The sequence below is a fragment of the Rhinopithecus roxellana genome, chromosome 6 (genome assembly GCF_007565055.1).
Source record: "Rhinopithecus roxellana isolate Shanxi Qingling chromosome 6, ASM756505v1, whole genome shotgun sequence".
Lineage (NCBI taxonomy): Eukaryota > Metazoa > Chordata > Mammalia > Primates > Cercopithecidae > Rhinopithecus > Rhinopithecus roxellana.
Window position 1 is genome coordinate 40,011,417 of NC_044554.1, and position 72,089 is coordinate 40,083,505.

The 72,089-nt window shown below is 43.2% G+C and overlaps 1 non-coding gene across 1 annotated transcript; it reads left to right on the forward strand.

Moving 5' to 3' along the window:
• Positions 1-24,670: 24,670 nt before the first annotated feature.
• On the forward strand, positions 24,671-24,777 carry LOC115898554. The gene has a single exon (XR_004058264.1). It is a non-coding gene; the product is annotated as a U6 spliceosomal RNA (small nuclear RNA).
• The last annotated feature ends 47,312 nt before the right edge of the window (positions 24,778-72,089 follow it).

A 72,089-nucleotide genomic window follows, 5' to 3' on the forward strand; every position in this document is an offset into this window, starting at 1 on the left:
TGGAAAAAACCTTAGAGAAGTCATCTAGTCCAACTCTCCATTGAAAGCAGTGTCTACTATGGCCATGACTCTCAAATTTCATGAGAAACTTGTTCAAAATACATATGCCTGAATCTTTCCCAAAAATATTCTGATTCAGTAGATCTAAGGCGGGGCCCAAGAATCTTCATTATTAACAAGCTCCCAGATGATCCCGATGCTGGAAATCTGCAGAATGCACTTGGAGAAATGCTATATCCTAAGTTTCCATGTGACACCAATGCTTCAAAACCTCTAGGGCTGTGGTTTTCAAGTCCAAGCAGGCAGCCAGCACGCAGGCAGATTATATTATTAAAAAGGAGACCAAGGGGCTGAGCATGGTGGCTCATGCCTGTAGTCCCTGCACCTTGGGAGGCTGAGGCAGGCAGATCGTTTGAGCCAAGGAGTTCAAGACCAGCCTGGGTAACATGGTGAAACCCTATCCCTACAAAAAATACAAAAATTAGATGGGCAAGGTAGTGCATACCTATAGTCCCAGCTACTCAGGAAGCTTAGGTGGGTGGATTGCTTGAACCCAGGAGGCAGATGTTGCAATGAACTGAGATAGCACCACCGCACCCCAGCCTGGGCAACAGAACAAGACCCTATCTCAAAAAAAAAAAAAAAAAAAAAAAAAGTCGCCAAGGCAGGAGGATTGCTTGAGCCCAGGAGTCTGAGACCAGCCTGGGCAACATAGCCAGACCCTATATCTACAAAACATAAAAAATTAGCAGGTTGTGCCTGTGGTCTCAGCTACTCAGGAGGCTGAGGCAGGAGGATCACTTGAGCCCAGGAGTTTGAGGCTTCAGTGAGTTATGATCCCACCACTGCACTCCAGCCTGGGCAACAGAGTGAGATCCTATCTCAAAATAAATAAATAATTTTAAAGGACTTGCTTGTTCATTAGCTCACTGGTGCCGGCTCTGCATTCCGGAGCTGCCTGCAGCAATTCTTCCTCCTAGAACGACCCTCCAGAGATTAGAAGACCCCCGTTGGCCCTTCCCCCAGAGATTTCCCTTTTCCTTTCAGTTTCTTTCAATGGTTCCCTTTCCTGATTTAGAATCAAGTTCAAATGCATGGAGCTGTGAGATCCACCATGACCTGACTGACTCACACCTGTCTCTGTCCAGCCCCGTGGTTCCTCAGTGCTTGCTTCACACGTGAGATTTTCACAAAACCCAAGAGCAGTTGTCCATACACATTGCTGCCCTAGGTTTCCATGCCTCAGCTCGTGGTTTCTTAGTTTTGTTTTCTTTTCTTCTTCTTTTTTTTTAATGTGAAATATGTTTCCCTGACTCCTCTTTTCTTCTCCATCTTCTTCTTGAGGTGGTAGAACTTCAAGACTCACTCAGGCCGGTTGGCCTCTAAGAAACTTTCATCACACCAGAGATCAAACCCCATGCGATTTCTGTGTGCTTCGTCTCACCCCAGCCTTCCCCTACTGTGGCATCAATCACCATGTTATTCAAATTACCTGTATTCTAGCTGGGCATGATGACACTTACCTGTAGTCCCAGCTACTTGGGAGGCCTAGGCAGGAGGATCACTTGAGTCCAGGAGTTCGAGACCAACGTAGGCAATGTAGCAAGAACCTGTCTCTACCAAAAGATAAACAATTTGAGCGCGTGGTGGCATGCACCTGTCTTCCCAGCTCCTCCAGAAGCCCAGGCAGTAGGATTACTTGAGCCTCAAAGTTGAGGCTGCAGTGAGCTATGATCATGCCACTGTACTCAAGCCTGGGTGACAAAGCAAGTCTCAAAAAAAAAATTATAAAAGATACAAATAAATGAAACAGCCATATATAAAGATATAGGTCAGGGTATGGGAAAAGGGTGCAGAGCTCTGAAACCCTCTCTGGGCACACCACCCTCCCAGCATCTCAGTGTGTCCTCCAACTCAAAAGCTCGCTGAGTCCCATCCTTTACAGTTTTTATGGAAGTTCCATTATGTAGGAATGACTGATTTAGTCACTTGCCATTAGAGATTCAATCTCCAGCCCCTCACCTCTCCCTGGAGGTCAGGGGGTGGGGCTGAAAGTTCCAGCCCTCTAACCCCATGGTTGGTTCCTCTGGCAACCATCTCCCTTCCTCCAGGAGTTACCTCATCAGCATAAACTCAAGTGTGGATGAAAGGAGCTTATTATGAATAACAAAAGATGCTCCTGTGTCAAATGGGAGTTTTGTTTTAAGTTCTTTGAGAAATCACCAAACTGCTTTCCACAACAGCTAAACAAATTTACACTCTCACCAGTAGTATATAAGCATTCCCTTGTCTAGGCAACCTCACCAGCATCTTTTATATTTTGACTTTTTAATAATAGCCGTCTTCACTGGTGTGAGATGGTATCTCATTGTGGTTTTGATTTGCATTTCTCTAATGATTCATGATGTTGAGCATTTTTCCATGTTTGTTGGCCATATGTATGTCTTCTTTCAATAAGTGTCGATTCATGGCCTTTGCCCACTTTTTAATGGGGTCGTTTGTTTTTTCTTGTTAATATGTTTAGGTTTCTTATAGATTCTGGGTAACTGTCCTTGGTCGGATGCATAGTCTGCAAATATTTCCTCCTATTCTGTAGGTTTTCTGTTTACTCTGTTGATAGTTTGTTTTGCTGTGTAAAAGCACTTTGGTTTAATTAGGTTACATTTGTCAATTTTTGTTTTGGCTGCAATTGCTTTTGGTGAAAAACTACGTGTGCTTATTACCTGAGTGACAAAATGATCTGCATGCCAAACTTCCGTGACACGCAATTTACCTATATAATAAGCCTGCACTTCAGTCAGCTGCAGAGAGCCACTCACTCATGGTCACACCACAAAGGTGTAAACCAAAAATAAAATTCCTAGGCCCCAACCAACCGAGTGAACCCCTTTCTTGAACAAGGAGATCTGAAAAAAAAAAAAAAAAAAAAAAAAAAAACTAAAAAACTAGTTCAGGCCATGACAGAAAGAGGGGTACATGTCTCAATATACCCCTTCCCTTTGGAGTTTAGGCACAACTAACCTGCATTAACATTAAAATAGAGATCATAAGACCACAGAACAGACATTTTGTAGCAATAATGTCAGAGGCGTTTGAACCCGAGTGACCAGAGTGATTCCATCTTGAACAGTGGCTGGGTACAATAAGACTGAGACCTACTGGGCTGCATTCCCAGGAGGTGAGGAATTCTTAGTCACAGGATGAGACAGGAGTTTAGCATAAGATACAGGTCACAAAGACCTTGCTGATAAAACAGGATGCAGTAAAGAAGCCAGCCAAGACCCACCAAAACCAAGATGGTGACAAAAGTGACCTCTGGTTGTCCTCACTGCTCATTACACTCTAATTATGATGCATTAGCATGCTAAGAGACTTTCCCACCAGCACCATGACGGTTTACAAATGCCATGGCAACACCCAGGCGTTACCGTATATGGTGTAAAGCGGGCAGAAACCCTCAGTTCCGGGAAAATTGCTCACTCCTTTCCTGGAAAACAAGAATAATCCACTTCTTGTTTAGCATATAATCAAGAAATAACTATAAGTATCCTTCATCCAGCAGCACACACCACTGCTCTGCCTATGGAATAGCCATTTGTTTAGTCCTTTACTTTCCTAATAAACTTGCTTTCACTTTACTCTATGGACTCACCCCAAATTCTTTCTTGTGCAAAATCCAGGAGCCCTCTCTCGGGGTCTGGATCAGAATCCCTTTCCACTAACAATAATATACCAATTTCCAACCTGATTCTGGTATAGCATCACATGACAGACAGCAGGCTCAGAAGGAAATCAAAGTATTTTACCCGAAAATATATGTCTTTGTCGTATTTTGAAATGACCCTGCAAAGCCATCTCTTGTGGGAGAAATTTGCATTCTGTAGAGAATCTCCTTCCTTTTCTAGTCCTTTTCCTGACCCAGGAGAGAATTAACTAAGAGTCTGACACCTTTTAAGATCCTAAAAGAGGCCGGGCGCGGTGGCTCACCCCTGTAATCCCAGCACTTTGGGAGGCCGAGACGGGCAGATCACGAGGTCAGGAGATGGAGACCATCCTGGCTAACACGTTGAAACCCCGTCTCTACTAAAAATACAAAAAAAATTAGCCGGGAGTGGTGGCGGGCGCCTGTAGTCCCAGCTACTTGGGAGGCTGAGGCAGGAGAATGGCGTGAACCCGGGAGGCGGAGCTGCAGTGAGCCGAGATTGCTCCACTGCACTCCAGCCTGGGCGACAGAGCGAGACTCCGTCTCAAAAAAAAGAAAAAAAGATCCTAAAAGAGGCATTTACCATTCATTCTCTCTGAAGCTTGTTACCTAGAGGCTTCATCTAGGTAAAACCCAACCTCCTTATCTTAAGGCAAGCATTTATTTCTGCTGACTTCAACTCTTTAGGCAAAGCTAACTTCTTCAACCAATTGTCAATCAGAAAAATCTTTAAATTTACATAATGATATGTAAGCTCCACCTTCAAGATGGCCTGTGTTTCAGGGCTGAACCAATATATACTTTCTATGAAGATATTACTCAAAAGGCATCCCAATCCAGACCCCAAGAGAAGGTTCTTAGACCTTGCGCAAGAAAGAATTCGGGGCAAGTCCATAGAGTAAAATGAAAGCAAGTTTATTAAGAAACTAAAGGAATAAAGGATTGGCTACTCCATAGGCAGAGCAGCGGCATGGGCTGCCCTACTGAGTATAGAATGCTTACTTCTTGATTATATGCTAAACAAGGGGTAGATTATTCATGAGTTTTCCAGGAAAGGAGTGGGCAATTCCTGGAAATGAGGGTTCTTCCCCTTTTTAGACATTATAGGGTAACTTCCGGGTGTTACCATGGCATTTGTAAACTGTGTTGGTGCTGATGTGTGTCTCTCAGCATGCTAATGCATTCTAATTAACATACAATGAGCAGTGAGGATTACCAGAGGTCACTTTTGTGGCCATTTTGGTTTTGGCCGGTTTCTTTTTTTTTTTTTATTTGAGATGGAGTTTCACTCTTGTTGCCTGGGGTGGAATGCAACGGCATGATCATAGCTCACCACAACCTCTGCCTCCCGGGTTCAAGCAATTCTTCTGCCTCAGCCTCCCGAGCAGCTGGGATTACAGGCATGTACTACCATGCCCAGCTAATTTTGTGTTTTTAATAGAGACGGGGTTTCTCCATGTTGATCAGGCTGGTCTCCAACTTCTGACTTCAGGTGATCTGCCTGTCTTAGCCTCCCAAAGTGTTGGGATTGCAGGCGTGAGCCATGATGCCCATTGGCCGGCTTCTTTACTGTTTTATCAGCAAGGTGTTCGTGAACTGTATCTTGTGCCAACCTCCTATCTCATCCTGTGACTAAGAATTCCTAACTTCCTGGGAATGCAGCCCAGGAGGTCCCAGCCTTATTCTACCCAGCCCCTATTCAAAATGGAGTTGCTCTGGTTTAAACACCTCTGACATATTTTGACAAATTGGTTTACGTCTTTACCTGTAACTTCTGTCTCCCTAAAATGCATAAAACCAAGCTGTAACCCCACCACCTTGGGCACATGTTCTCAAGACCTCCTGAGGCTGTGTCATGGGCCATGGGCACTCTTATTGGCTCAGAATAAACCTCTTCAAATGTTTGGCAGAGTTTGGCTTTTGTTGTCAACAGCAGTAACCCACATCTAAGTCACATCCTGATCCTGAATGTGGTGGGAATTGAAAGACTGGGATGTTTTTGCTCGTCTTGGGACACTCCAGGTGCCAATACTGATCCAAGCTCCTGCTTCATTGACTGAAGATTTGTGGATTCTGCTTCAGTTCCCCATCTTTCTTAGTTCAGTCCTGTTTCCTTCCTGCTTCCTTTCCCCATAAACATCCTACACCCCAACCTTTGTCTCAAATCTGCTCCCAGAAAGCCCAGCCTGTGATACCACAGTCTCTTGACTACAAACCCACTGTTTACTTCCATAAGAATGACAGATACATATTTTTTTAAGCTTGAAAAACAAACCCTCAACACATCTATGCCTGAGGCAAAGCAGGGCAGAAGATCACAGGGTTTCTGTTATGCCAAAATCTCTCCTAGGTAAACGCTGCGTGCAGGCATCTAAGCCCCTGGAGGTGCTTCAATTTATATTTCATGTGCAAACACTCTAAGGAGGGCTGCGTGTGGAAGCCAGATCAAAACATTTATCCTCACTGTGTCTTGGAAAAAAACTTATTAGCTGGCTGTATACAGATATTGAAGAGAAGCAGGAAAATGGAGGGAAAGAAAAAGAACAACCACCATCAAAAAAAAAAAAAAAATTCTGTCGCTACTAGTTAAATAAAGAAGGCTGGTAGCAACAGATTTTTGGAGAGCCAGGGCTGCAGGTTGCTACTGTAATATATTGTTATGCATTGCCACCAGAGCGCTTGTAGAGCACCCGCAGACCATGTCTGACATTGCCTTCGCTGACCTTTTCAATATTGCCCCAGAGCGTTGGAGCTGGTGTTTCTAGAGGAATTCAAATCGAATGTACTCAGGCAGAAAGGATTTGGCTGTGGGCAAACCCTATCAGTCTCTTCACGTTTCGCCTTGTCATTCTCATGTAAGTTGCAATTCTTTATTAGCATGGCCAGTCTTCTACCCAGGTGCAAGATGCGCCCGTCTAAATGTTAGCGAGGCCGCATCTGCCCGCTCAGAGCAGCAGGGCTCCCCTAGCTATGACATCAGTTCAGATCATTTCCCCAGGGCATGCAGAGGCAGGGAGACTGCCAGGGCCCCACTTGAAAGTACAATAGGAATGTGAAGTTCAAAAAGAAAGGGGAGCTGGGCATGGTGGTGCAGGCCTGAAGTCCCAGCTACCTGGAAGTCTGAGGTGGGAGGATCACTGGAGCCCAGGAGGACGAGGCTGCAGTGAGCTATGATTGCGTCACTGCACTCCAGCCTGAGTGACAAAGAGAGACCCCATCTCTAAAAAAAGGAGAAGAAAGAAAGGGGAGAGCAAACCTTGTCATTTACTCAATCCTTTGATTTTTTCCTTTTACTGATTTATTTATCATTTTGGAGACAGGCTCTCCTTCTGTTGCCCAGGCAGCACTGCAGCAATGCAATCACAGGTCACTGCAGCCTCAAACTCCCGGGTTCTTGCAATCCTCCTGCCTCAGCCTTCTGAGCAGCTGGGACTACAGGCACGTGCCACCACGCCCAGTTAATTTTTTAAATTTTTTGTAGAGACAGGGGTCTCACTACATTGCCCAGGTTGGCCTTGAACTCCTGTGCTCAAGTGATTCTTCCACCTTGGCCTTCCAAAGTGCTGGGCACTGTGCCTGCCCTTCTTTTTTTTTTTTCATTTGAGATGGAGTCTTGCTCTGTCGCCCAGGCTGGAGTGCAGTGATGCGATCTTGGCTAGTTGCAAGCTCCGCCTCCCGGGTTCATGCCATTCTCCTGCCTCAGCCTCCCAAGTAGCTGGGACTACAGACGCCTGCCACCACGCCCAGCTAATTTTCTGTATTTTCAGTAGAGGTGGGATTTCACCGTGTTAGCCAGGATGGTCTAAATCTGCTGACCTCGTGATCCGCACGCCTCGGCCTCCCAAAGTGCTGGGATTACAGGCGTGAGCCACCGTGCCTAACCTCTTCATGTCTCACCACCACACAGTCATTGGCAGAGGAGACTCCAGGGAGAGCTGCCTTAGGAGACAGAGGGAGCCTTAGGGAGGTTTAGAGTGCAAGGTGGTAACACTGTGGATTATATAATCTTTCACTGCTTTCTCTGCTGCTAAAAGCGTGACCAGGAGCACTAGGGAGGCCAGGTTGGTAGCAATCGTTTAAGGCCCCATGGCTGCCCATGGCAGTTCTCCAAGGCCCCATAAGGACAGGCTCAGCGATCAGGATCTCCTGCCAAAGTGTTTCTCTTATTCCTATTCGTTGCTTACCTTCCTTGCACACAGCCACAGTTCTCGAAGTGTCATCTGTATAGCAGAAGCATCGGTAGCACCTGGGAACCTGTCAGAAATGCAAATCCCCAGGCGCCATCCTAGATTTCCTGAGTCAGACAGTCTGGGGTGGCGCCTAGCAAACTGAGTTTTGGCAAGTTTTTCAGATGATTCTGATCCACACCAAAGTGTAAGAGCTCCTGCTCTGATAGAAGCCTTTGTCTGCCTCTCTAGCCTAATCTGCATCTAAGTCAGGGACTTTTAATCACTTGAGGGGAGAGTACTGTATTAGTCCATTTTCACACTGCTCTAAAGATACTACCTGCAACTGGGTAATTTCTAACAAAAGGAGGTTTAATTGACTTACAGTTCCGCATGACTGGGAAGGCCTCAGGAAACTTACAATCATGGTGGAAGGTAAAGGGGAAAGCACAACACGTTTTACATGGCTACAGGAGCAAGAGTGGGGCAAGGGAACTGTCACACGCTTTTAAACCGTTAGCTTCATGAGGACTCACACTATCACAAGAACGGCATAGGGGAAATCCATCCGCATGATCCAATCACCTGCCACCGGTTCCCTGCCTCAACACATGGGTATTACAATTTGAGATGACACAGAGCCATACCACCTCAGGGACAGTAGGTTTATCTCACCATGGTCACCTCCTTAGAGGCATATCTAAGGAGGAGAAACTTGTGTGCCTGGGAAAGCAGTCAACAATTTAATGTTCCAGAAACATGGAGCCAATGAATTAGAAGAGAATAGACTGACTTCTCCGGTGGCTGGAGGTCAGTAATGTGGGGAAAACTAGAACCATCCCTTCCCTGGCATTTTTGGGGGCAGGTGAACCTCCTGGAGATGTAGCCATGCAAGGGAATCTAAGAACTGTGATGTTAGGCCAAACTCGGTGGCTCATACCTATAATCCCAGCACTTTGGGAGGCTGTGGCAGGAAGATCCCTTGAGGCCAGGAGTTCGAGGCCAGCCTGAAGAACAAAGGGAGATCCTATCTCTACTAAAAATTAGTGAGTCATAATGATGTACACCTGTAGTCCTAGGTACTTGGGAAACTGAAGCAGAAGGATTGCTTGAGCCCAGGATTTCGAGGCTACAGCGAGCTGTGATCGCACCACTGCACTCCAGCCAGGAGGACAGAGTGAGACTCCCCACTTGAAATAAAAGAGGAAGAAGAACTGTGATGTTGAGAACCCAGGTCTGATTTCACATGGCACCTTCTCAGCTGGGCTATCAGTCCACATACAACAGGAAACTGTTCATTAGCAAGAGATGGAGAGCAGCACCCAGGCACTTGCAGGATTAGATCAGGAGCCATCAGGCTGCACCCTGCACTGGGAGGGAGGACTTAATCCCAGCAAGCGGCAGAAATACCTGGCAGGAGAACCGAGGCAGCAGCCCAGTATGGGGACAGGATACAGAGGAAGATGGTTCTCGACCCAGATAGCAGGTTGATGGCAGCACAGACATCTCCAGCTGGCTAAGGTCTGACTTATGCATCCTGTCCCAGTTAAGGTTGGCTCAGGATCTGGGGAGCCTCATTTTGATAGGAAAAGGATCAAAACAGCCTTGTGAGAAAGGCTAGAAAGACAAGGGCAGATGGATCCAATCCAAACTTACAGGTTTGAGAGTTTAAATAAATTCAAGGACTTTTTTCCCCTCAAGCGAGGGATCTGAGGAGTCCATTGAGGCAAATACAACAGACGCTCTGTGCAAAAAAGAAAGAGCTTATAAAGAAGGCGGAAAAGGCTTCCATCACATCAAAAAGCTCTGAGAAAATAATATTTTGTCAAGTTAAGTGTAAAATAATCAAACACATGTGGATAATGTCTCTAAAAATATACACAGCTCTGAAAATCAAGGTGGAGAAGAAGCTGATAAAATCTGTTTTGGTTTTGGCAGAATTCAACATGTTTAGGAGCGAGGTGCATCTCTTCAGGAAACAGGTTTTTCCTATTATTTTTCTTTCCCTCCACTCATAATCCTTGGGATTCAAGGAGTTTTAGAGGGAAAAGACCTTAAAAATCATCTCCTGGACTCCCTCATTTAACGCACCCTGAGGCTTCAGAAGGTTCAGTTATATATAGAATTTCATAAATAAGCAATGACAAACCTTAGAGCACTGGAAAACCAGTGCTTAGATCAGAGATTATTTTACTAAATATAATTTCCTCTCTTATCCTTGTCTTCAAGTGACATATCCAGAAGCCATTCAAGACCAAGTGATTCACATACTCCATGGATCTTCTTGGGTGTATTCACTCCTTTTCACACTGCTATAAAGAAATACCTGAGACTTGGTAATTTATAAAGGAAAGAGATTTAACTGACTCACAGTTTCCTATGGCTGGGGAGGCCTGAGGAAACTTACGATCATGGTGGAAGGGGAAGCAGGCACGTCTTACATGGCAGCAGGCAAGAGAGAGCATGTGAAGGAGGAACTGTCAAACACTTATAAAACCATCAGAGCTCATGAGAATGAACTCTATCACAAGAACAGCATGCGGGAAACCTCCCTCATCATCCAATCACCTCCCATCACGTCCCTTCTCAACACATGGGGATTATGGGGATTAAAAGTCAAGATAAGATTTGGTGGGGACACGGCCAAACCATATCATTGGATAAAGACAAATTTGATAGATACATCTTGGTCTTGGGCCTTGCCAAACTTGGGAGCTAAGCCAGGAGAGATGTCCCACGTCTGCAGGGTTGTGCCTTCTCACTTATGTTAGTTTGTAATCCGAAGACCAAAGTGTATTAGTCCTTTCTTATATTGCTATAAGAAAATTACCCAAGACTGGGTAATTTATGAAGAAAAGAGGTTTCATTGACTCACAGTTCCACAGGCTGTACAGGATGCATGGCTGCCAAGATTCAGGAAACTTACAATCGTGGTGGAAGGGGAAGGGGAAGCAAGCACATCTTACACGGCAGGAGCAGGAGGAAGAGAGAGAAGGGGGATGTGCTACACACGTTTAAACAACCAGATCTCATAAGAGCTCACTCACTATCACAAGAATAGCAAGATAATTACTGGAAGAGATTGCCTAGAATGTAGTGCAAAGAAATGAGGAAAGGAACTTCCGTCTAATATACACCTAATCAAAGTTCCAATAGAAGAAAGTGTACAGAACACAGAAAACATATTAAGAGAAGTAATCTCTGATAATTTTTTAAAAAATAATGGAAAATGTAAATCTTCAGATTTCGATACCACAAAAAATGTAAAGCAGGAGCCATAAAAAGACCATTGTATTAGTCCATTCTCATGTTGCTATAAAGAACTACCTGAGACTGGGTAATTTATGAAGAAAACAGGTTTAATTGGCTCATGGTTCTGCACACTGTATAGGAAGAATGGCTTGGAGGCCTCAGGAAACTTACAATCGTGGCAGAAGGCAAAGGGAAAGCAAGCACATTTGCACATGTCAGATCTGGAGAGAGAGCAAAGGGGAAAGTGCTACATACTTTTAAACAACTAGATCTTGTGAGAACTCACTATCATGAAAACAGCAAGGGGGAAATTTGTCCCGGTGATCCAATCACTGCCCACCACGCCCCTCCTCCAACACTGGGGATTACAGTTCAACATAAAATTTGGATAGGGACACAGAGCCAAACCATATCACAAAGTCAAGGTGTGGGAGTGAGGATAATTAAAAAGTGACTGAGAAGCCCGGCAATGAGATGCTAAGGTTCATCATTCATTGAGAGACATGTACATAACTACATAATGATAAAAGGATCAATTTTCCAAGAAGACATAACACTCCCAAACACACATATGCCAAACAACAGAGCCTTAAAATATATCAATCAAAACTGATAGAGCTGAACAGAGAAATAGACCAATCCACAACTGGAGACTTCAACACTCTATTCTCAGCCATTGATGGAACTACTAAACAGAAAACCAGTATGAATACAGAAGAATTGAGTAACATGATCAACCAACAAGAGCTAGTTTGAAATATATACAACTCCCTACCCAATATCAGCAGAATCTGCATTTCTTTAATCAAGGGCCCGTGTAACTTTTTTTTTTTTTTTTTTTTTGAGACGGAGTCTCGCTGTGTCGCCCAGGTTGGAGTGCAGTGGCACAATCTCGGCTCACTGCAAGCTCTGCCTCCCGGGTTCACGCCATTCTCCCGCCTCAGCCTCCAAGTAGCTGGGACTACAGGCGCCCGCCACCACGCCCGGCTAGTTTTTTGTATTTTTAGTAGAGACGGGGTTTCACCATGTTAGCCAGGATGGTCTTGATCTCCTGACCTCGTGATCCACCCGCCTCGGCCTCCCAAAGTGCTGGGATTACAGGCTTGAGCCACCGCGCCCAGCTGGGCCCGTGTAACATTTACCAAGATTTGTGTCTAATGTGTGTGGTTACATTTAAGTCTATCACCTCCCATTTGTTTTCTACTTGTCCCTCTATTCTTTGCGTCATTTATCATCTTTTATCTTCTTTATTTGCTTATAAGCTATAAGATACATTCTGGTCTTGGGCCTTGCCAAACTTGGGAGCTAAGCCAGGAGAGATGCCCCTGCATCTCTGCAGGATTGTGCCTTCTCACTTATCTTAGTTTGTGTTCTTTATTTTGGTGGTTTTTTTCCATTTTTTTTCAATTTCTCACAATTTACTTTCAAAAGACATATTTCACATGTAAGAAACTTATAATGATATACTTTCATTTATCTCTTGATTTTGTGCTAATGATGCCATACCTTTTATTTATACCTATGTTATAAACCCCAAAATATCGCATTATTTTGTTTTAAATAGTTGATTATCTTTTAAGAAGATTTAAATAGTAAGAAAACTTCTTACATGATATGATAGTTACCAGTTCTGATGCTCTCCATTTCTTATGAAGATCCATATTTCAAACTGGTGTGATTTTCCTTCTGCCTGATGGACTTCCTTTAATATTTCTTATAGTGTGAATGTGCTGGTGATTAATTGTTTCAGCGTTTGTATCTCTGAAAGAACCTTTATTTCATCTTAGTTTGGAAAGATTTTCATTTGGTAGAAAATTGTAGGTGAATAAGTTTTTCTTTCAGTACTTAAAAAATGTTCCTCCATTATCTTCTCTCTTGCATTGTTTCTGATGAGAAATCTGATGTCATTCTTATTTTTATTTCTTGATACATAACATATCCTTTTGCTCCAGCTGCTTTTAAGGTATTTTATCAACAGTTTGAATAATTTGATTATACTGCATCATGGTGTAGGGCTTTTGAATGTTTCTTGTGCTTAGGGTTCATTAAACTTCTTAGGTCCGTGGAAATATAATTTTCATCAAATTTGAAATTTATTTGGTCATTATTTATTATAATTTTATCCCCTCCCTCTCTCTCCCCTAGAAGCTCCAATCATGCGTACATTAGGCTACTTGAAGTTGTCTCACAGTTCGCTGATGTGCCGTTCATTTTTTTTCTTTAATATTCTTTTTATGATTCATTTTGGTAAAAGGCAAAAGATTTATACAATCTGAAGAGAAACCAGAGTCTGTGTGATTCATTTTGGATCATTTCTATTGTTGCGTCTTCAAGCTTGTGAGTCATTTTTTCTACCATGTCTAATTTTTGTTAATCCCATATGTTTTTTATCTCAGACATTATAGTTTTTACCTCTACGACTCTGATTTAGAATTGTTCAGGTATTCAATGACTATGCTTAACCTTTTGAATACGTGGAAGATATTCATAAAATATATTTTGATGTCCTTGTCTGCTGTCTTCATCATAGACTATATTGTCATATTTCTTTGCATACCTGCTAGTCTTATACTGGATGGTGGACTATGTCAATTTTTCCTTACTGGGTATTAGATTGTTTGAATTCCTGTGATATTTTTGAAATAACTATAGTATTAGGATTTTCATAACATTTTTGAGTCCTTGGTTGCAGTTAAATTATCTGGGAATAGTTTGATCTTTTGGGGTCATGCTTTTATGATTTGTTAGGCAGATCTGAAGCCCTGTCCAATCCAGAGCAAATTATCTCCAAATACTGAGGCAAGACCTTGTTGAGTATTCTAACCAATGTCCCATGAATTATAAGTTTTTCCAGTCTGGCTAGTGGAAACAGGGGTTTTTCCTGATGCTATGTGAGCTCTGGGAACTGTTGTCTAATCTTTTTGTTTCCCTTGCATCCATGCAATCACCAGCATTTTGCTGGCACTTGAGGGGGCATCTCTGCAAATCTTCAGAGTTCTCTCTCCTTGTAGCTCTCTCCTCTCCAGTACTCTGCCTTATGAACTCCAGTCACCATGGTCTCCCTGGACTTTCACCTCCATCTTTTCAAGTAAGAGAGTCTGCTGGGCTCTTTTTGGGTTCTGTCTCCCTGTATCACAGCCTAGAAACTCAAGACAGTAAGCTGAGACTGTAGTAGGACTCACCTCATTTTTTTCTTGGGCAACATGGCACAACCCCATCTTTACAAAAAAAAAAAAAAATACAAAAATTAGCCTGGTGGTGTGCACCTGTAGCGCCAGCTCCTTGATAGGCTGAGATGGGAGGATCGCTTGAGCCCAGGAGGTTGAGGCTGCAGTAAGCGGTGATCGTACCATTGCACTCCAGCCTGGGTGGCAGAGCAAGACCCCATCTCAAAAAAAAGATTGTTTTATACATTTTGTCAGAGTATTTTTATTGTTTCTGGCAGGATGAAAAATCTCCTCTCAGTCATTTCATTTCAGATGAAAGCAAAAGTCCTATAGGAGCTTAATCTGGAGCCAGAGCCCAGCCACAGGATCTCAGCAGAGGCCAAAGCTGGGGATTCATCATACAGCATCCAGCAGGAATGTTGTCTGTCTGGGTCCCACAGTCACCAATCTCATTTGTCAATTTTAATCCCAGTGCTGGTCTCAAATGCACAACAATGCCTTCTCTTTGTACTCATACTGGCTAAACGGGGGAAAGGAAAGAGGAGTTCAAAGTGAGTTTTATTTAACACAGATTTTGTTGAATTTTTTTTAATTGAAAACAGCTCATTGACCCAATTTTTTTAAATTGCAATTTAAGTTTAATTTATTTTGGCTGGGCACAGTGGCTCACGCCTGTAATCCCAGCACTTTGGGAGGCCGAGGCAGGCAGATCACTTGAGGTCAGGAGTTTGAGACCAGCCTGACCAACATGGTGAAACCCCATCTCCACTAAAAACACAAAATTAGTCAGACATGGTGGCGCGTGCCTGTAATCCCAGGTACTCAGGAGGCTGAGGCAGGAGAATTGTTTGAACCCAGGAGGCAGAGGTTGCAGTGAGCCGAGATTGCACCACTGTACTCCCAGTCTGGGCCACAGAGCCAGACTCTGTCTCAAAAATAAATAAATACATACATATATTTAATTTGTTTTAAGTATGATATAATAGAATCGTAACATCATGGCTTTCAAAACAACTTTTAAAATAATGGTATTAAAAATCACTGCAACTATGTAGCTCTTATAATTTACAAAGCAATTTCATATGCACTATCATTTTAAACTGTTTTCAACCTCTTTAGTACAGATACCTATACTAAGGCTTTTAATGGTTATTTGACCCCGTATTTGTCAGCTACAGCTAAGACTCAAATTCAGATTATTATTTAACTCTGATGTACAATGTCGAAGTAATTATAGACTCTTAACTTCAAAAAGTTGATGTCATGGGGGGAAAAAGTTGGAGTCTGTTCTGAGTTAAAGGAGTCCAGAGAGACAAAAATAACAAAAATCAAAGCATCGCTCTTGATTCGATTCTGGCTCAAAAAACAAATCAAAACTACAAAAGACATTTAAGGAGAAAATTTGAATATGGATTGGATTAGATCTTATCAGAGAATTGTCCTAAATGTCACAAGTGTGATCATGATAGTGTCATTTGCAGGGGAATGTTTTTATTCCTAGGACGTAAGTAGGGAAAAAATTGGGGGCTAAATATCATGATCTTTACAACTTACAAGTGGTTTAGGATCAACTATATGTATACTCTTACACGTATGTAAGTGAAGCAAATATGATAAAATGCTATCAATTGTTGAGTCTAAGCAGTGGGCGTACAGAAATTTAATGTGTGATTCATTCAATCTTTCCGTATGTTTGAAAGTTTTAACAGCAAAAAAGATGGGGGATGCCAGGTGCCGTGCATGTCTGTAATCCCAGCACTTTGGGAGGTTGAGGTGGGCAGATCACTTGAGGTCAGGAGTTCAAGACCAGTCTGGCCAACATGGTAAAACCCTGTCTCTACTAAAAATACAAAACTTAGCCAGGAGTGGTGGCGGGCATCTGCGATCCCAGCTACTTGAAAGGCCGAGGCAGAAGGATTGCTTGAACCTGGGAGGTGGAGGTTGCAGTCAACTGAGACCGTACCACTGCACTCCAGCCTGAGTGACAGAGCAAAACTCCATCTCAAAAAAAAAAAAAGAAGAAGAAGAAGGAGGAGGAGGAGGAGGAGGAGAAGAGAAGGAGAGGAAGAGGAAGAGGAAGAAGAAGAAGAAGAGGAAGAGGAAGAGGAGGAGGAGGAGGAGGAGGAGGAAGGGAATAACCACATTAGCCTCTAAAACAAAACAACAAAAAGAATATTCAGATAGACAAGGGATGGCTGTAATGCTGTAACCCTATTCTTGCAGAAAATAAAGAATCCCAGGACTGGGAATTTTCCTTCCCAACAATGGCCATGCATGTAATCTTAGAGGCAGATAGGTAAAATGTGAAATGCATTACTTGAAACCAAAAACCTATTTGGATTAAAGTAGTGTTGAAGTGAGTAAGCTACAATTTATGCAAATATATCAGAATGCTTTAGGCCCTCCTTGTTATAACTCAGACACCTTTTATCATAGAAACCTACTTCCCAATAGCCAGAGAAAGAAATTTTTAAGTAACAATCTTAACATGACATCATGTGTTGAGATGTATAGTCAGCTCTCGTTATTCCCAGTAGTTTATGGTCTGTAAAGTTTCTGCAAATGCTGAATTAGTAAATACTGAATCATGGCTTCTAGGGGAAATATGTACATATGTAGATATATATCACACATCCCAGCACTTTGGGAGGCCGAGGTGGGTGGATCACCTGAGGTCAGGAGTTCAAGACCAGCCTGGCTAATATGGCAAAACCCAGTCTCTACTAAAAAATACAAAAAAAGAAAAAATTAGCTGGGTGTCATGGCGGGCGCCTGTAATCCCAGCTACTCGGGAGGCTGAGGCAAGTAGAATTGCTTGAATCTGGAAGGCAGAAGTTGCAGTGAGCCGAGATCATGCCACTACACTCCAGCCTAGGCGACACAGAGAGACTCTGTCTCAGAAAAATTACATATATAAAATCTTAAATTCTACGAACAATGAATCCTGGTGGATCCTCTTTTCTTTATTTTTACAAAGGAGAAAATGAGGTTTAGAAGTGCTCAATGACATGCCTGAGGCTACCCTCTCCTAAGTGTTAAATTTGGAATTCAAACCTAGTCCATCTGGCCCCAGAATCAGAGCTTCTCTCCCGACACTTTGCTGTTGCACTTGCATCTTCTGGTCATCTCTGTGGGAGGCTAAAACAAGAAGAAAGAGCATTGCCTTGTTGCACCTCAGCTGGGAAAGTGTGCCTCGGGTGCCTCAGATTTTTTTTTTTTTTTTTTTTTTTTTAGACGGAGTCTCACTTCTGTTGCCCAGGCAGGAGTGCAGTGGCGTGATCTCAGCTCACTGCAATCCTCCGCCTCCCAGGTTCAAGTGATTCTTCTGCCTCAGGATCCTCTGTAGCTGGGACTACAGGTGCATGCCACCATGCCCAGCTAATTTTTGTATTTTTAGTAGAGGCGAGGTTTCACCGTATTGGCCAGGCTGGCCTCAAATTCCTGACCTCGTGATCTGCCTGCCTTTGCCTCCTAAAGTGCTGGGATTACAGGCGTGAGCCACCGCACCCGGGTGGTGCCTCAGGTTTTTAACTGCTTCACATGTATCTACAAATGACCATAAAGGTGGAGGAAGTATTGGTTTAGGGAACTACAAATAAATTTTAGCAAGTTGGTAAATTTGCGAATTCAGAATCTGCACATAATGAGGGTTGACTGTAATTTACAATCTTTTTTGTTTGTTTGTTTTTGAGACAGGGTCTTGCTCTGCCACTGAGGCTGGAGTGCAGTGGCACGATCTTGACTCACAGCAGCCTTGACCTCCCAGGCTCAAGCAATCCTCCCTCCTCAGCCTCCCAAGTAGCATGCCACCATGCCTGGCTAATTTTTCTATTTTTTGTAGAGACAAGATTTTGCCACATTGCCCAGGCTACAATCTTGAATCTTTCTATTAAATTGCAGTGGATGATATCCATGTGAATGTTATTTTATTTATTTTTAGTTTTAGTTTTTAATTTTTTTTTTTTTTTTTTTTTTTTTGAGACAAGATCTCACTCTGTCACCCAGGCTGGAGTGCAGTGGTGCAATTATAGCTTATTGGGGACCCCAACCTCTTGGGCTCAAGAGATCCTCTCTCCACAACCCCCCTACCCCCAGTAGCTGGGACTACAGGTATTCCCATAGCTGGGAATACAGTGAGCAGATAGACAAGGGATGGCTGTAATGCTGTAACCCTATTCTTGCAGAAAATAAAGAATCCCAGGACTATGAATTTTCCTTCTAGACATTGGCCATGCCATAATCTTAGAGGCAGATAAGTAAAATGTGAAATGCATTTACTTGAAACCAAAAACCTATTTGGATTAAAGTAGTGTTGAAGTGAGTAAGCTACAATTTATGCAAATATATCAGAATGCTTAGGCCCTCCTTGTTACAACTCAGACATGTTGTCTGAGTTGTTTCGGCTGGTCTTGAACTCTGGGCTTCAAGTGAATCTGCCACCTCAGCCTCCCAAAGCACTAGGATTACAGACATGAGTCGCCATGACCATCCTAAATGTATTTTTCTATGCTCAACAGTGCTCACCCCAAAAAGGTGCTCAGTGCATCTTTGATAAATAATTGAGCAACTGAATGTAAAGTTAATACTCTATACCCAATAATAGGCAGTGCTTTATGGATAAGACAATTTAGAACTAAGATAAAGAAGACCAGGCAAAGATTACCTCTAATTCTTTCTCAGCTTTCACTATCAAAATCAAAGATGAATAAGCCCTTTAGAAAAATGTTGGCTAAGCATAGTGGCTCACGCTTCTAATCCCAGCACTTTGGGAGGTTGAGGTGGATGGATCACCCGAGGTCAGGAGTTCAAGATCAGCCTGGCCAACAAAGCAAAACCCTGTCTCTACTACAAATACAAAAAAAAAACTAGCCGGGGTGGTGGTGCACACCTGTAATCCCAGCTACTCAGGAGACTGAGGCAGGATAATTTCTTGAATCTGGGAAGTGGAGGTTGCAGTGAGCCGAGATCATACCACTGCACTCCAGTCTGGGTGACAGAGTGAGATCCTGTCTTAAAAAAAAAAAGAAAAAAAAAGAAAAAAGAAAAAGAAAAATGTTAAAGCTCATGATATTGCTTCCAGACCTATGAGACAGGCTGAGTAAGAGTGCATATAGAACAGTTGCCAAGACATTTCCAAACGACAAAATAGGTTACATACCTATGAAAGTGGTAAATCATTGTTTAAAGATCAAGACAGATTTTCTCAGGTTATGAATGGTGCTAGTTTCCAGTCTACAAAGGTGGGTATTAACCCAAAATATCTAAGAAGATCTAAGTCAATTTAGAAAGTTTATTTTGTCTAGGTTAAGGATGCATCTGTGACACAGCCTCAGGAGGTCCTGATGACAAGTCCCCAACGGGGTCGGGGGCACAGCTTAGGTTTTGAACATTTTAGGGAGACATGAGACATCAATCAATACATGCATGATGTACATTGGCTCAGTCCAGAGAGGCGGGACAACTCAAAGTTGGGAGGGGGCTTCCAGGTCATGTGTAAGAGACAAACGGCTGCATTCTTTTGAGTTCCTGGTTAGTCTTTCCAAAGAAAACAATCAGATATGCATTTATCTCAGTGAGCAGAGGGGTTACTTTGAATAGAATGGGAGGTAGGTTTGTCCTAAGCAGATCCCAGCTTGACTTTTCCCCTTAGCTTAATGATTTTGGGGTCCCAAGATTTATTTTCCTTTCACACAAGTATTACACAGACTGTAGCTTGTTACCACAGTATATTAACTGTGAGGAAATGTGTTAACTGCAAGCTTTGGTGCTAGATTGTCCATCCACAAATCACATGATCCGTGAACGATTCTGCCACTCCTTTCAAAGCCCATCACTGCACATCTGTTATGCGGTTCACACACAGACAGCAAAGTGTGTAGGCATGTTGCCTGCCTATCTCATCCCAGTGTTCAATCCATGTGACATTTTATAAAAATGGAAAAGTGGAAAAGGGAGTTGGCCAGCAAAGATCAAAGTATAGCAAGGAAACAAAAGGTGATAATACTGGGAATGAAATTTGATGACAAAATAAATGGAGTTATAAAAGTGATAGCTGACCATGGAAATGCTGGTCAGCTATACCTTAGACACTCAATCAGAGAATTAGTGAAGGTGAGTTTATCAACATAAATGAAGAAGGATTTACAGAAAGAATGGAGGTGTCCCAGAGGAAGTGGCACCAGTGGTAAACAACTTCGCATTAAAGGAACTGTCAGAGGTATTTCCCAACATTGAAAGCACAAAGAATAGAACGTTGAAAGCTGATTCAGTCTTACACAGCAGTATGACAGTTCACCAAAATGTTCACTCCGTGTCATAAGTTGTACAAACAGAAGAAGGCAAGCAGTGTCGAAACTACTCTTGATACATATATCGCAAATAAATCAAGATTTTCATTCCCTATATTTCATTTGTTTAAAATGTCAGTTTACCAAATAAATATTCATTTTTTATTTTTAAAAATTTCTATACATTTATAATTGACAGTAAGAACATTTTTAAAATTCTGACTTTTAAAGTTCATGAAACAATCATAATTTTTCCCATTGATTCTTTGTTTTGTTTTGTTTTGTTTTAATATGGAGTCTTGCTCTGTCCCCCAGGCTGGAATACAGTGGCACAGTCTCAGCTCACTGCAACCTCCACTTTCCAGGTTGAAGTGATTCCCCTGGTTCAGCCTTCCAAGTAGCTGGGACTACAGGCACATGCCACCACGCCAGGCTAATTTTTTTGTATTTTTAGTAGAGATGGGGTTTCGCCATGTTTGCCAGGCTGGTCTCAAACTCCTGGCTTCAAGCCCTCCTCCTGCCTCGGCCTCTCAAAGTGCTGGGATTATAGGTATGAGCCACCACACTAACCAATACCCTTTAAAGGAGCATTTGGTTAATCAAAAGAAAATCTAGATGAAAGAGGCAGGAACGGGAAGCATAAATTACTCTTCATTGGTTAAATGCATTTTCCTTAGTTAAGGCATTCTGGCATAATATTTTTTTATTTTTTATTTTTATTTTTTAAGGGACAGGGTCTTGCTCAGTGACCAAGGCTGGAGTGCAGTGGTACAATCACACCTCATGTGGCCTCCAACTCCTGGACTCAAGTGATCCTCCTGCCTCAGCCTCCCAAGTAGCTGGGACTCCAGGCATGTGCCACCACACTGAGCTAATTTTTATTTATTTATATTTTTTGTAGAGCTGGGGGGTCTCACTACATTGCCCAGGCTGGTCTCAAACTCCTGGCTCCAAGTTATCCTCCTGACTTGGCCTCCCAAAGCACTGAGATTATGAACATGAGCCACCACATCTGTCCAAAATTATGTATATTTAGTGCTAAGACATTTGAAGATTTCACTTGGCAGGCTCAAAGAGTGTTTTACACATTGCTGAGGCAGCTGCAGATAGTATTAGTAGGCGTTGGCTCTAAGGAGAATGAAGCTTTCATAAAAGAACATTCAGCTGAAACCAAGGAGAACTATAGCTTTGAAGGGAATTTCTGGGGTGATGGCTGGCCATTAAATTTTAGGAACAGCAATTTCTGTTGTTTATTTTGAAGTCATTTCCTGCCCTGTGCTATCATTTTCCTCTGTCCCCCAACCCAAAGTTTTCTGGTGAAGTCCCTTGTGGGTTGGTGGTGCTATGGAGTTGAAGGTGAGGCACCTCGGTTCACATTTGGTGTGAAATCATAAGATGCAGCATTTGCAGACAGCCAGCGATGTGTTAGGGGCTTGGCAGTCAGAACCATCTAGCACGCCCTGGAAAGGCTGGGGGAACACCAGATTCACTGCGAAGAAGCAGGATAGAGGCTGCATTTATATGATATGGTTAATACAGGAAGGTGTGACCTCAGAAGGCTGGAGAAACGAGACACTCAGGTTGCCAGCTGTGCTCCCTGAAGAACGTCTTCTAACTGAGATTGTTGCTGGCAGCCTGGGCCCCTTTTCAATGGTCTGAATGTCTATGCACCTGCCCTGCTTCTTACAAGATTCACACTAGCTTTGCAGCTTAAAAATTCCACCTGCCACCCGCCAGGGCCAACTGCCTCTTTTCTGCCTGCTCAGGGACATCAGCCCAGATCCCCTGCGGCAGCCACCACATGGGAAGACTGTCCTCAGTTTTTGGCTCAGGTGAGGACACACTAATCTGTGTCTCCATCCCCAATCCACAGAATCCCCAAGGAGTTTAATCCACATCACCCAACTCGTGCATCCCAGGAAGAAGGCGACGTCTCTGAAAATCCCATGCCTTGTTTCTTATTTCCCAGTCTCTTAAAAAGCCCCTGATCCCTGAATTCAGCTAAATCTCTCCTCCATCAGATTTGTTCCCTGTGGCCTGTAATCCCAGCACTTTGGGAGGCCAAGAGGGTTGGATCACCTGAGGTCAGGAGTTCGAGACCAGCCTGGCCAACAAGGCAAAAACCCGTCTCTATTAAAAATACCAAAAAAAAAAAAAATTAGCTGGGTGTGGTGGCACATGCCTGTAATCCCAGCTACTCAGGAGGCTGAGGCAGGAGAATCACTTGAACACAGGAGGCAGAGATTGCAGTGAGCCAAGAGTGCACCACTGCACTCCAGCCTGTGCCACAGAGTGAGGCTCTGTCTCAAAAAAAAAAAAAAAAAAAAAAGGCCCGGGCGCGGTGGCTCAAGCCTGTAATCCCAGCACTTTGGGAGGCCGAGACGGGCAGATCACGAGGTCAGGAGATTGAGACCATCCTGGCAAAACACGGTGAAACCCCATCTCTACTAAAAAAATACAAAAAAAAAAAAACTAGCCGGGCGAGGTCGTGGGCGCCTGTAGTCCCAGCTACTCGGGAGGCTGAAGCAGGAGAATGGCGTAAACCCGGGAGGCGGAGCTTGCAGTGAGCTGAGATCCGGCCACTGTACTCCAGCCTGGGCAGCAGAGTGAGACTCCGTCTCAAAAAAAAAAAAAAGAAAAAAGAAGAAGAAGATGTGTTCCCAACAGAACACAGAACAAGCAAATTATCTTGAAAGAGAAGCCCCAACATAGAGTACAGCAGTTTGAAAAGAGATGTTCATTCATTCATTCACTGAACAAAGGTTGCTGAGCTGCCACTATGCACAAAGTGTGGAAGACACGATATTGATTTTAAAAAAAGATGCACAAAATAGAGTCGCTGCTGCTCTTTGAAAGTGACTTGCAGAGGAGTCCAATTATCTTGTCCAATTATCTTGCAGCCGATGTATGTACAAACTGCTGTCAGTGTAATGAAGGGAAGGAACTCACCTTTTTGAGAAATTTTTTTTTTCTTTTTTTTAGAGACAGGGTCTCTCTATCTGTCACCCAGGTTGGAGTGCAGCAGCAAGGTCATAGCTCATTGCAGCCTCAAACTCCTGGGCTCAAATGATCCTCTTCCGTTGGCCTCCTGAGTAGCTGGTACTACAGGCGCACACCACCACACTGGGCTAATATTTAAATTTTTTTTTATTTTTTATTTTTTAGACAGAGTCTTGCTCTGTCACCAGGTTGTAATGCAGTGGTGCCATCTTAGCTCACTGCAACCTCCACCACCCTTGTTCAAGTGAGTCCCCTGCCTCAGCCTCCCAAGGAGCTGGGATTGCAGGTACGCACCACCATGTCTGGCTAATTTTTTGTACGTTAGTGGAGACGGGGTTTCATCATGTTGGCCAAGATTGTCTTGATCTCCTGACCTCGTGATCCACCCGCCTCGGCCTCCCAAAGTGCTGGAATTACAGGAGTGAGCCACCACACCCTGCCTAATATTTGAATTTTCTTGTAGAGATGGGGTTTAATTATGTTGCCCAGGCTGGTCTCAAACTCCTGGTCTCAAACAATCCTCCTGCCTTGGCCTCCCAAAGTGCTGGGATTTAGGCAAGAGCTATCACACCTGGCCTTTGGAAGTTTTTAAGAGAAGAGTCTGGCCTGGCCTGGGCAGCCATGAACCACTTCTCTGATGGCATATAGTGTGGGAGAGATCTGGGGATCAGTAAGAGGAACCTAGGCCAAGAGGCAGAGATGGGAGAACAACATGCCTCGGGAAGGCAGGCAGGTACGCATGGATTGAGGGAATAGAGAAAATTGTGGGAGCCATAGGACTCCAGGGTGTGGAAAGCACGCAGTATGAGAGGCAAGACCACGTGCAGCCCCTACAGAGGCCACATACACGAGAAGAGACTTAACACAGCCTCGCTCTGTAACCGAACCAGGGTTCAGCTGCTGATCACTTGAACGTCTTACACAAGAGACAAGAATTTGTGGGAAGAAAAGCTGGTTTATTTGGAGACCAAGCAAAGCAAGAAGATGGTGGACTATCATACCAAAGTACCATCTTAGGTCACAACCAGTTTTAGGCTCTTTTTATGCTAAGAGCAGGGGGACGGTGGGCAGGCTAGGATCAAGACGTAACTGACAGTGCTTGCTTTGGCAGCACATTTACTAAAATTGAAACAGTACAGAGAAGAATAGCAAGGCCCCTGGGCAAAGATGACACGCAAGTTCCTGAAGCATTCCATATTTTAAAAAATAATTTAAATTTTAAAAAGAGGTAACTGACCACCGCAGACATCCGGGCACTAGTGAGGGTCCAAGGAGGTTGGAAACTTCTTCATCCTTGGTCAGGTCACAATGCTCGTATAAATCTTACAATGAAACAGCGAGTTGTTTACATACTTCTCCTTTCATCCCAGAGTTCGTTTTTAAAACTACATGATTGCTGTGTGTGCGTTATTATCCCAGTGTTCTAAAATTATCCTAGGCTACGTGCAGGAATGAGTGACGGTCCCTTAAACAAAAATGGAGTTAGTTATGTTTGTTCTTTTGCTGTTTCTCCACTATAGTTCAAAGATGGCTTCCTAATGAGATGACGCTCTCAGGACTCACACCCTCACGCAGTCGCTGTTCCTTAAGTCTCAACAGGCCTATGACTCTGCATGGCTTCTGAAGCTGTCATAAGAAGTCTTGTGACTTCCTCTGGGAGATCTTGGAAAGTTTGCACTGGCCTGTAAGTGTTTGCAGTTGGGTACCCCAGGTTAACTATGAAAAGAGAGTGTTGCCCAGCTGACCCGCATAGCTCTGCTACCCCCACCGAGACACCAGACATATCAGAGAAGAGTTGAACCTTCAGATGACCACAGCTGTAATCAATATCTAAATGCAAAACTGTTTGAGAGATTCACAACAGCAAAGACATGGAGTCAACCCAAATGCCCATCAATAATAGACTGGATAAAGAAAATGTGGAACACATATACCACGGAATACTGTGCAGCCATAAAAATGAATGAGATCATGTCCTTTGTAGGGACATGGATGGAGTTGGAGGCCATTATGCTCAGCAAACTAACGCAGGAGCCGAAAACCGAATGCTGCATGTTCTTTCTCACTTATAAGTGGGAGCTGAATAATGAGAACACATGGACACAAGGGGAGAACAGCACACACTGGGGCCCATCACAAGAGTTGGGGGAGGGAGAGTATCAGGAAGCATAGCTAATGCATGTGGGGCTTAATACCTAGGTGATGGGATGATCTGTGCGGCAAACAACCATGGCACACGTTTAGCTGTGTAACAAACCCACATATCCTGCACATGTACCCCTGAACGTAAAATAAAAGTTGAAGATTTAAAAAAAAAATGTTGGAAAGACCCCAAGTGAAAACCATCCAGCTGAACCCAGTTCACCCACAGAACTGTAAGAGCCAAATAAATATCTTCTGTAAACCACTATATTTTGTGCTGGTTTGTTCTGCAGAAGTAGAGGAACAAACTTCATGCCTGGAAGTCAATGCTTCCAAGAAAAAAAAAAAAAGAAAGAAAGGAAGGAAGGAAGGAAGGAAGGAAGGAAGGAAGGAAGGAAGGAAGGAAGGAAGGAAGGAAATTAAAACGGGGCTCAAGACATACAAATGTACTAGTGGATCAATAGGGTTGCCCGTTTCACATCTTGAGTAACAAATGCTGCCCAGACAGCCTTAAAGGCACAGAGCCTGCTGGATGGAGTTTGGCTCCTGTCCACCTGTTGAATTTCTGTAGTCTTTAATTTGTCTGAGTCATGTGTTTTCCTGACTGACACCGATAGTTCAGTGTGTCCTTCTGGGCATAGTGCTATAAAATTGTAGCCTAGTTGATTAATAAGGTGTCTCTATTCCCCGCTTTCCTTCACTGTCATTTACAAGAAAACAGCGTGACTGAGTGGCAGAATATAGCCCTGTCAGGATCCTGCCTTCACAGAAATAAAGAAAAATGTGAAACTGTCAAATCTCAAGTGTTCTATATCCAAAGGAACATTACTGCATCCTCTCTGGCATCCCTCAACATCCCATCATGCTCCTATCAGTGAAAAAAAACAATAGCGTAATGTGCAGATGCTTCTTCTGAGTTTATTTTTATTTGGTTCAGTAATAACCAGGGTGATTTCTGAATGCCAATAAGACAGCTACACACAGTATTCCTGTCTTCCCGTTCAGACAGAAATGTAGTTTATTCACCATGCCAGCCATGCTAAAATGCCCAGAAAGTTTCACACTGGTCTATGAAAGAATTCTAGTAACATTGACAGAGATATTAGGTGTTATCTAATCTACCTAGTAACCAGATTCATTGATTTCTTCATTCAAAAATTTGCTATTGAATGACCACTATGAGTCAGGCACCGTGATTGATAATCTACATTTTTCTATTGTGGTAGCTAACTGTGGTCTGTAAACTAACAACGAATAGCTAAGCACCACCTGCACCCTGCTGCCCCAACCAACTGAACAAACTCTCTTGGCCAAAGGGACCCCAGAAAAACTTTCAAACTGAGTTCCCAGCCATGATGAGATGGCGGGGTCAGACATGCCTCATAATACATGCCCTTTTGCAGTTTAGACACAGTTGACCAGCACTAGTGTTAAAACAGAGACCACAAGACTGACAGAACAGACTCATAGTGGCAATAAGATACCAAATTCTAAACAGGATCTAAGGTCATATCAGGCAAGGGTTAAGTCAGACACCCCTACGCTTTAAGAATGAACTACATTCTAACTGCCACAGGTTTTTATTTTCCTCTAGCAGCTAAATAAGCACTGACCTCGGGATAAGTATTATTAAAATAATTAGGTCACCACCAGACACTAACTAACTGATCCCCCCATTCCACCAGTCACAACTACAGCTTTGACTGGACAAGAGGCTGCTTTCTGTCTCTTCTTCTGATAAGAAGACCACTAGCCACGGGCCTGGTTCCAGCCGGTTTATAGAGGCTGCACACTTGAGTAGCTCCAGATCTCGAAAAGATGTTTTGACATTTAGAGGCTAACTGTAATACGTTTAAGTGTTAAGTCTTCACCACAACGTGAACATGGGTCCTATGTTAGATGCACGTTTGTTCAATACAAATACATTAGGACCACCTTCATGAATATTCATAGCTCTTCCTTAACCTGTTGAATATGTATGTTTAGCCAATCTGTTCAGCATAAACTCCTGCCCCAGCTCTTCTTCCTCCTTTGACGTGCCTATCTCTGGTCTGGCCCAGAGGCTATGATTCCCAGCATATGGGATGGCCATCTTGCAGGATATAACCCTTTACAAGAAATAAAGTCTTCTCTAAATTTATAAATTGGTGATTTTTTTTTTTAAGTTAACAGATCTTAGCCTACAGAGCTTTATTTACTTTGGAGTTCTGGCAGAGCTACTTCTGAGCCCAGGTTTGGGCACGTGATAATCTGTGTGTTTCTACTGCCCAGTCTTCCAGAATGGTGTTGGTGCTTTTTTTGAAACTTGGTTATCCAGTTCTTTCTTCAATTCCAAGACATATTTTCTATTCTTTCTGTAAACTCTTTTTCTTAGTTGAAGTTACCTGGAGTCCATTTTTGTGGCTTACAACTTAGCAACACCACCTGATACAGTTCTCCTTACAGCTGAGATAGCAAGGAGTTTTGTTTTCTCCTAAACTTCATCCAGTTTCAAATAAAATAGACAGCTCTGTATGTGTGTGTCTTAACCACCTTAGGTGTTGGTGCCACCTTTATGCAATGGAAGAAATCAGTTTTGACCATGAAACCCTAAGTCTTGAGTATCCATTCTCTGCTAGGCCAGGTGGGGAAGTCCAAGTTGAAAACGAAATGTGTGTGCACATGTAATCTGCCCTAATAGACTGTAAACTCCTTGCTGTGAGAGACTATGGCTTGTTCAATTTCATATCCTTAAAAATGGTGATTCCTAAGCATTGATGCTTCAAGGTAGTAGATGTGGTTTTTGAGGCTCATCAGAATATAGATAGTCATAAGATGGATGGAAGTCTTGGAAACAGATGACAGTATCTTGGGAAATTGGAAGGGATTTGTATTAGTTCGTTCTCACGTTGCTATAAAGTATCTGAGACTGGGTGATTTTTAAAGACAACAGGTTTAATTGGCTCACAGTCTGCAGGCTGTACAGAAAGCACGATGCTGTAATCTGCTCAGCTTCTGGGGCGGTCTCAGGAAACTTACAATCATGACAGCAGGCAAAGTGGGAAGCCAGCATTACACACGGCTGGGAGCAGGAGAGAGAGAGAGGGGGGAGGTACCACACACTTTTAAACAACCGGATCTCATGACAACTCATTACCACAATGACAGCATCAAGGGGGACAGTGTTAAACCATGGAAACCACCCCGACGATCCAGTCACCTCCCACCAGGCCCTACCTCCAACACGGGGGATTACAATTAGACATGAGATTTGGGCGGGGACGCAGATCCAAACCACATCAGGATTTAAAAACGAAACCTGGGGTAATATCAACATTTAAGATAAAGAAAGAGGTGGAAAGAAAAGCCAGCAACAGAAGCAGAGAAAGGAATCAGAGAAGTAAGAGCCAAGCATGTTAGCACAGAAGTCAGTGGAGACTCAGGTTTTGAGAACCAGGCCGTGGTCAACAGCACCACGTGCTGCAGAGGGTCCAGGCCAACTGTGCACTAAGGAGAGTTCAAAGAACTCAGCAACAAAAAAGCCTCTCATGATTCCATTCCCAGCAGAGCGATGGGAACAAAAGCCAGCTTGCCCTGGTGGACACGCAGAATCGGGTTGTGACGATGACCCCTTATTGTGGTGCTTAAAAGGAGGAAGAAAGAGGGGGCAATATTTTGTGTGGCAAAAATGAGATGGAGAGGAGCTCTGGCTGTTCTTTGTAAAGGCTCAAATAATTAAATGAATTATTGAATGAATTATTATCTTTCAAAAGAAATACCCTCACTAATAGTGAATACCCTGAACACCACTAACCCACAAATTCCATTTTAAAATCATAAAAGTAATTGGCACTTGGCTAGGACTTTGTAGTTGACAATGCATGGGTTAGCACTCTTTCTCTCTGGTGTTTAAGCAAAAATGATTTACTCAAAACCCCAAACCAAGAATAGTCTTATATGGAATCTCCAACAAACTAAGGCTCTAAAGCCCTCCCTTTGATCAGGGACTGAGAGCACTTGAAAAGAAAACCGTGTAATCCTCCCACTCTCTGCCTAAAAAAAAAAAAAAAAAAAAGCAACAAGCACTGATGCAAATAGCAAATGCTTTGAACTGAAAATCACACAATGGTAGGGGAGCATCAAAAGTGCCCACATGAAGGTTTTCTCTAATGGAGACAAAGACCAAAAAAAAAAAACCCACTTCCTATAGCATGTTCAATAGGGCTTAGAGCGTAAAGCCAATGTCATTTTCATGCTATCTGTATGCCAAAAGTTTTACCCATATAATAATGCATGTTTCTAGTTATTTTATTCTATTTTTTAAACGCCTCTTAACATTACATGGTAAGATCACACATCTTTAGGTTAGCACAATATAAGTAGCTCAATGGCTGTATTCTATATTCCATCCTCTCTGCCCGGTAGCCAGTCAGTTTCTTCAGTAGACGAGACCTTGTCTACCCAGTTCACGTTATATTTCCACGTTGTAGCACCATGCCTGACATGTCATAATTTTGCTCAATTAATGAATGCCTTAGCTAAGCCCTCATCATCTTTTGCCTGAGTAATTATGTTCTCTAATGAATGCCTCTGCTTCCATTCTCCCTCCTGGTATCAGTTATCTATGGCCTAGTAGCAAATCATGACAAAATTCAAAGTCTCAAAACAATAATAATCCTTTCTTTTGCCCTTGAATGTGCAATTTGGGCAGGGCTGAGCAGGGTCAGCCTCTCTCTGTCCCATGTGGAATTCACTGAGAACGAAGGATCCACTCTCAAGATGGTGTAGCCCCGTGGCTGGTAGTTGACACTGACTGTCAGCTGGGAGCTCAGCCATGGCTTTCAGCTGGGGTCCTGAATTTCATTCCTTGTGGATCTTTCCACAAATGCTTGGGCATCCTCATGGCATGTTGGTGAGTTCCAAGAACAAACATACCAAGAGGCCTAGGAGGAAGCTGTGTTGGGTTCTGTGATCCGGCTTGGGAGTCTCACAGTATCATAAGTCCGCCCAGATCTACTCAATGGAAGGAATACCCAAGTCATATTGTAAGAAGAGCCTGTTGGATGTCTGATATGGTTGCAGCCATGTATACAATCTCCCTCATTCTTTTTAACCATCTCTTTCAATGCTCCTACATGATTTTTTAAAACGCAAACCTAATTGTGGTTAACTCTCAGCTTAAAAACATCCACTGTAGGCTGGGCACAGTGGCTCACACCTGTAATTCCAGCACTTTCGGAGGCCGAGGCAGGCAGATCACAAGATCAGGAGGTCGAGACCATCCTGGCTAACACGGTGAAACCCTGTCTCTACTAAAAATACAAAAAAATTAGCCAGACGTGGTGGCGGGCACCTATAGTCCCAGCTACTAGGGAGGCTGAGGCAGGAGAATGGCATGAACCCCAGAGGCAGAGCTTGCAGTGAGCTGAGATTGCACCACTGTATTCCAGCCTGGGGGACAGAACAAGACTCTGTCTCAAACAAAAAATTAAAAAATAAAAGATCCATTGTTCCTAAGAACAAATTCCAGGCCAAGCACAGTGGCTTATGCCTGCAATCTCAACACTTTGGGAAGCTGAGGTGAGAGAGCCCAGCAGTTCAAGACCAGCCTGGACAACATAGTGAGACTTCAACTCTACAAAAAAAAAATTTAAAAATTAGCCGGACATGGTGGTGCACACCTATAGTCCCAGAAACTTGGGAGGCTGAAGTGGAAGGATCATTTGATCCCAGGAGGTTGAGGCTACAGTGAGCTATGATCCCCACTGCACTCCAGCCTGGGTGACACAGTGAGATCCCATCTCAAAAAAAATAAAAAAAATAATAACAACAACAAAGAATGGAGGACACACAAATCTTCCATGACGTGGTACCTGCAGCCCCTGAGTTTTACCTCCCACATGGCCCCCTAGAGTCACATCAATTACACACTTTCCTCACATGTCCTTCCTGCTACCTCCAACAGGTCATTTCAACTGTCTTATCAGGTGCACGCTCACTTGGAAAAGATGAGTGATCACCCTTATCCTCACTGTCCTTTCTCTATTGCCCTCTGAGGATCATCCAGAGAAGGCTTCCATTGGACTGAGTACTCTCCATTTTAAGTAATTATTCCTTTTTCTTTTCTTTTTTTTTTTTTTTTTTTTTTTTTGAGACTAAATCTTGCTCTGTCACCCAGGCTGGAGTGCAGGGGCATGATCTCAGCACACTGCAACCTCTATTTCCCGGGTTCAAGCCATTCTCCTGCCTCAGTCTTCCGAGTAGCTGGGATCACAGGCATGCGCCACCACATCCGGCAAATTTTTGTATTTTTAGTAGAGACGGTGTTTCCCCATGTTGACCAGGCTGGTCTTCAACTGCTGACCTAAAATGTTCTTCCCGCCTTGCCCTCCCAAAGTGCTGGGATTATAGGCATGAGCCACTGCACCCGGCCAGTAACCACTTTTCAGGCTGCCTTTGAAAATGATCTTGTGGAGAGAACAAACATTGTTTTATTCATGTATACATCCCTGAACCTCACCACAAATTAATTGTTATCACGGTGTTAAAGAAGAAAACTGAAATACAAAGAGTAAGTAACTTGCTCAATATCCCATAAATGACAGAGCTAAGATTTGAATTGAAGTCTTTCTGGGTCTAAAGCCCTCACTCCCAGAAGAAAGGGACCGATGTGGTCTTGAATGTACTATTAAGGTAATAAAATGGCATCATGGTGTCTTCAGCTCTCAAAACTAACAAAACGAATGTAAAAGACAAATTTAAAACCACCATAAAAATAGACAATAAGCAAAAAAAACCACAGGGCCACAAGGCTTATGTCAAAAAACCTTTTGGATGTTTTGTTGTTGTTGTTGCTGTTTGAGACAGCATCTTGTCTCCCAGGCTGGAGTGCAGTGGCATGATCATAGCTCACTGAAGCCTCAACCTCCTGGGCTCAAGTGATCCTCCCACCTCAGCCTCCAAGTAGCTGAATCTACAGGCATGTGCCAGCATGCCTCGTTAATTTAAAAAAATTTTTTTAGAGGTTGACGGGGGGGGGGGGGGGGCGGGTCTCACTATATTGCCCAGGCTGGTCTTGAACTCCTGGCCTCAAGTGATCCTCCTGCCTCGGTCTCCCAAAGTGCTGAGATTACAGGCATGAGCCAATACACCTGACCCATAATCCTTTTGTGAAAGTCTAGAAATAATGTCTAAGAATTAGTGCTTCTCATGGCCATCTTCTCCCCAAAACCAAAACAGAATAAAGATGGTCGATAGACAAAATCCTAAGATAGCTCATGAATATCTCAATTTCTAGAGAAGCAGGCAGAGGGTATGTGTGGGCAGTTGGGGTGAAAAGGTGTAGAAAAGACTGAAGCCCTCCCCCATAATCTCGGTGCCTCACTTTTGTTTTTCCCTGGTGGAGAGGAAAGCCAGAGAGGAATCGAGAATGATTATAATTGCGCAGAGCTAATTACCTTCAGCAATAACAGGGAGTTTGTGATGCAGTCATGAAAATAAATAAGACGTCCTGAGGGAAGGAGAGGCGTGGAAGGGAAAGAAACACACAGAGATTCAGTTCTGTCCCCCTCTTCCCACAGGTCAAAACATTGAGCCCCGAAGCCCCGGGTTTTGCCTTCTGTGTCTTCCACTGACAGAAGTAGTGAAAAACAGCCCCTGGGAGAGATGGGGGAAGTCAAGGAAGAGGCTCATTGAGACCCAACCTTGGTTCAAAGGGAAATTTTGGACTCTGCCTGGAATTGGGGAAATGGCCCAAAAGTGACCTTGCTGAGAGCGACAGGACAAGACTTTTTAACAAACTTGAGGAAGAGAGAGCAGAAAAACACCCACTCCCCATGATACCCCACATCCCCAGCCTGCTTACCTGCGTGAGCTCTCTCTCCCTCTCTCCCTTTCCCTCCCTCTCTCCCCTTTCCTTTCTTTCTCTCTCTCTCCCACTTTCTCTTTTTCTCTCTTTCTCCCTCTCCTTCTCTCTCCCCTTTTCTTTCTCTCTCTCTCCCTCTCTCTCCCTGTCTCTCTTTTTATCTTTATTTCTCCCTCTCTATCCCTTTCCCTTTTTCCTCCTTCTCTTCCTCTCCCCCCTCCCTCTTTCACTCTCTGTCTCTCTCCCTCTCTTTCATCTCTGTTTTTCCTCCCTCTCTCCCTCTTTCTCTTCCCCTCTCTCTCATCTCTCTTTCTCTCCGTTTCCTCCCTCTGTCCTTCTTTCTCTTCCTCTCTGTCTCTCTCTCATCTCTATCTCTCTCTCATCTCTCTCCCTCTCCCTTTTTCCTCCCTCTCTCCCTCTTTCTCTTTCTCACTGTCTCTCTCTTATCTCTACTTCTTTCTTCCTCTCATCTCTCCCCTCCCTCTCTCCCTTCCTCCCTCCCTTCCTTTTTTCTCCCTCTCCTTCCCTCTCTTTTCCACCCTTTCCTTGACCTCACACTCTGCAATCTCAGGCAAGGAGAAGATAAAAGGATACTAAGGTCAAGGAGACTTGACCCAGACTCTATTAGAACAATACCTGTAACCATGTTTAACATGAGCAAATAGGGAATAAAGTCTTAGCACTAGCACTTGTGCTAAATAACTACTGAAGAATATATATCAAAGGAAGAAAAACAGCATGCAAAATACAGGCAAAGACACTTTACACTTGGTGCAGTGACTGACGCCTGTAATTCCATCACTCTGAGGGGGTTGAGGCGGGAGAATCGCTTGAGCCCAGGAGTTCCATACCAGCCAGGGCAACATAAGGAAACCCTCATTCCTACAAAAAATAGAAAAAAAATTAACCAGGCATGGTGGTGCATCCTTGAAGTCCCAGCTACTCAGGAGGCTGGGATGGGAGGATTGCTTGAGCCCAGGAGGTTGAGGCTGGAGTGAGCCATGATTGTGCCACTGCACTCCAGCTTAGGTGACAGAGCGACACCCTGTCTCTAAAAGAAGACTCTCTTCAGATCTCCTGCTTTAGGATTGGATAGATATCCTGGGAAACGTTTCACTATGAAACAAGTAGATGCTGGGTATCCCACAGCAAATATAACTCTGAACGCTTAGAAAATTTCACAAGAAATTAAAGAAGGTTTCCAGGGATTGAAATGAAATAGGAGCTGATGCCAGAGTGGTGAGTACAACCATAAGCCAAAGCTGCCCTGGGGTGCGTGCTGGTGTCCATATTCTGGACTTGGGTTTTGATAGCTTGGCCAGGAATAACAGACCAAGTTTTCCATACGTCCATGGTGAAGCATTGGAACTGAGACTCCTCACATCAGTGAGGACCCCACAAGAGCTATGCCCATAATATGAAGCTGAGCTAGGGGAAAAAAAATCCTTCCTCAAGCAAAGGAGCCCAAAACACATGCAAACATGTTTGTCTTGGCCAAGACGGAGAGTAGAGGAGGTCTTCTCTGAGAATGTGTAATCAAGCCCTTTCCTTCCGTGAGTATGGGGTTGAATTTACTCTCTGATTGCTCCAGGAAAGCCCAGGGTAAGTGACTAGATTGAAGAGGCACCATGCTGATAGCAGTCCAGGCACCTAAGAGAAACCAACACAAATCCTGTTGTAGAGGAAATCATTCCTATCCCAGGCTCTTCAGGAATCTCAAATTTAAAAGCCAGTCACATATGAGCTTGCAATTAAAAATCATAAAAGACATGAGGATAAAAGTCACCTTCCTCAAGAGTCAGTAAGATTAATATACAATAAAATCTCAAGAACATTTAGCGTTAGAGTTATCAGATACAGACTATAAAATAACTGCATTAAAAATATTTAAATAGGCCAGGTGTGGTGGCTCACTCTTGTAATCCCACCACTCTGGGGGGCCAAGGCAGGCAGATTGCTTGAGTCCAGGAGCTCGGACCAGCCTGGGCAACATGGCAAAACTTTGTCAGTACCAAAAAAAAAAAAAAAAAAAAAAAAATGCAAAAATTTGCCAGGCATGGTGGTGGGCACCAGTAGACCCAGCTACTCAGGTAGAAGGATAGCTTGGGCCTGGGAGGTCAAGGCTGCAGTGACCTTTGATTGCATCCCTGCACTCCAGACTGGGCAACAGAGAGAGAGGCTGTCTCAAAACAAAACAAATACATCAATATAAATAAATAAATAAATAAAACATTTAATGAAATAAAATGTGTAATAAAAAATTTAGAGGCTCCCAAAATAACCACTGTGGTATTTGTGGTATAGTGGTTAGCATAGCTTCCTTCCAAAATAACCATATAACTTTAAAAAAAAGTAGAACTTCTAAACGTGAAATGTAAAATAATTAAAATTCAGAATTCAATGTGGTTTAAAGAGCTGAATGACCACCACCGAAAAGAGAATTGACTAGGTATGGGGACACATGCCTGGAATCCCAGCACTTTGGGAAGCGGACTGCTTGAGCTCAGGGGTTCAAGACCAGCCCAAGCAACATGGCAAAACTCCATCTCTACAAAACAATTAGCCAGGCATGAAGGTACATGCCTGTAGTCCCAGCTACTTGGGAGGCTGAAGTAGAAGGATCACTTGACCCCGGGAGGTTGAGGCTTCAGTGAGCTGAGATCACACCACTGCACTCTAGCCTGGGTGACAAAAAAAGAGAATTAATGAACTGAAAGGGATTACCCAGAATGTAGCACAAAGAGATGAGGAAAGAATAATTTGGTCTAATATACACCTAATCAAAGTTCCAAAACAAGAAAGTGTACAGAACTCAGAAGAGAAAATATTAAAAGAAGTGATGGCTAAAATTTTTTTTAAAATAGTGGAAGATGTAAATCTTCAGATTTAGATACCACAACAAATCTAAAGCAGGAGCCATAAAGAGACCATTGTATTAGCCTGTTCTCACATTACTATAAAGAATTACCTGAGACTGGGTAATTTATGAAGAAAATAGGTTTAATTGGCTCATGGTTTTGCAGGCTGTATAGGAAGCATGGCTGGCAGGCCTCAGGAAACTTATAGTCATGGCAGAAGGTAAAGGAGAAGTAGGCACATCTTCACATGGCCAGAGAAGGAGGAAGAGAGAGAGAAGGGGCAGGTGCTACACACCAATTCTCATGAGAACTCACTCACCATCACAGGAACGGCAAGAGGGAAATATGCTCCCCGTGATCCAATACCTCCCATCAGGCCCCTCCTCCAACATTGGGGATTATAATTTGACATGAGATTTGGTCAGGGACACAAATCCAAGCCATATCCACCACCCAAGATACATCATAGTAAAAACCACAGAATACCAAAGGTAAAGGAAAAAAACAATCTTCAAAGCGGCCAGTGAGAAATGACAGATCACCTGCAAAACAATGCCAATTAAACCACCACCAGAAATCTTTAGCAACAACTACAAAATTCAGAAAATTATAGAATAATAACTTTAAAACACCAAGAGACTCTCATTTTTACTAATGTGTTAGCACTAAGTGAGTTTAAGAGCTTTAAATATAATTTTATAAAGATGGACATGAGAAGATAGTCCAACAAGAACTAAATTGGAATTTTTTTTTACTGGTTCATCAAGATGGGGGCTTAGACTTAAAAATAAATATAAAAATAATAGGATGTGCTATTTCTTACCCATCCTCCCCCACAACAAAAAAAAAAATTTAGAGAAAATATACCCAGCTAAACTATCATTCCATCCAAGCTATAACATTAACCGATGACAAAGTCAAGAAATCCTGAAAGCCTATGACCAACAGGTCCTCACTAAGGAACTAGCCAAAGAATATACTTCAGGAGAGAGGAGATGACCTAGAAGGAAAGTCCAAGATTCAAGAAAAAATGGTAACTAAGTAAAGCAATAATCACATCAGAAGATCTAAAGCAAGTGTTGACAAACTGTGGACCAAATCCAGTCCATTGCCTATTTTTGTAAATAAAACTTTCTTGAAACACAACCACTCTTATTTGTTCATGGTTTCACGGCTGTTTTTATAGTACAACAGCAGATTTGAGTAACTGTGACATAGACCCTTGTGGCCATAAAATCTGTCCCCACACAGAAAACATCTCCTTACCCCTTATCTAAAGGATTTGCAAAACAACTGATTTGTGGGTTAAAAGAAAAAAAAATCAGCATAAAATTAAATATTGATCTACAATAATATGTAAGACAGAGGATAAGTTATTTGAAGTATATTCTAAGGTCTATGATTGTTCAGAGAAAGAAATATTCTATTTAACTTTGGTCTTTAAGTTACTTAAGCATATCAAAATGTTAAGGGTACTGACTAAAAGAGTAGAATAGGTCAGGAATGGTGGCTTACGCCTGTAATCCCAGCACTTTGGGAGGCCCAGGTGGGCGGATCACTTGAGGCCAGGAGTTCAAGACCAGCCTGGCTAACATGGTGAAGCCATATCTCTACTAAAAATACAAAAAATTAGTCTGCAAGCCGGTAATCCCAGCTACTCAGGAGGCTGAGGCAGGAGAATCTCTTGAACTGGGGAGCTGGAGGTTGCGGTGAGCTGAGATCACACCACTGCACTCCAGCCTGGGCAACAGAGTAAGACTCTGCCTCAAAAAAATGAATGAATAAATAAAATAAAAGAATAGGATAGAGTGAAAACTTCCAAAACAATAGAGAGGACAATGAAACAAATACAATCAATCCAAAAGAAAACTGAAAAAGAAAATCCATAAAGCACCGAAAAGGCAGATCAAATAGAAAGTAGAAACTATAATGCAAGGAAGAAGATTAAGCATATCAGTAAATGTAATGGAGTGACTAATATTTTCCAGTAAATAGAGAATGTCAGATTGAGTTTAAAAATACACACACACACATATATATAAATACACACACACACACATATATATATACACACACTAGTATACAAATGAGAGTTTGAAAGACAAAAAAAAAAATCTAGGATAGTTTCCTGATATCAGAGAAAATAAAATTTAAAGCAAGCAAGTATTATTATGAATAAAGAGGATTGCTATCATGATCAAAGGTTTGCCTTGCCAGGAAGGTAATTTTATATTTGTTCATGATTAGTAGCACAATCTCATTTATAAGATAAAAATTACAGAACTACATGAGAAATTGTCAAATCCATCAACAGAATGGAATAGAAAAACACACCTTTCCTAGGAATAAATAAAGTAAGCAGTAAATTACAGAACGGTTGAACTACACAATTAATAAGCTTGACCTTATGAATATGTGTATGTGTGTCCCTGCCCCAAACAATTAGGAGAATCATATTCCTCTCAACCACTCATGAAACATTTATTAAAAATGACTGCACTGTAAGTCAGAAAGTTCTTTAAATTTTTATAGGACTGACATCTAATAGACCACATTCACCAAAATTTAATGGTTAGAAATCAGCAATAAAAAGGTAACTAAAACCCATGCATTTATACATTTCAAAAACATTCTTTAAAAAGATCTTTCTATTCTCAAAATTACACGCACACTGTAATTTGTGGGTCAAAGAGGAAATTAGCATGGGAATGTTTCACTACTTGAGACTGAACCATAATAAAATCTTATACATTGTAAGTGTTAGCATGTACTAAAGCAATACTCATAGGGAAATGTAGAATCCTAACTGCTTATATCAAAAAGATAAAGAGTAAAAATTAATGATCAAATCATCTAATGTAAGAAGTTAGTGACAGAACACAGAATATAAACTTGAGGAAAGTAGCAGGAAGAAAATAACAAAGATAGAAATGGTGGCTCATGCCTGTAATCCCAGCACTTTGGGAGGCCGAGGTGGGCAAATCACGAGGTCAGGAGATCGAAACCATCTTGGCTAACACAGTGAAACCCCGTCTCTACTAAAAATACAAAAAAATTAGCCGGGCGAGGTGGCGGGTGCCTGTAGTCCCAGCTACTCGGGAGGCTGAGGCAGGAGAACAGTGTGAACCCAGGAAGCAGGGCTTGCAGTGAGCCAAGATCATGCCACTGCACTCTAGCCTGGGCAACAGAGTGAGAGTCACTCTCAAAAAAAAAAAAAAAAAAAGAAGAAGATGAAAGGAATGAAGTCTAAAATAAAAATACAATAGAAAGAATTGTCAAAGCCAAAAATAACTTCTTGGGAAAGACACAGAAAGAAAAATGCTGCATGATTTCACTTGCATGTGAAATAAAAAAAAAATTATACAAAGTTACAGTTATACAGAATGAATAAGTGTGGAGAGCCGATATATAACATTGAAACTATAATTAATAGTATTGCACTGTATACTGAAAATTTGCTAAGAAAGTAGATTTTAGGTACTTTCACCATGAAAAATAGCTAACTACATGGGATGACGAATATTTTAATTTGTCTGTAATAATCATTTTACTATGTACATGTATATCAAAGCATTTTGTACACCAGAAATATGTACAATAAAAATAAATAAATATTCCATTGAGAGCATTTTTTAAAAAGTGGGGGAAAGGCATAATACCATGATTTGAAAAGGCATAACTAGAAGCAAACAGGCTGAGCACGGTGGCTCATGCCTTTAATTCCAACACTTTAGGAGACCAAAGTGGGAGGATCACTTGAGGCCAGGAGTTCAAGACAAGCGTGGGCAACATAGCAAAACCCCATCTCTACAAAAAAATATTTTTTTAAGATGGAGTCTCGTTCTGTCACCCAGGCTGGAGTGTGGTGGTGTGATCTCGGCTCACTGCAACCTCTGCCTCCCGAGTACAAGTAATTTTCCTGCCTCGGCCTCCTGAGTAGATGGGATTACAGGTGCCTGCCACCAAGCCCAGTTAATTTTTGTATTTTTGGTAGAAATGGGATTTCACCATGTTGGCCAGGCTGGTCTCAAACTCCTGACCTCAAGCGAACCGTGCATTTCAGCCTCCCAAAGTGCTGAGAGTACAGGTGTGAGCCACCACGCCCAGCCCTCTACAAAAATTTTAAAAATTAGTCAGGTGTGGTGGCACATGCCTGTAGTTCCAGCTACTCAGGAGGCTGAGGAGAGAGGATTGCTTGAGCCCAGAGTTCAAGTCTGCAGTGAGCCATGATTGCACCATTCTATCCAGCCTGGGAGACAGAGTGAGATCTTGTCTCTTAAAAAGTATTTTTAATTAAAACAAATTTTTTTAACCTTTATAGTTATCTTTATTTTTTTTCATTTATTTATTTATTTATTTATTTTTATTATACTTTAAGTTCTAGGGTACATATGCATAACGTGCAGGTTTGTTACATATGTATCCTTATGCCATGTTGGTGTGCTGCACCCATCAACTCGTCAGCACCCATCAATTCATCATTTATATCATGTATAACTCCCCAATGCAATCCCTCCCTCCTCCCCCCTCCCCGTGATAGGCCCCGGTGTGTGATGTTCTCCTTCCCGAGTCCAAGTGATCTCATTGTTCAGTTCCCACCTATGAGTGAGAACATGCGGTGTTTGGTTTTCTGTTCTTGTGATAGTTTGCTAAGAATGATGGTTTCCAGCTGCATCCATGTCCCTACAAAGGACGCAAACTCATCCTTTTTTATGGCTGCATAGTATTCCATGGTGTCTATGTGCCACATTTTCTTAATCCAGTCTGTCACAGATGGACATTTGGGTTGATTCCAAGTCTTTGCTATTGTGAATAGTGCCGCAATAAACATACGTGTGCATGTGTCTTTGTAGTAGAATAATTTATAATCCTTTGGGTATATACCCAGTAGTGGGATGGCTGGGTCATGTGGTACATCTAGTTCTAGATCCTTGAGGAATTGCCATACTGATTAAAACAAATTTTAAAAGAGAACAGATTAAATAAAGATAAGAGAGATGATGTACATCATAAGAAAACCAGAAACATCCTAGTATCTAAAAATAGAAGAAGAAATGGACATTGTCTTGGGGGAAAAGTTTATCCAGGTTACTCAAGAAGAAAGAGGAGACTTGAATGCTTCTGAAATAACTAACAGATTGAATTTGTACTTTATTCAATAACAAAGAACAAACTCATAGAAATGCCCCCAAATAAGTAGACTTTTGGTTTTGTAAGTTTCTTTCTTTTATCCCTGTTCATCACTTACATTAAAATTATTCATAGCCTATAAAGCTAAGATCTGCAGCTACCAAATCTGGTGACTGCTTGGAGATTCAGGCAAAACTGCATAGCCAGGTACTCCAAACATCAAGAGAATCAGTCATTCAACCTCATAAACAGCATGTAAGTTCCCTAAAACAACAGAGTAAGGCATTGATGTTTAAGGAACTTCGAACCAACACTTTGGGAAAGTTGAGTTTCACATTAAAGACACGAAGAGTCAATGAAATGTTAAGTAACCCAGATAAGAAATTAAGATCTTCCATCCCCTGAGCTTTCCCAGGAAACCCAAGGTAAATCTAAAAAGTCCCCAAAATCTTTCTGGAGCAGATGTTCAAAGCATCCCCGGCTATAGTTCTGTAGTTCTCTGAGCTACAGGTTTCAACCCTTACTTGGGCTAAAATTCCCCCTTTAATGTCTCCCAGGGCTCTCATGGCGAGCCCTCAATTCCCACCTCGCTCCCCCCTCAAAAAGCTGCTTGCTTTTTGCCTCGGAAACCTGGAAAAAGTGAAGAGCAGGTGGTTTTAGAGTGTCAGAACTGAAAACGGATGTTTAGCCTTGTAGGGAACAGGGAGCCAGTAGGCACAGGAGACTGAGATCTCAAGATGGCTCTTCTAGCACACGCCGAAGGAAAGGAGCTATGCCCAGTATCCAAGGGCACTTCTAAGATGCCACTTAATCCTGTTATGCCTAGCACTTATGGGCAGTGGACAAGATAGAAGGACAGGAACACAATACAGCCATGATCTTTTCCTACCCAGCCCCACCCTGTGACCCCATCCTGTCCACAGTTACCACAGGCTTATCATCTTCACTTGCTTTTGCAGTGAATGCAATTAAACTTCCATGCTCAATCCACTGGAAACTTGAAATGTGGCTTGTAGATGACCCACCTCCTTCTGCTATGATGGTGTCTGTTGAAGCCAGTATTGCACTCTATAACAGCCAGTGGGGAACTACGGAAAAGGCAAGGCTTGGAAGGACGAGGGACCTGAGCTTATATCCCGCATCGGGGGGGTCTCACATCTCACCATTGAGGATGTGTCTTAGCAAAACTTAATTTTAATGCACCATTACAGATGCTTTCATTGAAAACCCCAATCCCTGCAGATTTGCTGTTGGCCCTGGATTCACAGCATTGCCTTGTTTCTTGGCTGAGGCAGCCCTAGGCATGACATGAAGTTCCCATGATCCTGGAAGCCTCTGTCGCAAGGTGTCATTGCCTCTACAGACCTGGTGCCACTGTATCAGGTATTACTGTCACTAGCAGGCATGGCCAAAAAGCATCTTGCCTCATACCTGTGCTCTCTTCCTCTGCCATTCTGGGGCTCCCACACTGCTGCTGAAGTACAGGATGCCTCAGGACCCATTAAGCACTTAGCCTCGAAATGCTGTGCAAACTTTAAACAATGGAAGACAGATGTCAACAGATCAATTTTTTCATCCCTTTCCCTCTTGGCAATGTGGCCTCTCCAAAGACAACCCAAGAAACTGAGACATCACCATGAACATTGTGCAAAGTCAGCAACACATTTCCTTATATTTGCCCTCCCTCCTTTTGGGCTTATTCCTGCTGCCCTGGGATGGCACTCCCCAACAAAGTGTTGAGCTTTAAGCCCTGAAGCTTAAGACACTATTCTTTAAAAGTGAATTTTGGCTGGGAGCAGTGGTTCACACCTGTAATTCCAGTGCTTTGGGAGGTCAAGGCAGGAGGATCACTTGAGGCCAGGAGTTTGAGACCAGCCTGGGCAACATAGTGAGACACCATCTCTAAAAATGTATATAAAAATTATTTGAGAAGGGTGGTACACGTCTGTAGTCCCAGCTACTCAGGAGGCTGGAGCAGGAGGACTGCTTGAGACCAGGAGTTGGAGGATGCAGTGAGCTAGAATCACACCACTGCACTCCATCCTGAGTGACAGAACGAGACCCTAAAAAAAAAGATGGGTTTTATCTTTGTCACTTTGTGCTGCCACCTTTAGAAACGGCCCTCCTAGCTTTATGGGCCACGAGCCCAAACTAACGCTGATCACTCACCCAGTACTCCAGCCCACCCCTTCCCCGGTCCCACCCTCACATTAAATCCATTAGAGAACTAAGCAATAGATTATGTACAAAACAAAGACTCAGCTTCAACTTTTGCAAAAGAGCTTTCTACTTGAGCATTTCACAAATATACTTTTGTCCTGTAGCCAGAAAGGGAACACTGAAGAATCTGTTTTCAAGCAAATTCTGGTTCAACAAAATATGAGCTAAGGGGAAAGGAGGGGCACCATTCTTCAAGCAGATTGTCATCACAAATTAAAGCATTTTAACACTCAGATATAATGGTTTATTTTCTGACAGCTGGGTGGCTTCCTTAGATTTTTATTGACAAGAAAAAAAATTAATTGTATAAAATCAGAATGTTTGAAAGTAATTTCTCTAATCACACACAAGGGTGATATAAAACAGAGATATAACAGAAAATTAAAAATTTTGCTAGTCGACTAGGTATTATGTCACATCTCACGGTCCTGAATCACTAGATTTCAAAAGAAGAAAAGCAAATGAAGTTACTATTATGGCTTTTTTTTTTTTTTTTTTTGGAAGACAGAGTCTTGCTCTGTCACCTAGGCTGGAGTGCAGTGCTGTGATCTTAGCTCACTGCAGCCTCAACCTCTGAAGCTCAAGTGATCCTCCCACCTCAGTCCCTCAAGTAGCTGGGATTACAGGTGTGAGCCACCACGCCCTACCAATTTTTGTATTTTTGGTAGAGATGGGGTTTCACCATGTTACCCAGGCTGGTCTCGAACTCCTGACATCAAGTGATCCTCCCGGCTCAGCCTCCCAGAGTGCTGGGATTGCAGGAGTGAGCCACAGTGCCCGGCCTAAAATAAAATATTTTTACGTGAAATATTTTCTTTAATGATTAGAATTTTAATTAATAGACAGAAACACAGGAGGATATTATATAGCCCTAGTGGCAATTCTCTTCTCTGTCAAATGCTACCACCTCATGATTAGGAACAGAGAGGTCTTGAGGTGTCTGTTGGTTCTTTAATAAACCACGAGACATGAGTTTTTCTTTTTATTTTCTTTCTTTCTTTTTTTTTTTTTTTTGAAGTGGAATCTCACTCTGTTGCCCAGACTAGCGTGCAGTGGCCCCATCGTAACTCACTACAGCCTCCAACTCCTGGGCTCAAGGGATCCTCCCAGCTCAGCCGCCTGAGTAGCTGGGACTAGAAGCATGCCGGCCACCATGCCTGGCTAATGTTTGTATTTTTTGTAGAGACAGACAGGGTCTTGCTGCGTTGCCCAGGTTGGTCTCGAACTCCTGGGCTCAAGTGATCTAATTACCTTGGGGTCTCACTATGTTGCCCAGGCTGGATATGAGTTTTTCTATGGGAGCATTTAAGTCTTTTTCATAAACTCATTCTCCTTTTTCAATGATGCTAAATATACAGCACGAATATCAATACTAACGTGAAATTTGAAAGGAGACGTGTGCTTTATACAAGCAAATGTAGTCACTCCTTGCTATTTATCCAACTTTTCAGACAAAGATAAGCATGCAAGATTACAACTAAACAAGTGTGCTAAATGTGGTGCCTCATGTGAGATTCTGAGTAAGTGGAAGATAGGTAAATATCCTGCGTTCATTCAAAGGGACAAACAAAAACATTTATTGAACATGGCTGTCTCCCAGACACTGGCCTTACCATTCTGTATACATTATTTCCTCTGACTCTGTAACAGTTAGGGTAACATTAGCTGCTGTAACAAATAAACCCCCCAAATCTCCGTGGATCATCCCCCTGTCCTCTAATTATCTATTGTAGATGTTCCTGGTCAATGCATATATTTCTTCCACACAGTGAATCTAGGACTTGCTTTTTCTTTTCGTCTGTGGGCTCCACCTCTATCTCCCAGGATCGTGGAGTCTTCTTTGGTTTTCTCCCAGTTGGTAGGCAAGAGAAGAAGATACGGAGGAGGCATCCAGTCATCTAACTGTGTTGGCTCATATGTACACAGATCACGCCTGTCCACGTGGTAAGCCTAATTCCAGCCTCATCTGGATACAAGATGAGAATCAGCAAATGCATCACCCGGTTAGACGCCACCCAGAAACAACTGTACATTACATAAGGGGAAGTGCATGTTTTAGGGCAAAACTAGCCATCTCTGTAACAAATGCTCTCTCTCTCTCTTCCTCCCTCCTTTTCTCTCTCTCTCTCCCTCTCTTCCGGTATCTCTCTCCCTCCTCCCTCTTCTTCTCTTTCTCTCTCTCTCTTTCCCTCTCCCTCCCTCCCTCTTTCTCTCTCTCAAACACATATACCCACAGCTGTGCACACACAAACAAATGCTATGAAGTTGGTGTATTTTCTTTTCCATTTTACTAATGACAAAATGCACCAAGAGAAGTCTTATATATTTTCTGAGGTCTCAGAGTAAATGGGTTGTGATAATAATCCCAGTCTGGGAGACTCTAAAATCCTGAATCTTTCTAATATATCATGTGATATGTAACAAGAATTTGTATGGCTCCTTTGATAGAAAAGTGCTTAGGGCTTATTGGGAACTGGCGTGTGACGTGACATGTCCTCCCTCAGTTCATATAAATAATGTATTTCTTACCATCTTACCAATCAATTTGGATTGAATTAGTGTGTACCCCAAAGGGCTTGAACAAATGACATATTTATTTATTTGCTTATGAAGTTTTTTCAAATTCATTGTAGAGAACAGCAAAATATTTAAATGACATTTATTTATTCATTTATGAGGTTTTTCTCAGATTCATTTTAGAGAACAGCAAAATATTTTTATAGCATAATTTTTAACATGGCAAAAATTATTTTACAAGATGGATTGGTTTGGTTGTAATTTGAATGGAATACTTATATTCACAATGTTTTAAACAACTTTGATTTGGCTTACGGTTCACTAAAAATAAAAGAGATACTTGGAACTGGTTCTGCCTGGGTTCAGGAAATTAATGTGATTAGTTCTGGTTTATTGTTCAGTGGCGTTCTGGGTCCTGGTAAAAACAGAGTCTTATTTCAAGCAAAATAGATTGTTACATGTTTTTAAAAATATCTTTCACTGTAAAGTTGTTTCCTTGCACTTTGAGGCAGTAAATCTTTGATAAGATGAATAGCCCTGGGCCAGGTGTGGTGGCTTATGCCTGTAATCCCAGCACTTTGGGAGACCAAGGCAGGAGAATCACTTGAGGCCAGGAGCTCAAGACAAGACTGGGCAAGATAGTGAGACCCTGTCTTACATGAAAATAAAAAATAAAAAAATTAACTACGCATGGTGGTGCTTGCCTGTAGATGTGGCTATTTGAGAGGCTGAGGCAGGAGGATGGCTTGAGCCCAGGAATTCAAGGCTGCAGTGAGCTATGATGGTGCCAGTGCACTCCAGCCTGGGTGACAGAGCAAGACCCTGTCTCAAAAAAAAGACAAATGTTTCCGAGTTGAGGTTTCTAGACAGCCTCACCTGGAAAGTAAGCGTGAACATCTTCCAGCTATTTGGATCAGCGTAATGATCCAATCCAAAACTGAGTGACACAAAACTGCCATTGCATTATGCTCATGGAGTCTGTATGCCTGAAATCTAAGCAGGACACTGGAGAACAGGTTGTCTCTGCTCTACAATGTTTGGGGCCTCAGCTAGAAAGCCTCAAAGGCTGTGAGTGACATGACAGCTGAAGGCTGAAACCATGTGAAGAAATCTGGGGGTTGATACTGATGAGGACCTCAGATGAATCTGTTGGCTGGGATATCACCATGTGACCTCCCCACGTGGCCTGGGTTTTCTCATTGCATGGTGGCTGCATTCCCAGAGCAAATATCTCAAGAGGACAAAGCAGAAGTGAAGGACATTTTAATGACCTACTTGAGAAATCATATGGCATCATTTCCATCATCCTCTGTTGGTGGAGGTGTTACAGGAAACAGCTCCCAGTCCCAATCCCAAGACCCCAAGTGAGGGTTCTTGGATCTCACGCAAGAAAGAATTCAGGGTGAGTCCACAGTGCAAAGCAAAAACAAGTTTATTAAGAAAGTAGAAGAATAAAAGAATGGCGGCCAGGCGTAGTGGCTCATGCCTGTAATCCCAGCACTTTGGGAGGCCGAGGCTGGTAGATCGCCTGAGGTCAGGAGTTCAAGATCAGCCTGGCCAACATGGTGAAACCCCATCTCTACTAAAAATACAAAAAAATTAGCTTGGCATGGCGGCAGGTGCCTGTAGTCCCAGCTACCCAGGAGGCTGAGGCAGGAGAATGGCTTGAACCCAGAGGCGGAGCTTGCAGTGAGCTGAGGTTGTGCCACTGCACTCCAGCATGGGCGACACAGCAAGACTCCGTTTCAACCTGAGGTCTGCTGGTTGCCCATTGCTATGGTTATTTCTTGATGATATGCTAAACAACGGGTGGATTTTTCATGCCTCCCTTTTTAGACCATTTACGGTAACTTTCTAACATTGTCGTGGCATTTGTAAACTGTCATGGCACTGATGGGAGTGGGAGGAGTGGGAGTGTAGCAACAAGGGTGACCAGAGGTCACTGGCGTTGCCATCTTGGTTTTGGTGGGTCTTAGCCAGCTTCTTTACTGCAAACTGTTTTATTAGCAAGGTTTTTACGACCTGTATCTTGAGCTGACCTCCTATTTCATTCTGTGACTCAGAATGCCTTAACTGTCTGGGAATGCAGCCCAGTAGGTCTCAGCCTCATTTTACCCAACTCCTATTCAAGATGGAGTTGCTCTGGTTCAGACGCCTCTGACAGAGGCAATTGCAAAGCTCTTCCTAGGCTCCAGGCCAGGGTACATGGAACAGATCATTAGATGAAAGAGTTGTCAAGGTCACATGTCGGAAGAGGCTGTGGGATGGGAGACATTGCTCTATCTTTGGAAAATACGGTCTACTATAGGGAATTCAGGTGATACAGTCAAGAAGGTGGCAGCTGCCTCTCCACTGTTTCTCTTAAGTTGCTGCTGTTCCCTGAATCACTGCCAGTGTGGCCATGCTTCTCCACCATTCTTCCCCACAATGGAAGCCAGGCCAGACTATAACGCTTGATGGACTTCAAGAAAGGTCTGGAATTAACAAGAGAATGATAATGAGGACAAATTCCTTCTATAGACTAGCTGCAGCTGTTCTCAGATGCACAGACTTGGCCCCTGAAGAGTAGATCTCTCATTCCCAAGGTCCTGGAATGCCACCAGGTTGTAAGTGTCAGCCTCACTCCCAACAGCAGCAATTCCCAGGAAGGCATCTCCTCCACCCAACATCCAGGACATAGTTCTGTGAGGTGTAGGTAAAGTCTGTGGTCTCTCGCTCCAGTCTTTCCTTCTCACCCCAAGCTGGTTGGCAGTGGAATACATCCCTTCGAGTTTAAGATCTTATTATTGGGCTCCCCCAACATCAGAACACTTGGGTATGATATTAGTCTATTTCTCAGAGCATAGAGCATTGAATACTGAGTTCACCAGGTAAATGGCTTCCAAAGAAGAGTCCAGGCTAGGTTTCAGCCATTCTGTTCAGGCCCTTGGTATTCTCCTTCAGCAGAAAGGTCTTCCTCTGTCTTCCGGGTTGAGCTCACAATTTCCTGTGAGCAAATGCATGGGAATACATACACCCACAGCTTCCCAATATATAATCACACTTGACACTCAAAATTACCTGTTGCAATAGGTATTCATTTTGCATACTAGGAAACAAAGGCTTAGCAGAAGTGAAGGGCCATGCTCAAATGTCTTAAACTAGGATTAATAGCTCAGCCTCTAACTCCCAGTTGTTCTCTCCCTTGGACTACATTGGCAGTGCAGATTCAGAAATTGTAATTTTGAGTCTCACGCACATGAGTCAATATTTCCTACTTGATATTAACTAATTCATCATTTCCTTTACAGGAGCCTTTGCCACGGGTTGTAGGTAGCTCCCCTGTCTCCCTCCTCCTTCTCCAACCCTCCTTTTTGAGGCCATCAATTTATTTCCCATCATTATCGCTTGGGTTTTCAGTTTTCCATAAGTGATAGAACACCTTGTATCCCAAAGAGAAATGCCACTACTCTGCGAAGCCAGCCTTTGAGTCTCTTTTAAAAGAGAGTTCCTACAGTGTAGCAGATTTTAATGACCTCCATCTCTCATGCCTGCATTAGGTCGCCTGAGCCTCGCTGCTCAAAACGATCTAACCACCTCATAATGCAGGCCGAAGCAGGCTCAGACTCACTGTGGGGTGCCCGGCCTAATTCATTATACCTCTCAAAGCCATAAATCACAGGATTCTCCGACCTTTTCTCCCTTCCCTCCTACCAAAAAGAGAGCTCACATGAAATCTATTTACGTGGAATGATTATTCAATTAATTTTTTCATTACATTTGCCAGAAAGCATTGCCAGGATTTCTAAAGCTGTCCTGTGTGTTTGCATTAATGATGACAGTGGTTCATGATACTTAATTTAGCAATCGTGACCCATTGGGAGGTCATGCCCTGCCATACGCAGACTGGAGACAGTGGAGGGGTGGCTTCCTGGTCAGGAACACATGAATGCCTGACACATATTTAGGAAAATCACAGAGGTATTAACATCTCTGCAAGCTATCCCCACTGCTTCATCCTCACTGTGGCGACCTTAACACAAGCTTGGACCCATGTCCTTTCTAGCCTGGGTGATTATAAGAGCTCCCTAATTCCTTTCAGTGTCTGTTTGATCCCTTCCAACCCAAGGGGGAAGCTGAAGCAGGAGGATCTTTTGAGCCCAGGAGTTCAAGGCTGCAGTGAGCTCTGATAACACCACTGCACTCCAGCCTGGGGGTGCTGGAGTAAGACCCTGTCTCAGATAAATAAATAAAAGTGTACACCTGACTTTACTGCTCCCTTTTCTCATACACATCAGTGGTACACAGTGGCCCAGGGAATAGAATCCAAGTTGCCGGCTTGCCTTGCATGCAATACTCTTTGTGATCCAGCCATGACCCCCTCTGGCCTCAGCTCTCACTGCCTACTCTCCCAAGATGAGATCCATGTTTCAACCCAACACCACTAAACCACCACAACTTCTCAGACACACAAGCCCTCCCTGGTGCCCACATTATTCCCTCTGCCTTGAAATGTCCTTTACCTTCTCGACCACCTGGAAAATGTGCTCCCCTTATTCAATACCCAGCTCAAATATCACTTCTTTGGAGATGATTGCTTACACCTCAAGAGAAGGTCTAGCAATCCTTCTCTGTGACCTCCAAGCACATTGTACATGCTTTAATCACAGCCCTTACCTTGTATTCTAATTACCTGTTTTCCTGTGAGTTAGTTAAAGTCAGAGTTCTGGTCATCCTTTCTTCTTCTTTTTTTCAAGTAGAGACAGGGTCTCATTCTGTTGCCCCAGCTGGTGTGCAATGGTGTGATCATAGCTTACTGCAACCTGGATCTCCTGGGCTCAAGGGATCCTTCCACTCTCAGCTTCCCAAACAGCTGGGATTACCACCATGCCCAGCTAATTAAAAATAATTTTTTTTTAGGGATGGGGTCTCACTATGTTATCCAGGTTAGTCTCAAACTCTGGCCTCAAGTGATCCTCCTGCCTTGGCCTCTCAAAGCACTGGGATTACACACATGAGCCACCATGCCTGGCTGCTGCTCATTCTTTCTTGTACTCCTAATATGGGGACATTCAAATAAGTACTTTTTTAAAAATACAGATTATTTGGAATTCACCTAGACCTGTGGAGAAGCCCAGGAACTGGTATTTTTAAGTTTCCAAAGCTGTTTTCTTTTGCTGCCAGCCTGGCAAAATCCATGAACCTTGAGTTTGGGAACAACCATCCTAGCACGTGGCCTGCCTTAGCCCAGATGTTTGATGATTGCTCCTTGAATGAATGGAGGAAAGTATATCTGTTTAGCAGGTGGGGTCACAGAGGAAGGTTATGCTGATGAAGGTGAGGAGAATAGCTGCTCTTTCCTTCCTCTGACCATTATAGGCCAATGCTGATCTAAGACAGATCCTAGTTCTACAAACCCACTTAAAAAGAAATGGATGATTGATGGGCATTTTGAGTGGATAAAGAAACTATGAGATATGTGTGTATGTATATATGTGTGTGTGTGTGTGTGTGTATATATATATACACATGTATATGATGGAATACTACTCAGTCATAATGAGGAATGAATTAATAGCATTCACAGCAACCTGGATGAGATTGGAGACTATTATTCTAAGTGAAGTAATTCGGGAATGAAAAATCAAACATCGTATGTTCTCACTCATAAGTGGCTGCTAAGCTATGAGGATGCAAAGGCGTAAGAATAACACAATGGACTTCGGGGATTCAGAGGGGAAGAGCGGGAAGAGGATGAGGGATAAGACTACAAATCGGGTGCAGCATATACTGCTTGGGTGAAGGGTACACCAAATCTCACAGATCGTTACCGAAAAACTTACTCATGTAACCAAATACCACCTGTTCCCCAATAACCTATGGAAATAAAACATTTTTTAAAAAAGAAATGGATGAGACATCAATTTGGGTCTCATTTAAGTGCACTTTGACTTCTAGGTTCCAAATACAGTGTATCCCTTCACCCTCGCATCTGCCCTTTCCTGTGGGTTCCTTCTCCTTAGCCCACACAGCCTCAGGATCTACTGCTGAAAGTCCGAGGATGCCTCTGGAAATCCCAGCCCTCGCTCCCTTTGTCCAGGCACTGGGAGACCCTCCCAGATCCACTGACCCTCTGGGTTGTAAACCAACATTGTAAATGTCACTTCCTGTCCTGCTGTGGCTGAAATTAAGATGCCTGGACTGCTTCTGCTTCCTTTCTGGAGGACTGACATCTCAGGGGGCTTGTTCATGGCTCCAGAATTGTCTCCCTCTCCTGGATTTACTTAGAGAAAGCAAGCTCATTCTGAAGCACTGAGTAACTGATTATAAGACTTTTGCTGGTCAGGCCTTCATCATTAATTTGCCAATATCCTCACTGGATGGATACAAACCTTCCCCTATGAGGACCGGGGTGTGGAGTGGGGAATTTGTCTCTCCTTGTGGCTGTGGAAATGGCTGCTAAGTTCATGTCGGAAACTGTGATGTCTTTGTGCAAAGAACTGGTCCTCCCTACCATGCAGGGTTGGAGCAACCTCTGCACATTGTTGACACAAGGTTCACAGAATTCGCTGTCTGTCGGGTGCTGTCTCCTGGCTGCCTCCCAGGTCATTGAAATGCCCGCCACGGATACCACCATCAGCTTCCTGACTTGGACACTTTACCTTCCTAGAAGTAACCAATATACTTTTAGGGACTGAGCTCTTAGTTAAGTCATCATTACCCATCATGCCCCAGTAGAGAAAATTCCAGAGAAACCTAGAAAATTATAGGGAAATCAAAAAATATGAGAAAAGGTGGAAAAAAAAACTAACATTTGATGAGTTTCTCTTCAGTGCCTGGGATGAAACTATATCCTTCTACTAAAGGTTTACAACTACCTCCTCACAAAGGTAGTATTCTCCCCATTTATGGATAGGGAAACTGAGGCTCCTATGGGCTGGGTTATTGCCTGATTTTGTATGGATGTCCAGGCCATGGCTATCTGACCCCCAAAGCCTTAATCTTTTCACTATTCAATCCTTTCTCCAAGTGAGTCCTTCCAGCAGGGCCTGAAGTAAAAGTCTGAGGTTTTGTGTACCTATTGGGCATTTTAATTTGGGGAAATCCTGTAAAGAAAGACACAGTGCTTGGCGTACACATTCCCAGGGCTTCGGCTGCATGAGACCTCAAGGTTCTAGAACAGTGGGCTCCAGAGGCCTCAAAGGTCAAGACCCCATGCACTACTGAGCTCAAGAAGCTCAACCCTCTCTGATCCTCTGGGGAACACAGGGAGAGGCAATTGGCTAATTCATTTCTTTGGAAAGAGCCAGCTGTGAGAATTCAAAATTGAACACACATTTATTAAGAACATACACCGTGCAGGTGTTGAACTATGGGACAGGAGTGGGGGGAAAAATGAGAAAATTCAAAAGAATGATTAGATGAAGATGTCTGTATTAGTCTGCTTTCACGCTGCTAATAAAGACATCCCTGAGACGGGGTAACTTATAAAGAAAAAGGAGGTTTAATGGACTCACAGTTCCATGTGACTGGGGAGGCCTCACAATCATGGCGGAAGGCAGAAGGCGAAAGGCACGTCTCATCTGGTGGCAGACAAGAGAGAATAAAGACCAAGTGACAGGGGTTTCCCCTTATAAAACCATCAGATCTCGTGAGACTTATTCAATACCACGAGAACAGTTTGGGGGAAACTGGCCCCATGATTCAATTATCTCCCACTGGCTCCCTCCAATAACATGTGGGAATTATGGGAGCTACAATTCAAGATGAGATTTGGGTGGGGACACAGCCAAACCATATCAATGTCTTCAAGAAAACAGAGGAAGGATAGACTCACAAAGGCACGACTACAATAAGCCTGAGAGTCTCTCTGCATTCTGATAACCAGAAACGTGCTTACAATGTGGGGGGTGAGTCCACAGGGGGCAATTCATCCTGGTGGGCAAAAGGGGTATAGGGAAAACAGGCACTTGAAGAATGAAGAGAACGTTCCCCCCGTGGCCCCAGGCTGTGTGAGGGTAGCTGGCGGGATAGGGGCCTCCGGAGTTGTCAATTCCCTCCCAACCACATAAAGGTGGCAGGTGATTATTTCATGTCCCCAGGCAGATTTATTTAACTTCCTTTTGGTAGAGACCTATAAATGTGATCATAGTCCCTCCTGTAAAGTTTTGCAGGCCCTTTTAAAAACTCCAGCTCTTAATTCACTTCATTGCCTACCAGGGACAGTGGAGTCTTCCACAGATACTTCATGGGGAGGAAGGAGGCGGGACTTTCATCAGCACCAGTCCTGTCTCCTCAGGGGCCTTCTCCTGTGCTTCCTTCCTGCTCCCCTCCCCTCCCCTCCCCTCTCCTCCTCTCCTCTCCTCTCTTCTCCTCTCCTCTCCTCTCCTCTCCTCTGGACTTTGTGAAATCTGGGTGGTAAGGTCAGCTGGCCAGCCACAAAAAGACATGGGAGACCTCTGTGATGTGTAGGATGGTTTCATGAAGGCCCTTCTGTTTTCTGCTGTCAGGATGCCCATCACTTTCTGCCCCAGCCTCCCAGGAATCACCACCTGTGAGCAACCATTTCAGTTCCTCTCTTGGGGTTTAGCAAAGACTCAGCAGTCATTGGGTCAGTTGACCAGTTCTCTGTTTCCCAGGCACAAAGTTGGGAATTCCAATGCTAGTCTTTAAGCTACTCGATGGCCAAGGTACCTCTTCCATTATCTAACTAAACACAAGGTTAACCTATAACTTTCCTATAACTTGAGCTCACTGGTCTTCATCTGAAACTGTCAGGGGAATCTGTGAAATGTCTCCTGATGTTGTGGAAAAGGCCATATGGCCTTCTGCCTGTGTCAGTGAAGAAGGAAAACCAAGAGCTCTTTAATCTCCTTTGCTTTGTTATTAAAATATGTGGACCGGGCACAGTGGCTCACGCCTGGAATCCTAGCACTTTTCGAGGCCAAAGCGGAAGGATCACTTGAGGCCAGAAGTGTGAGACCAGCCTGGCCAACATGGTGAAACCCCATCTCTACTAAAAATACAAAACTTAGCCGGGCATGGTGGCATGGGCCTGTAATCCCAGCTACTCGGGAGGCTGAGGCAGGAGAATTGCTTGAACCTGGGAGGCAGAGGTTGCAGTGAGCCCAGATTGTGCCACCGCACTCTGGCCTGGGCGACAGAGGGAGACTCTGTCTCAAAAAAATAAACAATAAATTAATGTGTGATCTTTTGGAAAATTTGAAATATTCTAGAATGTATTTAAAGAAAAAAATCTCACAACTTCACAATTCAGAGATAATCACTGTTAAAATGTTGGTAGATTTTCTTACACACATATACACATGATTCGCAATTTATTAGTTTCTCCTGCTATCTTCATCCACTAGTCATCATAAGAAGCGCATCTAGCACAGCCATGGACTCCTGTGAGGAGTCTTCGCCCAGAATAGTCACCGATTGGCCGTTATTATCTTTGTTCTTGTATCCTATAAGTAGCAGCATAGAGAAGTCTGTAGAAATAAGATGCTTGGAACTTTGGGATTTGTGACGTTGTACATATTAGATTTTAAAATGTATAGGTTCTACGTTAGGATTCAGTTGGGAATCTCTTGGTTGTGACAGAAAATAGACTCAAAGTGCCGTAAGCAGAAGGGTTAAGGCGCTTCAGGGAATGTATTGGCTCACACTACTAAAAATTCAGGGAGAAACAAATAATTGGACATGCTGGAATTCAGAGATTCAAGCTATGCCACTAAGGCCTGGGCTTTCTCCACCTCAGCTCTGCTGCTGTGTGGTTTCCAGCTCTCCTTGGCTTTTTCTTCATGGTGGCAAGATGGCAGTGAGCTGCTCCAGCCTTTTCTTCATGACTTCATGGCTAGGAGTCATGAAGATTTGAGGAAAATTTCAAATCAAGTTCTAGCCAAAGTCCTGTATCATCAGGTTTGAAGCAGTCACCTGCTCATCTCTGAGCCAATCCCATGTCCCAGATGATATGGCTCTCTGATTGGCCAGACCTTTGGCACACGCCCTTTCCTGGAGTCAGTAGGAGTAGTCTCTGCCTCCAAACATAATGGGCTAAGAAGGGAAAGGTCCTCCCCTGCAAGGAATTGGGGCACTATCACCAATGTTACAATCTTCTGATGGAATCAGTGTTAGTGACACAGTCCATTGCTGTGGTTGCTGCTACCATGTATGTAAAGGATTCCTGCTCACACCTCCAGGGGTGCTGATGCTGAGACATGAGTAGTAGGAGAGAAATACAACATGTGACTTTCTATCTTTTGATGAATCTGATACTTTGATTTTCTTCACATGCTTCAAAGACGACTTACCGAGTGATGCCTGACCCTCTTACCCTCAGCGCTAAGTTTCAAAACCCAGGTTAAATACCTTGCTAAATTCCACCTGCTTTGTGATATTGAATGAAGTCCAGCCTCTGGTCCCATCATCTGGCACAGCCATGGGTTCCTGTAAGAAGTCTTGGCCCAGAATAGTCACTGATTGGCCATTGCTTAATTCTTCCTTTGTTCTTGTATCCTATTGGTAGCAGCAGAGAGAAATCTGCAGGAATAAGATGCTTGGGTCTTTGGGGTGCGTGAGACTACACACATTAGATTTTCAAAATGTATAGGTTCTAAGACTTATACAGATGTTAGTTTTCAATGTCTCATTTGTCATTAGTTTCACTGTGCTTGCACGCTGCTTGTAACATTTTTGAAAAATTTGAAAACTTTCAGTAAATGTCTTGGCACTAAAAAAGTAATGATAAAATAAAATGTGTAAGTTCTAGATATGTGAGTGTTGGTGTCATGTAGAATACAGGAGGGCTCCCATCACAGCAATGAGAACAAAAAGGATGTTGGTGAACAAAAATACAATGTGCACAGCAAGCATTTTCCCATGTCCTTAAACGTTCTCTGAAAACACGATTTTAATGGCTGCATAATACACGATCGTGAAATGCGCCATATTAACCAATCACTGTTGGAGGTTTTCTAGTCTTGTGTTTGTTTTGAACTGTTATAATATAATGCTATAAGGAACATCCTTACATATAAATCTTTAACTGCTTCTTTATTTTCTCAGAATAAATTCCCATCAGTGAAAGTATTTGGTGATAGCCTCAGAAAAGCATTAAATTACAGAATCACCCACTAGGTGTGACCTGGATCTCACCTGACCCTTATCGTTATGGAGAATCTGAATCTTGGCCATTCATTCAGACCGTCTTAATTTACACATTCCCTTGCTATGTTAACATGAGGAAAAGAGAATATTGGGATTGAAGGGAAATGTAAAGCAGGTAACAGGCCACAAGTGATTTCTGCCATTCAGTCTTGGAAGAGTTAAAGTTAAATCAAAATAAGAAAATGAAGTCAAAAGCTATACTTTGTTGAGTTGTATATGGAATGAAGTCGTGACAATGTCCCTCTGGACTCTTTCTTGACATGAAACTGCTCTGAACAGTGTGATATTGGTAGAACCTTGGGTCTTGAGCAAGTCGACTAGAAAAATTCTTTTGTCCACCATTTAGTGTTTGTTAAAGTCAACTAAATATGTTAAATAAAATTGACTTTTTTCTATCTAATCATTGAAGCTACACAGAGACAAAATTTAATACAGTCATTCATTCAATAAACATTTCATAAGATATTTATTTGAAAGACATTATTCTAGATACTTGAGGCGACAGAATTTGAAATGAAGAAAGTGAATCTGCTCTCTTTATTTTTTTTTTCTTTGAGACAGTTTTACTCTTGTTGCCCAGGTTGTAGTGCAATGGCACAATCTCAGCTCACTGCAACCTCCGCCTCCCGAGTTCAAGCGATTCTCCTGCCTCAGCCTCCCAAGTAGCTGGGATTACAGGCATGTGCCACCATCCCTGGCTACTTTTGTATTTTTACCAGAGATGGAGCTTCTCCATGTTGGCCAGCCTGGTCTCAAACTCCCAACCTCAGGTGATCCACCAGCCTCAGCCTCCCACAGTGCTGGGATTACAGGTTTAAGCCACCATGCCTGGCCTGAATCTATTTTCTAATAGCTAAGTGAATTATTCTACACATAAAGGAAGAAATCAGAAATATGTACATTACCCTTACTGGGATGAAATGGTTCCTAGGTAAAAATAAGACCTAGTGGGAGTTAACTGATTTTATTTTATTAACTTATCCAGAGAAAAAATGTGTTAGACCAAAGGGAGATGTCATCACAGAACATAGAAAAGGGACTACGGGAGAGATTTATTTTGGCAATGCCCATCAGAGCACTCTTCTGGTATCCTAAGAAGTCCACAGAAACACATGATTTGTTTGATTTCTCTGCAAACATCAATGCATTGGACTATCACTGCCTGATGATATTAAACTTTCAAAGCTGCCACCAAGGTCCCTTGCTCTGATCTCTCATAATCCATGCAACCTTCTGATGATTCGGCTTTCTATGTAGTTTTCCTAGATGGAGAAAATGTGCAGATCAGGCAAATGCAAATGTCTGCTCCTCTTGTAAGTTGTATTTCTCATCATAAATTAGTGAATTGACATTTTGATTTATATACATGAGATTCTTGTGAGCTGGGTTAATTTGCACCCTGAGAAATTACTCCACTTAATATGCTGAGAGAATCAAGCTTCTAAGCCCCTAAGGCTGAGGGTTAAAGTTACTAAAGTCGTACCGTCCTATATAGCTACTGATGTCCGACCAACCTGCCTGATATGTGGACATTGCTCAACAAATGCTTCTTGACTTATATTGATTTGAATTGAATGGCTTTGATTTAATTAAGGTTGGGTGAGAGATAAGGGCAAGTTCATAGACTTGGGAAGTCACCAGTACAGATCAGATGAATCTATATGAATAGAGGAGATTGGACAGGAATCACAGAATTTGTTGAGGGGTGGAAAGGGGAGCTGATGGCAGTAACTTAGGGAATGTCCATTAGAAGGATCTGGAGGCTGGGAGTGACGGCTCACATCTTTAATCCCAGTGCTTTGGGAGGCCAAGGTGGGAGGATAGCTTGAGCCCAGGAGCGTGAGAACAGCCTGGGCAACATAGCAATACCCCATTTCTTTAAAAATTTTAAAAGTTAGCCAGGTGTGATGGCATGTGCCTGTAGTCCCCCAGCTACTTGGGAGGCTGAGGTGGGACGCTTGCTTCAGCCTAGGAGGTGGAGGCTGCAGTGATATATGGTCATGCCACTACACTCCAGCCTGGGTGACAGAGTGAAACCCTGTCTCAAAAAAAAGTAGGGGGGATTTGGAAGAGGAAGACAGTTATTGGGGCATTTGAAGTTGAGTAAGAGGGGAAATCTCAGTAGGCTGAAGATAATATAATGAAACACCCCAAATTCTAGTATGTTCTTCTCCATCTCTACCCTGTCCACCAATTATCTACTGGCTTTAAAGATTATTTATATAACCCTACATTTTTAGCTCAAACCTTGACCGTTTTCCTGGGTTCCAAACTCCTATATCCAACAGACTATTTGCCATCTGTAATGAGATTTCCAGGAAGACTCCTTAACATACTTGAAACAGAACTGTGGATGCTTCTCCTACAAAGGGGAGGAATTTTTTTCCTCTCCCAGTCTCCTCAGCTTAGTAAATGCCACACCAGTTGTTCAAGCCAAAAACCAAGGCATCACCCTTGATTCTTCTATTTTCTCTACACACCTCTCCATGCATCAAGTCAATCACTATCACCTGTGACTCTATTTCCAAAATAGGTTGCATTCATAAACTTCCCTCCATCCACACTACTCTTAGTCAAACTGTCAATATTTCCTGCATTCTAGAAGATCCTCCTGACTGTATCTCTGGCACCTCTATTCTTTTGTGAAAGCACATTGGTTCACAGTGGTCCTCTAGAGCCTAAATACATGCAATGGTTTTCCGTTGTAACTAGGATAAAACACAAAGTAAGTCCTCATCATCACCTAAAATTTCTGCATGAACTAGTCCCAAAGAGACCTACAATTCCATTTCCTACCACTGATGGCTACTACTACAAAGAGGAACCTCTTTCGTTCCTCAAGGGCTTGGCACTTGCTATTCTCTCTGCCCCAGGGCCCTATCTCCAATCTTTGCAAGGCCATTAATTGTGACTCAGATCCCACTTGCAATGGACTGAATGTCTGTGCCCCTCACCCCCAAATCTGTATGTTGAAATCCTAACCCGAAGTGTGATAATTTTAGGAAGTGGGGCCTTTAGAAGGTAAATTAGGTCATGAGAGGAAAGTCTTCATGAATGGGATGAGTGCCCTTATAAAAGAGACCCCAGGCTGGGTGCAGTGGCTCATGCCTGTATTCTCAGCACTTTGGGAGACTGAGGCGGGTGAATCACTTGAGGTCAGGAGTTTGAGACCAGCCTAGCCAACATGGTGAAATTCCATCTCTACTAAAAGTACAAACATTAGCAGGGTGTGGTGGTGCACGCTTGTAATCTGAGCTACTTGGGAAGCTGAGGCAGGAGGATCACTTGAACCTGGGAGGTAGAGGTTGCAGTGAGCCAAGATAGCACCACTGCACTCCGGCCTGGGTGACAGAACAAGACTCTGTCTCAAAAAAAAAAAAAAAAAAAAAGAGAGAGAGAGAGAGAGAGACCCCACAGAGCTCATGTGAGGATACGAGAAGCTGGTGATCTACAACCCAGAAGAGGGCCCTCACCAGAACCCAACCATGCTGGAACCCTGAGATCAGACTTTCAACCTTCAAAACTAAGAGAAATAAAGTTTTGTTGTTTATAAGCCACCCAGTCTATAGTACTTTCTGATAGCAGCCTACACTAACTAAGCCACCCCTCAGATATCTCCTCACTACCTCTAAGGACTTGATCGCATTATCCAGTCCCACCTAGAGCCACACTGTAACACACCACCTTGTTCCATTTTCTCCATGGTGCCTCTCTGTTAACTTGTTAATTGTCTTTCTTGCTCCACCTCCCCACCACACCTAATCTATGAGAGCAGGGACATTTTGTCCCCACCACTGCTTTCTCCAGAACCTGCAGGACTGCCTGGCACATAGTAGGTGCTCAGCAAACATTTATTCAATAAAAGATGAATAAATGTGTGGGAGGCCGATGCGGAAGGATTGCTTGACTCCAGGAGTTTGAGACCAACCTGGGCAATATAGCAAGACCCTGTCTCTACAAAAAAATTAAAAATTAGCCAGGTATGGTGGTGCACACTTGTCATCCCAGCTACTTGGAAGGCCAAGGTGGGAGGATCACTTTAGCCAGTAGATAATCTGTGGACAGAGTAGAGATAGAGAAGAACACACTAAAACTTGGGGTGTTTTTACATTATCTTCAGCCCACTGAGATTTTCTCTCTTACTGAACTTCAAATGCCCCAGTAACTGTTCTTCCTCTTCCAGATCCTTTTTTTTTTTTTTTTTGAGACAGGGTCTTTCTCTGTCACTCAGGCTGGAGTGAAGTGGCATAATCATAGCTCACTGCAGCTTGGACCTCCCAGGCTCAAGTAATCCTCCTACCTCTGTCTCCTGGATAGCTGGGACTACAGGCACGTGCTACCATGGCTGGCTAATTTTTAAATTTTTGAAGAGACAGGGTCTCAGTATGTTGCCCAGGGTGATCTTGAACTCCTGGGATCAAGCAATCCTCCTGCCTGTCTTGGCCTCCAAAAGTGTTGGGATTACAGGTGTGAGCCCAGGAGTTCAAGGCTGCAGCGAGCTATGACTGCCCCACTGCACTCTAGCTGGGGCTACAGAGCAAGGCTCTGTATCTTAACCGAAAAAAAAAAAAAAAAATGGAGTAAGACGGTAAAGGTAAGAAACTAAAAGGAGACTACATAAGAGAAGGAGGAGAAAATAAACCTCCTCATTTTTTGCCAGAACATAGTATTTCCCATCAAGAATCCCCAGTAACAAACCTAGTTCCATTGGCAATACTTTTTATTTTGCATTTAAAGACTCAAATTCTTGATCTCTGGCTCTTCTTAACAGCCTCAGGAAACAGGCCAGAAAGGAAAACAAAATCCAACCGCCCTGTTACATACCAGAAAAATGATTTTCATGCGTTCAAACTCAATATTTATACTGGAATACAAAAACGTGATTCTGAGAGAGAAAAAAAAAAGTGATGAGGAGATACAATTAATTGCAATCTAGCCCTGCTTTCTATTTTTTTCACCTTGAACAGATAAGGTAACCTCTCTGACCCTTAGTATTCCAGGCAGGGAAGTAGATGGACCAATACTTTCCTCTTCTTAACTCTCAAGTCTATTTTAACTCATAAAATGTGAAAAATATATAACAATGGCTTAAGGTTAGACAGTTTATAGGTTATAGAGCTCGAGAATTTTTTGATAGCTTTGGAGAAAAGAGTAAATTATTATTTTTATGGTCATAATTCAGGGTCAGTTTATCACATTATGGAGCTTTGAAAAGAATTATTCTTTAACCAGGGAAATAACATGTGTATATTACTGACTGTTATGCTAGTAATAAGATCCGTGACTATAGCATCAATGAAAGGAAGAAACTAGAATGAGAGGAATGGAAAATCAATTTGTCTACTTTTCCAACCCAACATTTATATGCTGACACCAAGTGCCGATAGTTAGAGTCAAGTATCAGATGTTTATGTAATGCCTCAAACACCGCGGGCTGCCAGGATTTCCTTCTGCAAATTCCAACTGCCTGACTTCAGTTCCAAATAGGATTTCTTTCTTCTTCTGCACATCCATGGTATGACATTGAATATTTTCCACCTGTGTTTGGTAGGGTGAGATAAATGACTTAATAGCTATATACATTAGGCATAATTTTTGCTGTAATACCATAAGAAACCTTGACTAATACTGACTTTAAAATATTAGGGCTTATTTGTCTTATCCAACAAGAATTCCAGGAGATGAGACTGAGATGGCAAATCAATGATCCATCGGGAAGCCAGCAGTGGTGAGCTTCAGCTGCTAAATGTTTAACAACCATTCTGAAGGGACAGTACTATTTTCTTATGCTTGTCAATTTCCATAGCATACATACTTCCATCATGGTTTGATTTCCAGCTATCAACGTGACACATCTAAGTGCAGAGCAGGGAAGAAATGCTCAATTCCATTCCAGTACAAAACATTTCCACCATAAATATTATATGCATGAATAATCTCATGAGCATTAGCTAGTAGTAAAACAGTAAAAAAAAATTAGTTTGCACTATTATCTTTGTTTTAACATAACTTATTTCATTACAAGTTTATATAAGGCCATTTTTAATCATGGCTGTGCTGAACAACAGACATGCAAAATTCTTGAGAAGTTATTTGTCAAATCTTGTGAACTGGTAAAAGCCAGTTCCAACACAGGCTCTTCACATCATTTTGCTCTGCCATCTTTAATGTGTGGACCTTCATCCACATGCCTATTGCTTCATAGTCACAGGATGGTTACTGGCCTTCTGAGCCTCGCATGTGCATGCAAGAAGAAGGGAAAGGATATAAAACAGCTAATGTGGCATGACAATTAAAATACATATGTATTTCCCAAAACCCCACCTAAAGGCTTCAGTTTACAATGCATCGGCCAGAATTGAGTCATGTGTGCCTAGTTTGAAAATGGCTAGGTAGAAGAGGAAACACAGATGATGGCTGAGTTGGCCAGCCAGATGGGTCTGCCATGATAATAAAAACGTATTTATGGAACTCCAAAGTTCAAGACACCATGCTTTGCACAATGAGGCAGAGAAGAAAATAGAGTGGTTCAAAACTCAGTGCTTGCCCTCCGAGATTCTTGGAAGATAAGGCGAGGCGGGGTGGCTCCCACCTGGAATCCTAACACTTTGGGAGGCCAAGGCGGGAGGATCGCTTTAGCCCAGAAGTTCAAGATCAGCCTAGGCAATATAGCAAGACTTCTTCCCTACAAAAAATTTAAAAATTAAACAGGTGCCATGGCACATGCCTATGGTCTCAACTTTTTGGGAGGCTGAGGTGGGAGTCCAGGAATTTGAAGCTGCAGTGAGCTGTGATCATGCCACCATACTCCAGTCTGGGCAACAAAGCCAGACCCTGTCTCTTAAACAAACAAACAAACAAAGATTCTTGGAAGATGAGACAGAGAAATATAACCAACAATTCCAATTGAATTTTCCTTTAACAACACACTAAGAGCCAAGTGTTGATCCAGAAGCTAAGTATCTCTGTTGTTGGTAGAGGCAGACATCACTCTTATTTGGGTGGTCCCTTCCAGCAGAAGGGGTTATCCTCACAGAAAGAAAAGTCAAGTCAAACAAGTAACTGCCAATGAGTTTATAAATTCTGCTTCATTTGAATCATAAATTAATGTACATGGGTATAGCCTTTAGGCACTCCCCTATTTCAGTTATTTTAGCTAATTGCATGGGAGGTTTAAATTTGTGTTGAAACATGGGCTAAAATTAAATAGCTCTATTGGCACTGACCTACCTGCTTTTTCTGGGTAACAGATAACTGTCATTTTTCTAAGCTTAGTTCAATTCTTCTCAATGCCCTCTGGAAAAACTTTACTGGTATCAAATGCTTTTTTTTTTTTTAAGTGTTCTATTTTAAAAATTCTTTCTATGCAAGAAAGAGTTCCCATCACGATGCTTAAAAGCATCATGTTACCATTTCCAAAGATAAGCATAATACTGCTTGGTATGTTATGGCCGTGTCTCTGGAACTTTCTATCACCATCAAGGTTGAATTAAATTATGCCCATATTTCTTTAAATGTTCTGAATCTCCTCCTGCACCTGGGCAGAGTGGGGACCCTCACTCTGCGCAAATAACTTCACCAAAATGAACAAGAAGGATGGTTGCTGTAAGTTGCTGAGCTACACAAGCCTTTGGGGCTGTTGAATCAGCCATCAATTTTGCCTGATGTAAAAGGTTATTCTCTGACTGCCTTTCAGTTTTGCCCTTTCAGCTCTGTACAGGCCACCACTGAATTTCTCCCTTAAAAAAATTTAGCATCGTGGCTTGTCTGGCACAATGATAGGTCTGGAAAGTTCAGAGAAATTCTTGCTACAAGGTCCTTCAGGACCTATAATAGACAGCAGGTTCCTCTCCTCCCTGGTAACCTAATAACCTTTCTTTCTCCCCACCACCCCATCCTTCTCTCTATATGACCCACTTTGCCCCATATAGAAATGATATGGTAATCAGCTATTGTCACATAATAAACTTCCCCAAAACATACTGCCTCACTGCAGCAAGCATTTCTTTTGCTACTCCCAGGTTGGTGGAGTTCGTGGGACATCCCTGCTCTAGGCTGTGGGTCAGCTTAGCCAGGCTGCAGACTGCAGGTTGAATTCAAGTCTTATCTTCATCCATTTGTGTTGCTAAAAAGTGTCGACGAAAAGAGTCAAAGTTTGTGAAATATTTGGAGATTTATTCGGAGCCAAATATGAGTGACCATGGCCCATGACACACCCCCTCAGGAGATCCTGAGTATATAGACTCAAGGGGTCAGGGTGCAGCTTGGTTTTACACATTTTAGGGAGGCATGAGACATCAATCAAATACATTTAAGAAATACATTGGTTTGGTCCAAAAAGGTGGCACAACTCAAAGGGGGGGAGGGGCAGGGAAAAGGGTAGGGGGAAGGGGGGAAGGTGGAAGGGGGAAGGGAGAGGAGGGGGGAGGGGGAAGGGGGAGGGGGGAGGGGGGAGGGGGGAAGGGGGAGGGGGGAGGGGGAAGGGTATGATACAGGGAAGGGGGAGGGGGAAAATGGAAGGGGGAAGGGAGTACGGGGAAGGTGGAGGAGAGAGGGGGAGGGGGAAGGGAGAAGGGGGAAGGGGGAGAGAGGGGGAGGGGGAAGGGGAAGAGGGAGAAGAGGGGGGAGGGGGAGGAGGATAGAGGAGTGGGGAGGGGGATGAGGGGAGGGAGACTTCCAGACTATAGGCAAATTTAAACATTTTCTGGATGACAATGGATTCAGTTTGTCTAAAGACCTGGGATCAATAGAAAGGAAATGTTCAGGGTGAGATAAAAGATTGTGGAGACCAAGGTTCTTTTGAAGTCTCACAGTGGCTGCCCTTAGAGACAATAGATGACAAATGTTTCCTATTCAGATCATTAAAAGATGCTAGACTCTCAGTTAATCTCTTCAGGATTGGGAGGGCCCGGAAGAAAAAGATCTAGCTGTGTCAGAGATTTTTTACAGATGCAAATTTGCCCCCACAGAGGACAGCTTTGCAGGACCATTTCAAAATATGCTAAAGAAACATGTTTTCGAGTAAAATATTTTGATTTTCTTCTTTATCATGCAGTGTTATGCCAGAGTCAGATTGGAAAGTAAGTCATGATATATAGTGTTAAATAAAACCCATCTGATGAGAATTTAGGGTTTGTAAGGCATGACTCCCCAGACCACCTGGATAGGAATTTGGGCAAGATTTTTTAAAAAAAGAATCAGCTTAGTCCTCAAAAGCAATATCTAGGACTGTGTAATTTACAAAAAAAAAAAAAAAAAAAAAAAAAAAAAGGCTTATTTGGCTCGTGATTCTGATGTCTGGAAAAGTTAAGTATTTGGCATCTATATCTGTGATGGCCACAGAATGCTTCCCCTCATGGGGGAAGGTGATAGGGAGCTGGTGTGTGCAGAGATCACCTGGTAAGAGAGAAAGCAAGACAGAGAGGCGGAAGGTGCCAAGCTCTTTATAACAACCAGCTCTCCGTGAACTAACAGAGACAGAGCTCACCTCCTCTCACCAGGGAGGACATCCATCTATTCGTCAGGGATCCACCCCCATGACCGCAACACTCCTCATCAGGCACCACCACCAACATTCGGGATCAAATTTCAACAAGAGGCTTGGAGGAGACAAATACACAAATGATAGCAGGTTCCCTCCATGTGTCTCTGCCTCTGTTTGGACTAGCACCTACCCCGGCGTGGTCTTTTCATGGCGGACATCCGGGATACAAAAGGACAAGCAGGAACACGCAAGGAGAACACGCAAGGAGAACAAGAGGACTCACAGCTGCCACACCCTCCCACTGGCCAAATGCAGTATCAATGGGGAGGGAAATATACACCCCCTCATGCCAGTGGAAAGTGCTCAAAATCACATGGCAAAGGATGTGGATGACTAATTCTAACTCAGGGAGACCCGGAAGAATTGTAAGCCAGGATTCCATCGTCCACAGATAACCCTTGCCTTTTGGAATCATCTGTTTTCTCGAAAGCAGTTTGCACATCATGGTTTTGTAAAGAATCTTTACACAGTGGCTCACGCCTGTAAATCTAGAACTGTGGGAGGCTGAGGCAGGTGGATCACTTGAGCCCAAGTGTTTGAGACCAGCCTGGGCAACATAGCGAGACCTCATCTCTACCCAAAAAAAGTACAAAAATTAGCTGGGCATGGTGGCGTGCATCTGTAGTCCCAGCTACTCCAGAGGCTGAGGTGGGAGCATGGCTTGAGCCCAAGAGGCAGAGGCTGCAGTGAGTCCAGATGGCACCACTGCACCACTCCAGCATGGGAAACTGAACAAGACCCCTGTCTCCAAAAAAGCTTCTCCGGTGCCTGATTTTGTTCTTTCCTCCATAAGCAAAGCATACAGTAAATCCCTGTGAAATGCCCGGCTATTCAGCCTGAAGGCTAAGATGTAGGGGGCTCCTTTAAAAAAAAAAAATGCTGGGCTTGGTAGCAGGTGCCTGTAATCCCAGCTACTCAAGCATCTGAGGCAGGAGAATTGCTTGAACCCAGGAGGCGGAGGTTGCAGTGAGCTGAGATTGTACCACTACACTCCAGCCTGGGTGATGAAGCAAGACTCCATCTCAAAAAAGAAAAAAATAAATAAGAAAAATGTAGTAATGGAAACAATTTACACCAACATACTTAGTACAGGTGGCTGATATTACAAAGAAACATATGATTAAGAGCCAGAATGAGGATGGAAAGGTAAGACGTTGATGGGCATGAACAGAGCATTTTCAAAAGGAGAAGCACATCTCAGGATAGAAAAGGCTCACGTGAGAATGACATAACCTCAGATATATGTCATCCTTTTGCCAAAAAAAAAAAGTGAAAAATGAATAAGTATGTTTAACCAGTCAGCAGGCTGGTTATATTTTGGCCCTGTTTCTATACTTCTAATTTTTAACTAATGAACCTTCCACTATTTGATTTTTTTTAATGATAATAATAAGGTCTAGCATAGCGGCTCACACCTATAACCTATAATCCCAGCACTTTGGGAGGCCGAGGTGGGAGGATTGCTTGAGCCCGGGAGTTGAAGACCAGCCTGGGCAACATAGCCAGACCTTGTCTCTTCTCAATATCAAAAAAATTAGCAAGGCGACACAACAAGACCATGTCTCAAAAAAAAAAAGAAAAGAAAAAGAAAAATTAGCCAGGCATAGTGGAGCGTGCCTGTGGTCCCTGCTACTCAGGAGGCTGAATTGGGAGGATCACTTGAGCCCAGGAGATTGAGGCCGCAATGAGCTGTGATAGCACTACTGCACTCCAGCTTAGGCAACAGAGCATGGCCCTGTCTCAAAATAATAATAATAATAATAATAATAATAATAATAATAAATGCAGAATATCACAACGGAGGTATTCTTCAGAATTCTTTTGTAATGCAAACATTTACAGCCCCAATTGATTCATTTTATAGATTCAGATTTCCTTCCTTAACACCAGAAATGCCTTTCTACTGAGGCTTTTATTCATATGTAAAGAAATAACACCTAAGGAAACAGTGACTGAAAGATTTCATTCCAGGCAGCCTGGCAGGAAGAGACCTCGGTCACTCAGTTCTGTGGTTCCCTGGCAGTGGTGGTGCATGAAGAAATTGCCTTATGTCTTTTATCTGTTTCAATGGCAGAATGAAAGCAGAGACATTTGAGCTCTGCACAGGTTTGGATTCAGTTCCAAAGTTTGCCTCCTGGACTCAGAAACTGGCCATTGGTCTGAATTAGACTCTGAGAGCTGGCAGGTCACTGAGCCTTCCTTCATTTTATGGATGATGAAAAGGAAAATTGGGAGTTCAATAAAACCGGGACTAAAATCCAGGTCTCCTGATTTTCCAAGTGAAGGCAAGATTCTGCCAGTCACCGACTGGGTGCCTCTTATACTCCTAGAGCATTTGCTATAAGCCGTCTCCTCTCCAGCCTCTGCAAAACTGACCCTCCAGAACAGCCTTGACTTTAGATGGAAGAACTTGATTCAAATCACAGCTCCCACTTATTAGCTGGATGTCCTCGGGCAAATTGCACACTCGTTGCTTCCATTCGCTCCTCTGCAAAATGGGGTGATGATATCTGATGTTCAGTGGAGGCAGTAGAATAATGTAATGTACAGTGCCTGACGTGTAGGAACAGTGACAAACAGCCATAACGATGGTGACAACGAGGAAAAATTAGCCTGGTAGACTTAGACACCTGTCCAGAGATAGACCTGCACAGAGAACTTGGAGAAGGGATGTGGCATGAACTTGCCTGAGACTCACGAGGAGCATCTGTGGTTTTTCTGCCCTGGGATAGCAGAAGCAATAGTTTCCCTGTCCTAGGTGTTACCATGAATTTAATGAGCTACTGTTGGATCAATGCACCTTTGGGGTGGGATAGGGGAACGTGGTAACGGGTCTTGAGATTCAGAGATTTCCCTGAGGATAGGGAGATATTTGCGGTTTTTGCCATTACTTTTAATGGCATTACCTTTTTTTTTTTTCTTTTTTGAGACAGAGTCTCTCTCCATCACCCAGGCTGGAGTGCAATGGCACAATCTCAGCTCACTGCAACCTCCGCCTCCCGGGTTCAAGCGATTCTCCTGCCTCAACCTCCCAAGTAGCTGGGATTACAGGCGTGCACCACCATGCCTGGCTAATTTTTGTATTTTTAGTAGAGATGGGGTTTCGCCAGGTTGGCCAGGCTGATCTCGAACTCCTGACCTCAAGCGACCCGCCCACCTCAGCCTCCCAAAGTGCTGGGATTACAGGCACGAGCCACCACACCAGCCAAATGGCATTATTTTTAATGGCAAAAGCCACAGTTAGTTTTGCACCACCCTAATAGAGTTCCCAAAAGGAAAATGGAGATGCACCCCATGGAGATTGGAAGAATGAGACAGTTGATGGGGCATGGCAGGGACAAAAAACCTGAAGGTAGAGAATAGCAGGAAAAAAAAAAGATGTGCCACAAGGGACCCCTGTGGAGAGTTTATCTTCCTGGGGGCCTTCCTCGTGAGCTATGGAGAAATTCTCCTTGACAGTTTCTTTCTTTTTTTTTTTTTTTGAGACGGAGTCTCGCTCTGTTGCCCAGGCTGGAGTCCAGTGGCGCAATCTCTGCTCACTGCAAGCTCCGCCTCCCGGGTTCATGCCATTCTCCTGCCTCAGCCTCCCGAATAGCTGGGACTACAGGCACCCGCCACCGCGCCCAGCTAATTTTTTGTATTTTTAGTAGAGACAGGGTTTCACCATGGTCTCGATCTCCTGACCTTGTGATCCGCCCACCTCGGCCTCCCAAAGGGCTGGGATTACAGGCGTGAGCCACCGGGCCTGGCCCCTTGACAGTTTTAAGTTTTTCCCTCCAATGTTGCAAGTCCCCACTTCCACAGCCTAATCCAAACTTGAGTGGTAATATGACAGAGGACAAAGCGTCAGGAGAATAATTAAAAGCGGGACCTGCCTGCACTTTTCCGGAGGTAAAAGTTGAACTATACAAATTCAAACTAGGCCACTCCCAAGGGCAAATGTGCATTGTCACTGATAGCACCACTGAGGTCTAGAAGGAAGACAGATCTCTTTTCCCATCTTGTCTCATGATTTGAGAGGACGGTGGAGACCATCCTCTACATTATGACAATGACACAGAGCTGTCGTAGGTCCCAGCGTTCATCCTGTCTTTTCAAATGGCCCTGGTGTGGCCCATTGGAACTAAGAGAGGGGACAATTGCTCAGCCATATACCTCCCAATGACCACACAAAGACCAGAGAGAAGCCCAGAATTACTGCCCGTTGGGATACCACAACTCTCTCTTGTAGATAAGTTACCATAAGTCTCAGTTTCTCCATCCGCAAAATGGAAAGAATAGGTCCTACCTCATATGGGTATCACATCACTTCAGTGAGCAGCTCCAGTTTTATTAAGGCATCCTCTGCAGTGCTTGGCACATGGTAAAGACTCACATTGTTAGTTTCTCTCCTCCACCTCTTAACATCTCTCACTAAAGTCAACTCTCCCATTTTATCTGTGAAAAAATTCAGCGCTTCCAATAGCACTGTGGCAGAACCTTAAAGCTGGGGACCCCAAAGGAAAGCTTTGCACAAAGGGACATACGGAGCCTCTTCAGAAAGGCTACTCAGCCAGGAAATTGTTTCTAGGAATATGACCTAGCATTATTTCCAGGAAGAAAAAGTGACTCATTGGAAAACATGATTAGACATTTTTCAAAGTTCCCCCTCCCCTTCCAAACGGAGTTCATTTCTACCAAGGTGCAAGGGGCTGGTTAAAATACACTAAAAGAGACTTCAAGGGAAAGGAAGTTCCAATATGTCAATCTGAGGGTTGTGAGCAGACAGAGAAGGTGCAGTTCACCACTGGGGCTTGGTGATGAAGGGATCGGGAGGGCCTTGGGGATTTCATGGGAGGACATCTTGTGCACCAACTTGAACCTTGGGTGTTCTTTTTTTTTTTTTTTTTAAGAGAGACAAGGTCTCTCTCTGTCCCCCAGGCTGGAGTGCAGTGGTGCAATCACAGCTCACTGCAGCCTCAAACTGCTGGGCTCAAGTGATCCTCCTGTCTCTCAGCCTCCTGAGTAGCTTGAACTACAGGTGTTCACCACCACACCTGGCTAATTTTTTTTTAAGAGATGGGGGTCTTGTTATTATTGCCCAGGCTGGTCTCAATCTCCTAGGCTCAA